This window comes from Alosa alosa, chromosome 6 (genome assembly GCF_017589495.1).
Source record: "Alosa alosa isolate M-15738 ecotype Scorff River chromosome 6, AALO_Geno_1.1, whole genome shotgun sequence".
In the NCBI taxonomy this organism is placed as follows: Eukaryota; Metazoa; Chordata; class Actinopteri; order Clupeiformes; family Clupeidae; genus Alosa; species Alosa alosa.
In genome coordinates, this window is record NC_063194.1 from 35,212,635 (window position 1) to 35,274,163 (window position 61,529).

Below are 61,529 nucleotides of genomic sequence, written 5' to 3' on the forward strand. Positions count from 1 at the left end.
ATGTGCACCCCAGGAATTTGGTGCTGCTCGCTCTCTCCACCACAGCACCGTCGATGGTCAGTGGCAGGTGTTGGGTGTGACCTCTCCGGAAGTCAACAACAATCTCTTTGGTCTTGCTGACGTTCAGCAGGAGGTTGTCCCCTGCACCACGTGGTCAGATGGTCGACCTCCAACCTGTATTGAGTCTCGTCGCCCTTGGTGATGAGACCCACCAGAGTTGTGTCGCCAGCAAATTTCACTATGTGATTGTTGCTGTAGGTTGCAGTGCAGTCATCGTCCAGCAGGGTGAAGAGCAGCGGACTGAGCCGCGCAGCCTTGGGGCCCCTGTGCTCAGTGTGATGCTGCTTGAGGTATTGTTGCCAACACGTACTACTTGGGGCCTCTGACAGAGGAAGTCCAGTAGCCAGTTGCAGAGGTAGGTACTGAGTCCCAGTTTGTCAAGTTTGCAGATGAGTTGTTGTGGTATTATGGTGTTGAATGCAGAACTGAAGTCTATAAACAGCAATCTCACATATGAGTCTCTTTTTTCCAGGTGGGTGAGGGCTGGGTGGAGGGCAGAGCAGATTGCATCCTCTGTAGACCGCTTGGCTCGGTATGCAAACTGGAAGGGGTCCAGGGTGGGGGGGGAGAATGGCTTTGATATGTGACATGACAAGCCGCTCAAAGCACTTCATGATGATGGGTGTCAGTGCCACAGGGCGGTAGTCATTGAAGCAGGATGGAGCAGTTTTCTTCGGCACAGGTATGATGGTGGCAGCTTTGAAACATGATGGGACGATGGCTTGCTTCAGGGAAGTGTTAAAGATGTCTGTGAAGACATCCTTAAGCTCCCCCTGCACAGTCCTTCAGCCATCGACCTGGGATGTTGTCTGGACCTGTTGCCTTCACGGGTGTTGATGGCAGCAAGTGTCCTCTTCACGCTGTCGGCAGAGAGGCACAGGGGCTGCTCATGTAGAGGGGATGGGTCTTCTGTGGGCAGGTGCTGTTTTGTGCTTCAAAGCGAGCAAAGAAGGTTCAGGTTGTTGAGCAGAGGGATGTTGCTCTCACAGCTCTGTGGGCGGGCTTGTAGTCCGTGAGGGCCTGAATGCCCCGCCATAGGCTTTGTGCGTTCCTGCTGTCTTTGAAGTGGGTGGTTATCTTGTGAGTGTATTCCTTTTTGCTTCCTTGATGCCACGGGACAGGTTGGCTCTCGCTGTTTTCATGCCAGCTTCATCCCCAGCTCTGTAGGCTTTGTCTCTGGCCCTCAGCAGCCTGAGGACATCCCCTGTCAGCCATGGCTTCCAGTTAGCCCGAAAGTGATGATGTCTTTTGTGTGGGGTCACATCATCGATGCACTTGGTGATGTAAGAGGTTACAGTGTCTGTATACTCCTCTATGTCTGTCCGGTTGTTGTAAGTGGCTGCCTGCTTAAACATTTCCCAGTCTGTTGTGTCAAAGCAGTCTTGAAGAGCATCGGAGGCCCCTCAGGCCACACTTTTACCTGCTTACAAACCGGTTTGTTCTCTTTTACCCTTTGTCTGTATGCGGGCATTAGCATAACAGTGATATGGTCTGAAAGTCCAATGGGGGGAGGGGGTGGCTTTGTATGCCCCTTTGTGTGCAGTGTAGACCAGGTCCAGGATGTTATCTCCTCTTGTTGGAAAATCAACATGCTGGTGTAGCTTTGGAAGTACAGTTTTGAGATCAGCATGGTTAAAATCTCCAGTGAAGATGGTGAAACCGTCTGGGTGTGCCGTCTGTTGTTCACTGACAGCCTGGTACAGTTCACTAAGAGCCGCGTTCTTATCGCTGTATACTGCAACTAGCAGAATCGCAGTAATTTCCCTTGGCAGGTAAAAAGGACGGCACTTTATGATCATAAACTCTGCCAGTGGTGAGCAGTGTTTGCATACTACTACAGTGTCCCGGCACCATTCGTCACGGATGTAAACACAGATTCCTCCTCCTCGTGATTTACCTCCCTTTACAATGGCCCTGTCTGCTCGATAGCATGCTAGCTGCTCCAGTTGTACAGCAGAGTCCGAATGTTGTCATTTAACCAAGTCTCAGTGAAGACGAGCACACAGCAGTTACTTACTGTCCGTTCGTTGATCTCAGCAGTCGATGTGATCCATTTTGTTGTCCAGTGATCGTACATTTGCCAGGAGAATGGATGGTATTGCTGGGCGAAGTTGGGCTAGCCGCTAGCCTGGCCCGACGCCTCCGCGCTTACCCCTCTTCTGCTTCCTCGCACACCGCCCGACGCTTTCTTTCCCGGGAGGAGTAGCAGGCGAAGTCCGTGTAGTTGCAGGCCGGAGTAGTCCGAAGTTCCTTTAGCCTCTGTTGCAAAGTCCAGAACGCTGCAAAACTTGCTTTTGCAGATGTCAATTAAAAACTGCCTGCTGTACTTGTAGTACGGCGTAGTAAGACGAGACGAACACGCGTAAAACTTTCGGACAAACACTTTTTAAACGAACAAAACACCGTACGGTTGGGACAGAGAGAGGTCGCTGCGTGTGTACGCGCCGCCATCTTGGATGTTCTTGCAGTCTTAATACAGCCATATTGATGTTCTTGCAGTCTTAATACAGCCATATTGTATGCTTAAAGCCTGAGACAGTTGTTCCAGGTGGCCTGAACACCTGGCATAAGATTCTAATTGCTCTATTGTGATGTCATAATCTAATGTTAAGTCAATGGGGAAATTTTTGTAGTTTTTAATTAATAGTTACAAAGTTGAAAAATACATGGCTGAAGTCACATAAGTAAGACCTACGCAACGCAGTTTGAACAAAGTTTCTAAGTTAAATGGTTGAAGCTGTATTAAACGCACAAAAAGCGTCAGCGGAATAATAAGAATAAATCAGATAACAGTGCACTCTAATTACAGTGCTTCTTCCAAGGCTTTTTCTTCTGATTACAGTGCATGACAATGTACTGTACTGTTCTTCCAAGGCAACAACATCAACAACTTCTTATCATTCCGCTAACCACTTTTCCATACATTCTTAATATTTTAGCATAACTGTTATAAATTATTAGCTAAGTTACATAGTTAGCATTGTTAATATAGTTAACAGCATTAGCATTATTAACATTTAAAAAAAACTGCTGGAAAACATTAGCTAAATTAACTAAGTTAACCCTTTCGTGCCCGTGCCGAACATTCCATTTTTGGTGCTGGATGACCTCCTTACACAAAAAACCTTATTTCTTGAGTATAATACATACCATAAATGGGATATACATACCATTGTAATCAGAAGGGTCAGTTCTATCAAATGATGTAAAATACATATGGTAATGTTGATATAGTAATGAACAGTCTTTGAAAATCCTCTCCAAATGTATACCGAAATTCGTTAAAATTGAATTTCATTCGCATAAAAATGAATTTTCATCATATTTCTATACGAGATAGAGAAAAATATAGAGTGTATGACATGTTCAGCAAGTTGTGGGCTATTTAACAAAAAAGACTGAATTGGAATATCATTAACCTTTCAAAAGTTATGATAAATTAAGTGATAAGTGTAAAAAAATGCAGGAAACGGGATTTAGAATGTTGACAGAATTCACATTCTCTTTCTCACCAAAAACATAAAAGTATGCATAAAAACTAATAATGAAGTCAGACACAATGGTTTAGATTTATTTGGTCCATAAGAATAAACCATTTATTTGTATATAAGCAAATGCTACAGTCAACAATAATGATATATAAAAGAAAAACATGTACCTTACCAGTAATACAGGAAGTAAGTATACTGTATATTTATTGAAGATCAATTCTTCAAATAGAGACATAGAATACATTTGATTCAACAGATACAACTTCCTTATATAAATTAGTGTAATATGAAAATGATATACATCTATAAAATGTATTATTTATGAAAAGCTAGAAATACAATCAACTTCAACATCACTCAAAAATCAATGTGTCTAAACATTTGAAAGTGGATTACATAGAACAAGCCTGTTGAGAATAAACACATACACACATATACACACAAACTCACACACACACACACACACACACACACACACACACAGAGGAGGATAGGGAAAGGTGGGGTGGGGAACCTGAAGGTTAAACACAGAAGACCTATGACTCATAACGAAACGCATCCCCTTCTGTAGAATGCCAAATCTGACAGCAATTTTGTTTACCAAAAAAGCAGTCACCTACCACTAAACTCCAGGCCATACAAGCAATGATCAATCCCAGAAAACTGTGAAACTCTTCTGGGGTCTCTTAGATCCCATGCCCCTGCACTGTGTGTTTGCATACTGACGCCTACTAAGCACAACCTCCCACCCGTTCGGTTGGTAAAACCACATATGCCTGGGACAACAACATAAAAAATCAACATAACAAGTCTATTTCACAGTGTTTTAGTGGCAGTCTACACCACCCCACGCACGCCACCTAAATCTATACCTTCTTCCTCCATCCTCACATGGTCTTCAACATTGTGAGCTAAGCTCATCAGCAGTCAGCTACCTCTTCAGGCCTGCAAGGAGGTCTGTGTAGGTCTTGTCATCCTCCATCTGAAACAACAGTAAAATCATACAAATGTAATACATTTATTAATTTAAAAAATAAAATCACAAAACTACAGATGTGTGCATGTGTGCACATACATACACAAGAAGAGGTAGCCTAAACTATTGAAGCATTTTGAGTAACTCAAAAAATATTTAGAAGTATGAAAAGTAATTTTATTACACATGGGTTTAGCTACCCTAAATCTGATTGCCTGGCTGGCATTAAGATAAAGACAGATTACATTTCACCTAGTAACTAACTGCTTAAATGCAATAATGACATTTCTGACATAATATGTGATTTCACATCATGTTTTCTATAAAACTACATATTGAGAAGAGTAGAATATCAAGTCATGCCATCTTAGAAAATGTTGAGACAAGCACGTCTGATGTTTGTCATTTAGAAGTTAGCAAGCTAAAACAGTTCACTACAAACTGCCCGAGGAGAGGGAATCAGTTAATTAGCACTACATTTCTGACAGAATCTGTGATTTCACATCTTGTTTTCTACAACTACATATTGAGAGGAGTAAAAATATCGCTCAACTTATTTCATGTAAGAGAACGCAACTTAGAAACGCGGCGCCCATTGATTTTTTCAGCTTTGGTATGCTATACTGACTTGCCAATATAATGCTTACCTAACAAGCAAATTGGTACTAGAAAACTAACTTACTTACAGGTTATATACTAACAGGTTTTTAAATGAAATTGTCAAATGAAAATAACTGATATCAAAAGCAAACGAGAATACTGCAAGCAGTTCAGAGTAATGCAGCTAGCTAAAGTTACATGACGATGCACTTAGCCCCGCTATGCCATAATGTTGACGCTGATGAGAAAGCATATTACTGTCAAATAACATGATTTTATGACTACAAATTAAGATTAACCATAACTAGAAACGATGTAAAATATATATTACCTCAGTTTATCCAGCTGTGTGGTTTCCAGTCGAGGTAAACTCCAACGAAGTGCAGGTGGCATCTGGCGGTCCATGTTAAAATGTACGACTGAAGTGAAAAGTTTTTTCACGACTCATCTTCAAGTATCCAAAACATTTCAGCCATAAACCCCTTAACCAATCATATCAAATTTAAGCTTATGTTGTCAGCATTACGGGAAGATTTCAGAAATAAAATCAGTCATTGGACAGCTGAGATATTAGATGATTGGTCATCGTTAAAATTTTAACGAAATTAGAACGGTCGGGCTTGTAAGGGTTAAGTAACTTGGTTAGCATTATTATCTTTGTTAACATAGTTAGCATAACTGCTAGAAAACATTAGAGCCATTCCAACTGTCAGTTATCGTCAACTATCTACCTAAATAATTTAACCTTACACTATCTACCTATCTATTTAACTGTTCAGTCATTCCAACTATATTAAATCTTATCTACCAAGCAACCAATATAGTTTGTTTTGACTCTGTATGATATTTTACATCACAACTTTAGCATTTTCATGCACTGGTAATTCCTTGGAATTGCATTTCTAGTTATTATTCCGCTTACCACTATTTCCGTACACAATTTCTCTTGAACAGTTAAACTTAGAAACTTCATTCAAACTTTGTTACATAGGTCTTCAAACGGACCAAGCTGCTATGTCTTTTCAACTTTGAAACTTTTATACTTTTTAAACTATTAAAGAAAAACCTTTAAAAATCCCCATAGACTTAACATTGCTGATTGTGACATCATAATACGGCCATTAAGCAATTAGAATCCTATGCCAGGTGTTCAGGCCACCTGCAGCCTCAGGCTTTAAGCATACAATCATACAACTATGTCAACACTTGTCATCAACTATGACTCCTACCCACTGTAGCTAGTTAGCATTGTTAACATTTTAACATTTTGAACAAAACTGCTAGAAAACATTAGCTAAGTAGCATGGTTAGCATGTTTAGCAAAAAACTGCTAGAAAGCATTTAACATTGCTAAGTAGCATGGTTAACAAAACTGCTAGAAAATGTTAGCGTTAAGTAACATAGTTAGCATTTTAGCATTGCTAGCATAGTTAACATTTTTAGCAAAACTACTAGAAAACATTAGCTAAGTAGCATGGTTAACATAGTTAGCATGTTAGCATTGCTAGTATAGTTAGCATGTTTAGCAAAACTGCTAGAAAACGTTATCTACATTCATTTTTTAACGGTCTACTTTTCAACTATAAACTTTTATTAAGCTGTGCAGCTACCATGTCTATCCTAGCATCACCGTAATAACCATCTCTGTATTATCTATTTTAACCATACATGATATTTTACATCACAACTTTGGATTTTCATGCACTGGTAATTCCTTGGAATTGCAATTTCTAGTTATTATTATTATTATTATTATTATTATTATGTTATTATTATATATACCTATTAAAATAACCATTTAAAGTACAATTACAAGTAAATGCTGTTAATAAATAAATGAAGAGTTATCAATATTAATGAAGCTTATACAGCACCTCAAAACATGGAGCCTACGTCATACACAAGGAGCCTACATCACACTTCATTAACAAGGAGCCTATATCACACTTCATAAACATGGAGCCTACATCACACTTCATAAACATGGAGCCTACATCAAACACAATGAGCCTACATCACACTTTATAGACAATGAGCCTACAGTGTACATCACACTTCATAAACATGGAGCCTACATCATACACAAGGAGCCTATATCACACTTCATAAACATGAAGCCTACATCACACTTCATAAACATGGAGCCTACATCAAACACAATGAGCCTACATCACACTTTATAAACAATGAGCCTACAGCGTACATCACACTTCATAAACATGGAGCCTACAGTGTACATCACACTTCATAAACAAGTAGCCTACATCACACTTCATAAACATGAAGCCTACATCACACTTCATAAACAAGTAGCCTACATCAAACTTCATAAACATGGAGCTTACATCACACTTTATAGACATAAAGCCTACATCACACTTCATAAACATGGAGCCTACATCACACTTTATAGACATAAAGCCTACACTTCATAAACAAGTAGCCAACATCACACTTCATAAACATGGAGCTTACATCACACTTTATAGACATAAAGCCTACATCACGATTCATAAACAAGTAGCCAACATCACACTTCATAAACATGGAGCTTACATCACACTTTATAGACATAAAGCCTACATCACAATTCATAAACATGGAGCTTACATCACACTTCATAAACATGGAGCTTACATCACACTTTATAGACATAAAGCCTACATCACGATTCATAAACATGGAGCTTACATCACACTTCATAAACATGGAGCTTACATCACACTTTATAGACATAAAGCCTACAAGGTGTTCAAAGCCTAAAGAACTTACAGAGCTCAAATGGGTTGTTTGTTCTCATTGCTTCATTCATTACCACTACATTACCCACAAGCCAGCTTCCTCAAACCTGCTTTGTTTGCACTACATTACCCACAAGCCAGCATCCTCAAACCTGGTTTGTTTGCACTACATTACCCACAAGCCAGCCTCCTCAAACCTGCTTTGTTTCAGACTCCCTAAGCTAACAGATTCCGTTTTATTTTTATCTGAACGGTGTTGCGTATCAGAAAATGTATCGGAGTAAAAGTATCCAATTCACTTCAGAAAGTGAAAGTCAAAGTTGACAGAACTATAAAAACTCAAGTAAAGTACAGATACTCCCCATACATACTTATACTGGCCGATTTTAGCACGGAGTTCAGTTGATCATGTTCACGGAATACTGTTGGTCGAAAAAAAAAAAGTGAAAAGAAAAACCTGTGCTATCTGACGCAAGCAGCCAAAGTGCCTACAAGCTCCTATGAGGGCATAAAGCTGTGCTATGAGGGCATGTACTAAAGCTGTGCTATGAGGGCATGTAAAGCTGTGCTATGAGGGCATAAAAGCTGTGCTATGAGGGCATGTAAAAAGCTGTGCTATGAGGGCATAAAAGCTGTGCTATGAGGGCATAAAGCTGTGCTATGAGGGCATGTACTAAAGCTGTGCTATGAGGGCATGTAAAGCTGTGCTATGAGGGCATAAAGCTGTGCTATGAGGGCATAAAGCTGTGCTATGAGGGCATAAAGCTGTGCTATGAGGGCATGTAAAAGCTGTGCTATGAGGGCATAAAGCTGTGCTATGAGGGCATGTACTAAAGCTGTGCTATGAGGGCATGTAAAGCTGTGCTATGAGGGCATGTAAAGCTGCTGCTATGAGGGCATGTACTAAAGCTGTGCTATGAGGGCATAAAGCTGTGCTATGAGGGCATGTAAAGCTGTGCTATGGGGGCGTAAACTAAAGCTGGCAATGCATTTAAGGTGTGCTATGAGGGCATGTACCAAAGCGCTATGAGGGCATGTAAAGCTACGTGCTATGAGGGCATAAAGCTGTGCTATGGGGCATGTAAAGCTGTGTTATGAGGGCATGTACCAAAGCTGTGCTATGAGGGCATGTAAAGCTGTGCTATGAGGGCATGTAAAGCTGTGCTATGAGGGCATGTACTAAAGCTGTGCTATGAGGGCATGTACTAAAGTTGTGCTGTGAGGGCATGTAAAGCTGTGCTGTGAGGGCATGTAAAGCTGTGCAATGAGGGCATGTAAAGCTGTGCTATGAGGGCATATACTAAAAAGCTGTGCTATGAGGGCATGTATGTACTAAAGCTGTGCTATGAGGGCATGTACTGTACTAAAGCTGTGCTATGAGGGCATGTAAAGCTGTGCTATGAGGGCATGTACTAAAGCTGTGCTATGAGGGCATGTACTAAAGCTGTGCTATGATGGCATGTACTAAAGCTGTGCTATGAGGGCATGTAAAGCTGTGCTATGAGGGCATGTACTAAAGCTGTGCTATGAGGGCATAAAGCTGTGCTATGAGGGCATAAAGCTGTGCTATGAGGGCATGTAAAGCTGTGCTATGAGGGCATGTACTAAAGCGGTGCAATGAGGGCATGTAAAGCTGTGCTATGAGGGCATGGCATGTCCGCCAGATATGTATTCCTTTGCCAAGCATGGCACTTATTGCTGTTCCAGCTGGACAAAACCCTTTTCAACTCCTTTTCAGCACCGACTAGGTTGGTGCCATTGTGGGACCAGATGTGCTGCACCTGGCCTCGTCTACACACACTATACACACACTATACACACACATTATACATGCATGCAGATGTGCTGCACCTGGCCTCGTCTACACACACTATACACACACTGTACACACACATTATACATGCATGCAGATGTGCTGCACCTGGCCTCGTCTACATACGAATCTCCTGATGGCATGGATACAGGAGTCCGTGTCAAGGGAGTATGCCATCTCCAGGTGGACAGCTCTGCAAGACAAACCACGTAAAGAGCACACCATATCTTTTTTACCAAACGCCTACCTCTTCCGGTTTCTATTGGACCAAAATAGTCCATGCCCACATTGGTGAATGGTGGAAGATCTGGCTGTGTTCTTTCATATGGCAAATTTGCCATCTTCTGTTCTCCTGTCCTGTTTTTCAAACGTCTGCAGAGCACACATTTTGAGATTACGTTTCTTGCTGCACTATTTCCACTGGCATCCAGTACTTTTTTCCAAGAATTGGCTAAGGATGTAATTTCTGCCACAGTGCCCGTACTTTTCATGGATATGGCGAAGTAGCAGACTGGATATGTGAGAATGTTTTGGAAGGATGATGGGATACTTCATGGTCTCAGACATAGCCGCCCTTGATAACCGTCCTCCTACTCTGAGCAACCCGTCTTTCAGCACAGGATCCAGCCTGTAAATCTTGCTCTTTTTAGGAACACCACTAGGTGGTGTCATTCCTAACCTTTCATCCCCAATAGGGAAAGTTTGCCTTTGAGTGAATGATAGAATTGCCTTCTCAGCCCTTTCAAGATCATTCAGGGAAGTGCACTGACCACCTAGCTTTACCTTGAAGGCTTGCAGGTCAGACATCACATTCTGATGACAAGAACGGGTGGTGATGTCAGTCAAAAGTTGTTTCCTTTTGCCAGCTAGAACTAACAGGCTGTCTCCAAGCTTTTGATACCAGGCAACAGCTTTCACCAACCTGGTCCAGTCTGAGAAGAAAGTGAGAAGTTTATAAGTAGGACTTGAAACATCTTGAATCACATTACACACAACAGGGAAACGTTTAACCTCTGGGTCGTCTTGTGACAAAGACACTTTTTCGGCACACTCTGCTGGCCAGGTGTGTTTTAAATCCATCTTCGGTTGTCCAGGAACTTCTGCACACTCAGCTCCCTGGAGGCATCGTCTGCTGGATTATACTTGCTGTTGATGAACTTCCATTGTTGAACATTGCTGTTCTCTCTTATGAAGGAAACTCTATTTGCAACAAAGGTATGAAATCTTGCACTGTCATTGGCTATGTACTGCAATACAGCCTGGTTGTCTATCCAAAATTGTGAAATTTGGAGGATGAGATGCAGTTCAGCCTTGAGTAGCTTGTCTACCTTAACAGACAACACCGCGGCTGCCAGTTCCAGTCTTGGGATCGTCATTTGCTTTAAAGGGGCAACTCTTGCTTTTCCCATCATAAAAACACATGTACCTCACCCTGGTCATTGGTCATCCTAAGATAACTTACTGCTCCATATCCAATCTCGCTGGCATCAGCAAAATGGTACAGTTGGAAGGACTGTGGGTTTCCAAAGTCAACGGGTTTGATACAGCGTGAAATACTAAAACCTGCCAGTTTTGGAAGATCCTGAATCCAATTAATCCACTGCTTAGACTGATCCCATCCATAGCCCTGCTTACAGAGCTGCTGTAGTAGTTGTTTGGCTGGGAGAGTGAGGGGTGCTAAAATACCAAGTGGATCATACACAGAGCTTTACCATTGACAGCATTCCTCTCTGTGTGTGTGGCTTTCCAGGAACTAGGATGTCAAACCTGAAGGTGTCATCTGAAGTCCAAGAGGTCAATTGGTCGCTGGTCAATTGGTCGCTGGTCTTTATCTAGGATCTGATGTCTTTTCCCCTTTCCTCCTCCTTTATGTTGGATAGCACAGCTCTGTTGGATAGCACAGCTCTGGTGGATAGCACAGCTCTGTTGTTCCCCATTTGGTAAGTTGGAATCCTCCTTTACTGCACACCTCCACCAAGTCTGCTGTCAGCTGCACTGCATCCTGTACAGTGGGCATCGCTTTCAAATGACCACTTCATTCAAAGATTACGCGTGAAGCTGCGTGAAGCTTTAGTACCACTTTCAGCCACTGTCGCGTCGGCTCTGCCACTGTACATCGCTCTGCCTGCGTCCCTTACATAATTGTTGCCGAGAGTAATCCCAGCCCTCTGAATTCAATAACAAAATAAATCATGCATAATTAAACATTACCTCGATTTAGGCTACTTGGGTATGGCTTAAGGCTTGACTACTACGGTGGTAACGAAAATCGAAATCGAAATTTGCTGTCTACATTATTGTCAGTGTTGGGGTTAACGCAACTACGCAAATAAAAACAGTAGTGTGATAATTGAGCCAGTAGAGAAATAACTGTTCAGAATTAATCTGTAGCCTTGGGTAGGCTTCTGCAGAAAACAATGTTGTTGCCGATTTAATACTATCTGGCGGCGTTTTTAACAGGCTCACGCCAATAGAGGCTTAGACAACTATGACCCACGTTTTGGTTTAAGTAAATTAATTTGCCCTACTTCTTGACTGCAATGTAGTCAATTGACTGCTTGACATGTCATTTTTATTTTTCTGTACAATAAACAAATACATCTGCTTTATACCACAGAATTACATTCATATTTGGCTGACTGCAGACGCCCACTTCCCTCCCCATATTCCAAGATTAAGATAGTATGAAGTGCTTTTTGTATAGGCTACTATCATAAAAATAGTTAAAACAATTAGCTATTTGCAATTTGAAAAAACACTGGTCCTCATTTTGCGAATCACGAGGGCGATATGAACCTGTTGCATTTAGTTAGATGTCCGAGTCCGCGATAATGTTTGAAAACCACTGGCTCGTAATCACAATAATTTAACACCACGACAGTTGGATAACCTACTTCATCATGTCCCCATGCCTACATTTTTGTGAGTAGCATAGAGATCGTTAAAAACAATAAAGTATGGCTCTCCGTTTGGGACATCGAAAACTTATATTTTTAATAGACTACCGTCGAAGATGCTGACTTGCAAAAGCCTCGGGATAACACGTTATCTCCACTATCATCAGTCATGCCCCTTGATCAAAGTGGGGAATGAAATAAAAGTTTGAGAACCACTGGCTTAACAAGTTACCTACAGTCAGAACACAGAATCTGTTGCAATATTCTGATGATCGGCGATGATATCGGCAAATGTTTGTTTTCCAAAGTAAAATTTCACTTCACCATGCACCTTCGACAATACCTGGCCTACCTGGTATCATTACAAACATTATTCTGTGTCCTAAAACTGGCATATTTTATGGCATTGTGTCATGTAAGTTCGTTGCAAAATCTAGAGAAATGTGTGAGGTGGTCAGCGGGGACAATTGAGACACACATTGGATTGTGTTATTACTTGAACATTCCACACTATCCACAGCTGTGGTAGGCCTATCAGGGGCAGGAGGATTACTGTCAGCGCCAGGCTTTATATAAAATTCTTCAACAGAAGGCCTCGAATGTTGTCTTGTTTGTGGAGCGCTTTGCTTCGCTTCTGTAATTTCGGCTTCATTGAAAATGAGGGCTTCCCTCAATGACCCTCCGAGAATAAATAAAGGTTGAATGAATGAATGCAGGCTTGCCCAAAATAAAGGCATGTGGTTTTAAGCCTACAGTAAATAACAGACCCGCCAGAATGTGCGTTATGATGCTTTTTCACGAGCAAGATGTTTTTGGTACCCCTCGCACACTACATGTTCTTAAATAACAATGATCACCAGTAATTTTCGACCATTAATTTGGGTAAATGGGCAAAGCGTGACCACCTTGATTGGCTGATGATTGTAACGCGGGCATGATTCCAAACACCTCCCTTACGATGATGAGTGACAGGTGACAGGTCTCAGAATCGTCGCTACACAAGGACGGAAGATGATGAATAACTGGGGCCGTAGGCTATTCACAAAAAGGCTTTTATCTTACTAGTAGGAGTAGGCTACTCCTAAATCGCACTTAAAGATTTTAGATTGGAGTTTTCTCTTAAAAGTTATTCACAAAGCCTTTCAGACAACTCCTAAACTAGGAGTGAGTCTTAAGTGGCTATGGATGGCGTCATTACTCATGCGAGCTTGACTGAAGTGACCACCTTGATTGGCTGACGATTGTAACGCGGGAATTCCAAACACCTCTCTTCCGATGATGACTGACAGGTGACAGGTCTGAGAATCGTGCACTACACAAGTAGTCGCGAAGGGCGGAAGATGATTAATAACTGAATAAAAGGCCTAGCCTAAATGAATAAAGAGTAAGGCAAAACAAATAGCTTAGTAGCCTAATGAAACATAGGCCTATGGATTGATGCAGTAGCCTACCTTTGCAACATTATTCAATTAATCTGTCACCATATCCTAGGCTACGTTTGCAAAGAGGAGAACATTTTAATTTGATTCACAATGAAACGTTACATTTCATTTACATGTTAACAATGAGTAGTTTTGGTTGTTGTTGGTGGCGTTATTGCATCCCTTTTATGAATGCAAAATTGTTCCCTCGCAATTGGAAGCTTCTGTTAGCATAGGCTACCCATTTCAAAACATCATAGCGTAAAATGCCACAAAAAGCTGTTTATGAATAGGTCTTAGTGAGTTAGGAGTCCTCTCGACTTAAGCTGTCCCAGACTTAGGTGCTACTTTTAGGTCTAAAATGCTTCGTGAATTACTTTTGTGAAAAAAAATTAGGAGTCCTAAAGTTAGGAGTGACACGCCCATTATTTTTAGGAGTTGCTCCTAAATTAAGCCAGTTAGGAGCTACTTTTAGCCTTAAAATTCTTTGTGAATCGGCCCCTGAATAAAAAAAGGCCTAGCCTAAATGAATCAAGGCAAAACAAATAGCCTAGTAGCCTAATGAAACATACGGATTGATGTAGTATCTTTGTAACATTATTAAATTATTCTGTTACTATGCCTACGTTTGCAAAAAAAGAGAACATTTTAATTTGATTCACAATAATGTTACATTTAATTTACATGTTGACAATGATTAGCCTAGTTTTGGTTGTTGTTGGCGGCGTTATTGCATGTTAGTTATGCCTACAATGCAAAATTGCTTCCTGTGATTGGAAGCTCCTGTAGCTGCATAGGATTTCAAAACCGCAGGTTTGTGATATAGGTCTGTGAGTAAGGAGTCCTCTTGACTTCTTTTAAGCTGTCAGAGGTGGGAAGGTGTGATTTTTTTGGGGGCAGGGCCGGATTAACTGGGCACAATGTCTGATGGCCCCCTTCCCCAGCCAACGTGAATCGGGTGGTTAGTTAATAGGCCTATCGTGAAGATTTTTCCTGCAATCTAAGGCACAGCACATCTGTGAGGCCAAGCCTCACCAAGTAGCTTTGTTTGTTTACAACTAACATTCCATATTAATTAAACTGCTTTATAGGCTATGCCGAAATAGTTTTCAACATTTTGAATATTAGTGTCGGGTGACTTGAAATGTTCTCAAAGTAGCCTTATAGCTGAAAGCTGCTTGGGATCCCCCCCCAAGCAATATAACCATACAAAACGCTGGCCCTGCACTCATTGTTTCAAAAGGAGTAATTTTGGCTTTGTCAGAACTGAAGAGCTGTGGACGGCATGGCACGGTATGCCCATTGAAAATAAATTAACATAACGCAACACAACACAGACCCGCTTCTCTCGTCCAGTCACTGACATGAACGAAACACAGAACCCGCTTCTCTCCGCGGCAGTCACTGACAGTAACCTAGAATAAATGCATGGGGAAAAACACTTCCCCATGACAAAGACATCGTAAAACACTGAAAGTTAATATTTTGTCACTAGCAACATACATCTGTCCTTTGTCAAATGTATTATGTTCCAAGTAGCCTATCGTAATTCTGCTTCATAAAGTTGAACAAATACATTTGCTTATTTCACAGAAAAATATAAATAGCCAGTCTACAGTGCAGAGTTGGTAAGTTATGGTAGGCCAACTTGCAGTGAACATACAAACAGGGGAAATTATTTCTCTTGCAGCTGAGTAGCCTCAGGTGCGCCGCGTGACATAAGGCCGAACATGCAAGCCAATGAATCGTGCTCTCCACGACAATCAGCGCCGTTAAACTTAAATAGGTTAACATCACTCTAAGTTAAGCCTTCAAGCAAGGAAAACGATGATTTGAAGACATCTGTTTTAGTTGGAAGGGCAAGGGGTAGCAACAGGGCAACACAGAGACAGGCCGATGGCAGGGCTGTTATCGCGAAATATTAAAATATGGGATATTCTACGGAAAAACATTAAAAGCGGCAAGACAGAGGGGAAAGTTAAAATACGTGATAAACACGGAAAAAGTTGGCATATATTGTTTCGTCCCGTGCACAGGGATTATTTGTCATACTATTAATCACATATGATTATTTGTGAAATTGTGCAAACAGGCAAACAACACATTTGAAAAGGAAGGACTGGTAGCATGCAAGCTCACGGGAAAGATTGATTTAAGAACGTTATCACAGTGTGTGGCTGTGGCGCTGGGGAAGACAGCAATTGGCAGGGGAGGGTCATGTCTTTTTTAACAATTCTGTCGGAGGGTCATTGAACAATTTCTAGCAGGCAAGAGAGGGTCATGCAACTTCCAACTGAAGCACTCAAAATTCCTCGGTGGCCCCTTCAATAAATAACGATCAGTCCCTAGATTGCTGCTGGGCTATAGCCTATGTCTTGGTTCTGTTAACAACTCATTGTCAAAAGCATAGCCTATCTGGCGGTTGCATCCATTACAAACAAACATGCAATGTGAACGTCTGGGATTGGGGAGAGCACTAAATGCTCTACTGAATAAGCACGAAGTCAAACCTTTAAATGAAAAACACTCTTTAATAATACAAAAAATAAACCGCTAATGAAGTAAACTTGTGACCATCAAAATGGTTTATTGCTTGTAACTCCGTGATACCAGTATGCGTAACAGGAAGGCATTTGGCTGAGCAACGGAGGTTAATATGCTCCATGTTTTGTCCAAATGATGACTGTCTATCATCGTTGCACTTTCGGAGAAAACCGGAATGTTTCATTAGTCCCGTTTCAATCGTCCGGTTGTACCTACTCAAAAGCATAGATAGAACCTTATTATTCTAAGGTAGCGAAATAGCGTTCAGCATGATTCATGCCCAATTAATTCCCCTGTTAAAGTGTTAGCCTTTGTAGTTTGGTTTTAAGTGATAGCCTATATAAGCGGCTTATGGCCAAATATCTAACCATTTGTTATTTTGCATATTCTGTGTGGAAAGATTCATTTCTTTTCAGCTTTCTTTTTAGGCTTTGGAGACGCTGCATGGCAATGTGGCGATTGTTAGGCATTTGCACATCATCTTTCCTGAAGGGTAAGTTAAGTGTATAGTGACCATCTGTAAGTGAGACTGACTTATTTGCCATTTTAAGGAACTTTTTGTCCTTGATTGAGAGTTCACGCTTTTCATCTGATGCCCTTTCATTAAAGTTGTGATTGTACTGACTAATCTTCTCTAGATTTGCAACAGAGATCCTGTTCACTGTGGTAGACTGACAGTCGTTGGAGGCAGTAGACTTGCCACTTTTTAAGGGCCCATTGACTACCCATCCCACTAGAGTTTCACTGCATATGGTCCCTCACCCTGACTGTTTATGATCTCTCAGGGTTCTATGATCTTTGATGCATTGGTTCCTATCAGCAATTCAATGCTGCTGTCTATTTCTGGAATATTGACCTTGTGCAGGTAGGGCCATTTAGCGAGATCCTGCTTCCTAGGGATATTGTCTGCAACGATCGGCATTTCTTTCTGTGTAGACCGCGTCGGTAGCTGTATGAAATTGTTTCCATCAAGACCAGCAACTTCTAAGCCTGAGACCCCGTATGTTGGTACTGACTTCTCTTGACTCATTGTTTGCAACAAGATGTTTCTTCTTCATATTCAGCTGAGACATGAGGCATCTGTACAAAAAGTAGCGGAGCTACCTGGGTCTATGAAAGCGAACACTGTGATGACCTTTTCACCTTTATTAGCTTTGACCTTTACGGGCAATACCGAAAGCCCGTTACTGGCCCCAATGTGCCCGCATGCTTTAGGGTGCGTATCTATAGTGTTGACTGCTTCTGTTGGATCACCTTTTTCTTGTTGCGTTGATTTTTGTTCCATCTTCCCAATATGGAGGACACTGGGGTGCTGTTTGGAACACACTGTGCAGGTAAGTCTTTGTCTACAGTGCTTGCTGATGTGGCCTTGATGTAGACAGCCAAAGCAGATTCCTTTTTCTTTTAAAAAGTCAATTTTGTCTCTGTGTTTCTTTTTCCTAAATGCACTACAGCACTCTAATGTGTGATTGCTGTTGCATAGGGAGCAAGATGTGTATAAATCAATGTCTTTAGATTGTTGAGTGGGATGAGAGGCAGTAGTGGAGACACTGATTGCAAAGCTGCTTCCACCAGACTTGAACTTAGCTTTAATGGGTAGCTTTTCTGTAGGTCTGGTGGGCCGCCTATCTTGAATGTCCCCATACACTGGGTCAGAAACCACCCTCACTTGCCTCTCAAGGAATGCAACAAGATTAGAGAATTGAGGTCTGCTATTCTGTCTCTCCTGAAATTCACAAACGTAAGATCGCCATCTTTTTCTGAGTTTGTAGGGGAGTTTCATGATCAAGATTTTCATGTTTGAAGACAAGTTGATTTCATGCGAGTAACTCAGTTCTTCCATTGCATTACAGCAACTCCTCAAGAATATTGTGAAGACTTGTAATGCCTTTACATCTTCAGTTTTAATGACAGGCCATTCTACTGCTTTTTTCATATAAGCGGAACAGATTTTAAATTCATCTCCAAAATATTCCTGTAGCAAAGTTTTTGCCCTTTCATAGCCCCTATCTGGGCTCATATGGAGACAACTCCTCACAAAGTCTCTGGAGAGGCCACGAGTGTACTGATCAAGGAAGCACAGCCTATCTGCACTACTATCTTAAGCTCAATTTAGTGTTCGAAAGCTCTGATGAATGGTCTGTATGACAAAACGTCTCCACTGAAGACTGGAATTTCTCTAGGTAGAAGATAAGAGAGTTGTTGCTGCCTTACAAGAAGGGATGCTATATCATTTTGACGCTGTAGGATGTCTGTTAGTCCATCATGACTTAAACTGCCCTTTTCTGGAATGCTTGTTTTAGATACACCACTCTTTGTAAAGGAATCAAAAGGACTTGATGTCTGCACTGAGCTGGTCTTCTTAATGCCTGCGCCCTCTCTCTCTGGAATGGACTCAAAGTGGATGCCATCCCTGGGGCGAACACTAGGTGTTTGCATCATTGAAAGGGCTTTAGTGAAGAAAGAAATTCACTCTCTGTAGCGTCACTTTTCATTGACATTTTTAGCCAAGTAAGCATTCATTGCATCTTTACCTTCATTTAGCTTTCATCAGGCTGCTTGACTTGCGTGTGTGCTTCTGGCTCTGGTTGATGCGTAGTTTGTTGCTTAGCTTTTGAATTGGCTACCACAGATCCTTGTTGTTCTTCAGCAGACATGAGAACTGCGATTTTTGATGACGAGACTGCCAATTGTGTTCTCAGCTCCAGAGCTTCACGCTTTTGCTTTAATGCTTGCATCTCCTTTTGCAGCACATTTTCCTGTTCTTCTAAGTCATGCTTTTCTTTCAGTGCGGCAACCTTGGTCATGATGGCGTCTCTCTCTGCTTCAGCACATATCCTTGCAGAAGCAACAGAAGAAGCTCTTGACTTGGACCCATGACTGGAGACTTGTGACACACTGTCCTTTGGGCCAACTTCCGGTTCTTGGGGTTCAGCAGCCTTAGTTGCTCCAGATAGCCACTCAGAGACAGAAGAATAAATGTATCCTTTGTTAACAGCTCTTGATAAGCTTTATGTACTGTATGGATTTAAACTCTTCCAACAGTTTGCAGATTCTCTTTAACTTCCTGCACACCTGACACATCTTCCTGCACACCTGACACATCTTCCTGCACACCTGACACATCTTCCTGCAGTTGCATCATTACATTCTTCCTTTTAGTTAGTTGTGCAGCAGTGGCGTCGCTAGACCCGGATCTATGGGCCGTCAACAACAACAACAACAAAAACTCTAATCGTGAATGAAATAAATAGCCCCGTAGAAGAGACTTTTTGTGTTTTGTGTCCATTGTGTGCATTAACAGCAGCGCAAGAAAATCTGGCGTGATCTGCAGGTTTAGAATCATTTGTTGCAAAAATGTTGCAATTTCAATTCTCCTCTCGGCTAATTACGCATTGCTGTTTCGTGCTTCTACTAACTAGCCTTAGCGAAATAAAGCGTACAGAAGGACAAATGGATATTAGAAGTTTCTTTAGGAAAAAAAGGGCAGAGCAGGGACAAGAAGTGGAAACTCACAGTGTGTCATCATCTCCCGGAACCCAGGAGGACATTTGATCAGCTCAGTTTCCATATATCGTGATTTACTATTGAATCACATGCGCCCAGTAAATATGTTAAACCTGACCTCGTTTGAGGGGGCTTCAAGCAATGCATGTTGGGCTTGATTTTGACAGAATGGAACTTTTTCTTTGGGCAAAAGTTTGTGATAGCCTACACAACCCAAATGCATTGCTTTCAAGGCACTCATAGCCCATTAATTGAAGGTGATGACGTCCAAATGTTTATCCCGAGACGAACGCTCACAGCTGTGCACTTGACAGAGGTGCATGACGATGTTTATTCTACAGGCTGTTTTAATGTCATATTTTGGGTGTTGTATGTGGTGCACTTTGGCAGAAGAGACGTTCTCCTTACACGGTCTTTAAACATCAAAATATTCAGAATGCTGTGACGTGAGTCATTACAATTGGCCTTCCTTTTCATTCTCAAAGTAGGTTAAAATTGCATGTTCATCAGCCCGATTTTCAAAATCTCTCAGGGGAGAAACCCCCGAACCCCCGGACAAAAACGTCTCTAACTTCTGGGCTCTAGCCCCGAATGTTTTAAATAGCTAGCGACGCCCCTGTTGTGCAAGTTTTCCTTTTCGGCCCTTTTTTAATTTTGGTGCATGTTCACTGTCTTCCATCCCTGTATCTGTGTTCGAGGCACTAGACTTAATTCCCTCGTCTTCAACTACATCAGCCATGCTTGATTATTAACTAATGATCGTTTTCCAAACAATGCAATAATCCATTCCTATAGCAGACTTCTTAAAGCTTGAATTCACAATATAATCCACTCTAATAGCAGATTTCTTCAACTGAGTCTTCAGCTTTCAATATCAAGCACAACTTTTGAAATGCATTGAGGTGACATACCATGCTCTCAAACAATCAGGCAATGTGTCCTTAATCAGCATCCATCCAGCTTTCCATGTCCAATTGTTCACTTGCTTGTTGGAAGGAGTCTTCGACTTGTGTAAACACACACACACACACACACACACACACACACACACACACACACACACACACACACACACACACACACACACACACACACACACACACACACACACACACACACACACCCACACACACACACACACACACACACACACACACACACACACACACACACACACACACACACACACACACACACACACACACACACACCACACACACACACACACACACACACACACACACACACACACCCACACACACACACACACACACACACTGTAGTGGTTTCTTTTGTTGTCCTGTTGACCACTATGGTGGCTGAGCTAGAATGTCTGACCCACTTGTCCAAAGGAGAATAATCCACGTCCACAGGGGTTTTGATATCCAAAAGTATAGGAGGGTTTATTACAAATAAATGAAAAACAAATAAATGAAAATATAAAGTTCATAGGCTCCTAAAGGTAGTCCAAATAAGGATTGCAAAGATTTGCAATTGATTCAATGGAGCAGCTTCGCCTCAGGCTTTTGCAGTCGAAGACTGTAGCTTCCTGCTCCGGCCACGCCCTCCAGGTAGCATCACCTGCCTATATTGGTGAAAGGCCCAGCCGCCACTAGAGGGAGATGACTCAAAGACCGTGACATAAATGATTTTGGCTCCTACAGCTGTGCTATGAGGGCATGTAATAAAGCTGTGCTATGAGGGCATGTACTAAAGCTGTGCTATGAGGGGCATGTAATGTAAAAAGCTGTGCTATGAGGGCATAAAGTATGCTATGAGGGCAAGCTACTAAAGCTATGCTATGGGGCATGTACTAAAGCTGTGCTATGAGGGCATGTAAAGCTGTGCTATGAGGGCATGTACTAAAGCTGTGCTATGAGGGCATGTACTAAAGCTGTGCTATGAGGGCATGTAAAGCTGTGCTATGAGGGCATGTATGTACTAAAGCTGTGCTATGAGGGCATGTACTAAAGCTGTGCTATGAGGGCATGTAAAGCTGTGCTATGAGGGCATGTACTAAAGCGTACTATGAGGGCATGTAAAGCTGTGCTATGAGGGGGCATGTACTAAAAGCGGTTGCTATGAGGGCATAAAGCTGTGCTATGAGGGCATGTAAAGCTGTGCTATGAGGGCATGTAAAGCTGTGCTATGAGGGCATGTACTAAAGCGGTGCTATGAGGGCATGTAAAGCTGTGCTATGAGGGCATGTAAAGCTGTGCTATGAGGGCATGTACTAAAGCGGTGCTATGAGGGCATGTAAAGCTGTGCTATGAGGGCATGTAAAGCTGTGCTATGAGGGCATGTACTAAACGGTGCCTTTGTGCCTCCTAACAGACTCAACATGTCATGACAAGTGCTGTGCAGCATGAACGGGGTCCTCACATGCCACCACTGTGCGTGTGCACACATTTATTCATCCTGTCATCTGTGCACACATTTATTCATCCTGTCATCTGTGGGCCTCCATATTCCATTCAGTAGCTGCATGTTGTTCCATATTCCATTCTCATTTGGAGCGTCCATGTTGTTCCATATTCCATTCCATTCAGTAGCAGCTGCAGGTCTCATTTGGATGCTTTCCATGTTGTTATAGTCTGTGTTGCAATATATAAGTATATAACCACAGCAATGGTGAATCATCGTTATTTTGGACATAAACGCCACGTTTGGTCTCCGTACTGGGAGTTCAACTTCGGTATGGACTTTAGGCTACAGGAAGCAATGAAGGGAAACAGGTAGACTGACAGCCTTGGCTACAAACACAAGATTCATACTGTTTATACTGTTATGTGACAGCCTAGGCTACAAACACAGATTTCATACTGTTCCTTCACAATTATTGGGGTGAACACGTACAGTGGTGTCATCAGTACAGCTATATATTATACACATATTCAACAACACAATCCGTTACCTTTATAGTGTTTTTCTCGACACTCGAAGTGCTTCACAGGGAAGGGGACCTCAGCGTTGGAGATTTCTGCCCAACATACAGTGAAAAGAAAAGAAAAGCCAATTTTTTATATTTTATACTAGAAAACTAACTAATATTCTTTCCATACCTCAGCATATTCCTTTAAAGCCAGACACATTTTCAGCTAACATGTGTCTACTTAATATAGGCACTCTTACTACTAAAACCGTTGCAATCAATGATTTTATCAGTGAAAAAAAATAGAATTTCTGTTTCTTGTTGAAATCTGGCTAACTTCAGACAGTGCAATTGTTCTTGTTTAAAGCAAAGACAAAATCTGTACCATATAAGGTTATCAGACGTTTTTGAAGATGGCTGGCCTATATCCAGCCCATTTTCAGAACTTAAACAGCCTATGCCTAAGCCCTGATACATTAGCCTACTTATTTTGTGTGCATTGATAGCTTACTCTTAAAAGGGCTATGTTCTATCGTAATAGCCTACTCAGATAATGGTTTACATATTCATATATATCGCACGCACACATGCACGCACGCACACACACACACAGACACACACGCACACACAAACACACACACACACACATGCACACACAAAGACACACACACACACACACACACACAGACACACACACACACACACACACAAACACAGACACACACACACACACACACGTGCGCACACACGCACACACAGCTATCATGTGCGCTGTAGACACCATGTCTCTGATGCGTCTCCTCCATGTCTGATGTGTGTGTTCCGGTCAGAAACCCCCCTGTGCTTTATTTAGGTCAGGAGGCGCAAACCCAACATTGTGTGTGTGTGTGTGTGTGTGTGTCTGTGTGTGTGTGTGTCTGTGTGTGTGTGTGTTTGTGTGTGCGTTTGTGTGTGTGTGGTCTCTGTGTGTGTGTGTGTGTGTGTGTGTGTGTGTGTGTGTGTGTGTGTGTGTGAGTGTGTGTCAGATGTCAGTCCCCGTGACTGGCATGTGTTCTGCAGGTTGTTTATCTGAGTGCCTTAGAGTGTATTCAAATTGTGCTCTTACTGTTTGTTTACTGTGTGTGTGTGTGTTTTCTGTGTGTGTGTTTGTCTGTGTGTGTGTGTGTGTGTGTGTGTGACCAGCGGTGTGTGTTCTCATATGCATGATGCTCAGTGTTGCACAAGTCTGTTTTGAAATACAATGCTGCCAATGAGAGGTGTGTGACATGTGATGCAACAGTTCATCATGTCATTGATCATCAAACACACACACACACACACACACACACACACACACTTGGGGCTGTCTTGCAAAACCTCCTGGTGGTGTTTGTAACAGTATAGGCCACGGTGGTAATATTGCTGTCAGAGTTTTCCTCACTCTCTCTCACACACACACACACACACACACACTAAACAAATTAATTGAATTTCCCCTTGGGGATCAATAAAGTATCTATCTATCTACACACACACACACACACACACACACTGTCACAGCCATGACAGGAGAGGTTGTCATGGTTAATTAGTGTTGTAGCGTAAGAATGGGAGCATCTCTAGCACTTGGGGTCCCGACCAGTAGGCACGGCTGAAGTGCCCTTGAGCAAGGCACCTAACCCCTCACTGCTCCCCGAGCACCACTGTTGATGCAGGCAGCTCACTGCGCCGGGATTAGTGTGTGCTTCACCTCACTGTGTGTTCACTGTGTGCTGAGTGTGTTTCACTAATTCACAGATTGGGATAAATGCAGAGACCAAATTTCTCTCACGGGATCAAAAGAGTATACTTATACTTATACACTAACCTCATCAGTACATCTCATCACTACATATCCCATAATGCAGCATTGGGCCTCAGCACCTCATCAGTACATATCCCATAATGCAGCATTGGGCCACTTGAGTTAACATACCGAGGGTGCTTTGGCCAGCATGTGCAAAATTAAGTGGACAAACTGCCCACAGAAAGAATTTAGCAACCAGTCCCAACTAGCAACTCACACACACACACAGACACATACCAACAAGGTAGGGTCATGTGGCAGAAGCAGGCCTTGGCAAGCTGGCATTGTTGTCATGCCACCCTAGAGGAAGCATTCCTGGCATGGTTGGCGTCCACAGATGCAAGCGTGCATCTAACCAAGGACTTGTGTTGGTTTATATTATATAAGGACTGTCAAAATAACGTGCTAATTTCAATTAATTAATTAATTACAGATATAATAATGCGTTTAAAACAAATAACGCTGATTATTCACATTTTGTAGTGACATTTGACCCAGTGCAGTCTGGCTACAGTGACTGAAGGAGACAAATGAGAAAGGACTGCTTGATCCTGTGTGAATGAAACATTTAGACATTAAACATTTTTATCTATGTTTAGAAATGAAACCAGTCCTGTTGACAGAGACCTGTCCTGTTGACAGAGACCAGTCCTGTTGACAGAAGCATCAACCTACTATTTCTGCAGTAAAGATTTTCCCTTGCCTACCATAGGAGTTTGTCAAGTCTGAAGTAGCACCTCAATGCAAAGCAATCCGGAGGTAGGCCTACGGGTTAGCCCACCTCTTGATGATAATAATGCCTGCCGCCAGTCTTGTTAGTTAAGTGTGCTTGCAAAGCAGCACACTTATTGTTCTTCTTAAGTTTTATTATTATTTTTCCCGTCTCCCAAATTTTTTGTCAGCCCTAGCGCCTAGGCCCTTTGAGACAGAGACACCGTTCCAACATTAAAACGTCCGGTCAGTACCGGTGTAAGTTGGTCGCGAAGATGACGTCAGGTGGGCATGTCGTTCGTCCGCCATATTGGATTGAACAGAAAGCGAAACTAAATTTTCACAGGTCACAAATTTGGTCCGAACGCCACGAAACTTGACGTACATTATCCTTGGACCAAGCCTCACAAAAGTTACCAGAAGGATTTTTGATTTTCGAAAGCGTTTGCCCGTCACAGCCAAACAAAATCGGCGGCAAAGCTCCGAAACAGGAAGTCGTCCATATATCAGGAACACTGTCACATATTGATACCAAATTTTGTATTTGAACTCGGGACTCCAATGTGAGGGTGCATAAGCTAAAAAAAAAAACATTCCAAAAGTTTCCAGCATTTGGCACACCACCCACCCGTATTTGGTAACTATCACCTTCTACATTTGCAGTTGTACTGGTACATCTATCACAATGCCTTCCGAGTGTGCACAATGTCTCTGGGCAGCAACAATGTCTCCGGGCAACCTTGCCCAATCATGAAATCCTTGCTCTGCCATGTGATAGTATGGACTTACGAACTGAAATGGTAAGGAGAACATTAGCTATTTATTGCTGACGTACTAATAGTTGTTTTCACATTGACGGTATTCAAATCAAAATTTTCATTATTGTTAAATATCATGATGGGAGAGTATTATTAAACATTTTACAAGTATGCAAATGCATATGTTTACGGGCATTTAGGTTTTACTGTGTTGTTTTGTTGTAAAGACATGCAAGACATTCTGGGCCGTAATGAACAGTGGCTCCATAGGCTACGTATTAATATGAATAGGTGTTTCTGTAAACCTAGGGACAATAAACAGCTATCTCTGTTACAAAAACGAGCTGGTAATCGCTCATTGAAGAGGGAACTATGATAAAAAGATTGTTTTCCTAAAAGCATGGAGTTGACGAAAGAATAAGCAAGCAATGTCACGTTAATGTTAAATACATCTGAACGCTAGGTGGCAACGTTGTATTACATTTTACTAAATACGGTGGCATTAGTGAGCTTCATAAGTAAGGAAGGTGCAAATATGTAATTTATCATGGGAAATTATTGGAAATGTTATTTCTTGTTTATTCTAATTGCAAACCACACATCCATTAAGTAATCACTTTCGTACACTTTTTGATACCATTGGTATCAAAGACTGTCATTCGTTTATTTGTTGTTGCCTAGCAACTCTGGGAACAACAGAGCAAAGATTCTAGAACAGAGCTTTAGAGAGACACGTTTTGAGTTCGTGGCCAAGTGCCTAAAAATATCGGTTTCCATGTGTATGTGCTGGATGGTGTGCGTTATGAAAGTAAGTGTTTTATACAGTTACAGATATAATGAGTCATATGGTAGTGGTCAACATAAATGTGCCCCTTCTGTTATTACGGTACCGATCCACTTGCACGACACTTCATTTTGTCGTCGCGCATAGATGTCGCTCGCTGCCTCCCCACATTCAGTGGGTGTGTGGGCGTTTTGTTTAAAATGTCAGTTACCAGCTCATACTCAGTTCGTTTTAGCGTTATCTTAAGTGTTTTTCCACAAATGGACCACAATTTTAGGCATGTACTTAACAGTATACAACACATTAATAGCCTAAACAAACTATGCAAGCCATTTGGAAATGTTGTTTTATTTAAACTACTCAATGCAATCTCAAATCCTTACCAGAAACACCAACAGTCAATATATTCATCCAAATCCTAGTTTCGTTTGTTTTATGGACTAATAGTGGTCGTGGAAGAGATCGTTAAAATATTATTTGTCTTGTAAGCGGAACCAAAGTTTCACAGGCACCGTTGTGGTAGAACAAAGGACCTACAACCTCGTCCTTTCATTGGAGGTCGCCTCGCGTTCAACGGATTCATTTCCATAAAGATGGGCTTAAGCCCAGCTTTTGACGTCGTCGACATATTTTTCAAATGCAGCTGCCTTCCCAGAATGCTTTGTGGAAGCGTTAAAGTCGCAGGCGTCACCCATAGGACTAGAGTGGAATGCGACACGACAAAATGAAGTGTCGTGCAAGTGGATCGGTACCGTTAGAATGCTAAGCGGAGAAGCATGCTAGAAGCAGAGATTTAACATTATTCATTTCTTGTGTGGCTAGAAGCTAGGGAGGAGATGTTGCTGTATGGGATTTATGTTGCTTAGCGTGATGCCATGGTCATTTGATATGAGATGCTTGTACTCGTAACTTTAGGACTATTTTTTTTTCACTAAGAGTAATTCAGGAAGCATTTTAGCCCTAAAAGTAGCGCCTGAGTCTGTGACAGCTTAAAAGAAGTCGCGAAGACTCCTAACTCACTAAGACCGAACAATTTTTGTGGTGCCATTTCACGTCGCGATGTTTTGAAATGCGTCTGCAGGATCTAACAATCGCGAGGGAACAATTTTGCATTGTAGGCATAACTAAGGGATGCAGTAACCACACCAACAACAACCAAAACTAGCATACTCATTGTCAACATGTACATTAAATGTAACTTTTCATTGTGAATCAAATTAAAATGTTCTCCTCCTTGCAAACGTTGGCATAGGCATATGGTGACAGATTCATTTAATAATGTTGCTGCGTGAATCACGGTAAGTGTGAATGAAGTGGCCACTTCTTAATGGGACTCGCTGTATGGAAGTTATAAGTAAAATAGAGATGCTTCAAATAAGATAAGGTTAGGATATGCCCGCTTGACAACGGCAGAGATAGAACTGGCCTTTGGCCATAGCAACCATCCATTTAGAACGACTGGCCTTCATAGCAACCAAAGATCTTAGCTGTGATTCATGTACAGTATGCATTCAATGTGATGCAAAGTATAGAAAGGTGAAGAAATATACAGAGACAGGTCAAGAAATATAGTGCAATGTAGACAGTAGTATACAGTTGATTTACAGAAGCTGGTTTAGAGTAATATGAATTAAATATAAATATGTGCAGTGTATTAGCAGTTATCTCATACAATAAGTAGAATAATGTATGTAGATGTAGCAGTAACATTATAATAGTAGAAATAATAATATAGATATATGCAGTGTATTAACAGAATATAATAAAACAGAATAAATATGGATATTCAATATGACAAATATATAACAGATATGTACATAGCATACAGCTATGTGCAGTGTAGAAACAGTGTCATTGTAGTACAGAAACAACATTATAGTTACAAAATAGTATTTTGTATTTGAAATACGTATTTTAAATACATGTATTACAAATACTGCCCATCCCTGGCAACATGGTAAAAAGATGAAAATTACTTGATTTTACTTTCAATTCCTTTTACATTCTCCAAGGTATTAACATTAAAATTGTTCATAACTCCATGTAGGACGATTCTGTACATAAATGTAAGCACTGTGGCAGTAGTAATGCAATATTTAGAAAATGTAGGCTACTCTTGTACTCTTGATACTCAAGTACTTTTAAAAACAAGTACTTCAGTACTTTTACTTAAATAGACATGTTGTACTTTTACTTGTACTTGAGTAAAATTTAGAGTATGTAATTAATTTGATTATTTTTTTTAATCGCTTGACAGCCCTAATAAATATATATATACATATAGCTCTGGAAAAATTAAAAAGACCTCTCTCAATTTTGAATATGACTACTCATTCGCTCAGTAACTCAGCAACCGTAGTATGACATCAGAAAAATGTGCAGTGGTCTCTTAATTAAGAGATGTTATTCCCCAGTGAGGCCTGTAGGTGGCGCCACTTACAGAGCTATATATATATACTGTATGGTTGTTTATTTGTTTACCGATCGAATAACACCGGAAGTGGCGCCACCTACAGGCCTCACTGGGGATTAACACGGAACCATCAGTATTAACCAGAAGTGGCGCCATCTACAGGCCTCACTGGGGATTAACACGGAACCGTCAGTATTACAGTTTTTTACAATTGTTTACACACGTTTTCAAAACTCTGTGTCTATTTTTCAAAACTCCACACACAAAACCCACAATTGCTCACACAAAATGCAAAATGCCTCAAATCTCCAGCAAAATGACACACAACATTCAAAATGTCAAAAACACATCTTTAAAGCAAACATTTGCCTCACGTTACAAACACTTTTGTCATAATATGAAATTTTGGATACATCATGTACACACTGTTGCTCAAAAAACGCTCTTCTGTCTTTCATAGGCTTTATGTATTTCCATACAAGAGTGAAAGTTACGGTACAGACAGAAGTTGAAATACACAGTATTATTGAAACCAAAAATAGTGATTTTTTTGCAAATAACTTGCTGTTGCAAATACAGTATTTTACAGCCAACAAGAATAAAGCAAAGGAAAGTGTGTGTGTGTTTGTTTGTCTGTGTGTGTGTGTGTGTGTCGACTTTTTGTAGAACATTCCTTTCAAAGTATCTGCATTGGTTCTGAACATTTCAACCGTAAATCCTCTAGGAGCAGATTGAGAGGGTCCATACCTACATAGAGAGTACAGTATGTCTACTCATAGGCCTACACTAAGGCAATGATTGGATGGTGTTCAGTAAAGTAAAGAGTGTTTACACATGTGAAGAGAGAGAGTGAAGCACTGGTGATGTAGTGGCCTTTTGATGGGTTGTGTTTGAAAAATGAAATAAAGTTACTTCCTGTTCGATTTTTGTGTGTTACTCTAAGTAGAAAATTGTGTGTGGTGTTTTGCAAAATGTGTTTTAGTCAATTGAAAACTGAGTCAAACACTGAGAATTAGTGTATGGTTTTGCAGATTTGGTGTGGGGTTATGATGTTTAGAAGACATGTTTAGAAAATTGTGTGACAAGCAAAGATTTAGTGTGTAAGCATTTAATAAAACTGTAGTCCAGAAGTGGCGCCACCTACAGGTCTCTCCAGGTAAACCTGCACAAGTCACAACCTGTCTGTGGGTTATTTTCATCTCTCTCACTGTGTCTGTGTGTGTGTTGTATCTCTTTTTGTATGTATACATGTGTTATTGTCTCTCACTGTGTGTGTGTGTGTGTGTGTTATTGTCTCTCCGTGTGTGTATGTGTGTGAGTGAGTGCATGTGTTCATGTCTCTCCCTGTGTGTGTGTGTGTGTGTGTGAGTGAGTGCATGTGTTATTGTCTCTCCCTGTGTGTGTGTGTGTGTGAGTGCATGTGTTCATGTGTCTTATATTCTATCCAGTCAGCTCCGAGGCCATATGACATCACACATGGACTAACCCACCTCCACATCACACATGGACTAACCCACCTCCACATCACACACCTCCACATCACACATGGACCAACCCACCTCCACATCACACACCTCCACATCACACATGGACCAACCCACCTCCACATCACACACCTCCACATCACACATGGACTAACCCACCTCCTCATCACACACCTCCACATCACACATGGACCAACCCACCTCCACATCACACACCTCCACATCACACATGGACTAACCCACCTCCACATCACACACCTCCACATCACACATGGACCAACCCACCTCCACATCACACATGGACCAACCCACCTCCACATCACACATGGACTAACCCACCTCCACATCACACATGTACTAACCCACCTCCACATCACACATGGACCAACCCTCCTCCACATCACACATGGACTAACCCACCTCCACATCACACAAGTACTGACCCACCTTCACATCACATATGGACTAACCCACCTCCACATCACACATGGACTAACCCACCTCCACATCACACATGGACTAACCCACTTCCACATCACACAAGTACTGACCCACCTCCACACGCTCATTTTGGAATGGCTCATTTGAGTTTGACATAACTGCAGTTTAAATAGCCTAGAACATCCTCAAGGTGTCATCATCTCAGAATACATATTTGTATTGTTTTTGATAAGACACCCAGGATGCTCAGGAACTGTCTAACATCCACAGCCCCTTGTTAGAGTACATTAGGACCAGTGTTGGGAGTAATGCGTTACAAAATGTGGTAACGCGGTAATGTAAGGCATTACAAAAAAAATTGGGTAATATTTTACTCGGTACAAACTTCAGTAACGCGTGTCTAAGCAGCTGATAACGGCTGATATCTGATAACCTGATCATCTGATAAGCCCTGATATCTGATAAGCAGATCATCTGATAAGCCCTGATATCTGATCATCTGATAAGCCCTGATATCTGATAACTTGATCATCTGATAAAACCCTGATATCTGATAAGCAGATCATCTGATAAGCCCTGATATCTGATCATCTGATAAGCCCTGATATCTGATAAGCAGATCATCTGATAAGCCCTGATATCTGATAACTTGATCATCTGATAAGCCCTGATATCTGATAAGCAGATCATCTGATAAACCCTGATATCTGATCATCTGATAAGCCCTGATATCTGATAAGCAGATCATCTGATAAGCCCTGATATCTGATAAGCAGATCATCTGATAAGCCCTGATATCTGATTGATGACCTAATAAACGTTGTTGTTTCTCCTCTCAGAGCACACAGACACACACACAGACAGTCTGAAATATGAGCCGTAGGATGTTTTAAAAATAGCTCCTCCTTAAACTCATTGACTCTTGAGTTGTCTGACTCCACCTGCTTAAAAACAGCAGAGTTGTATTGTGTCTACAGTATATGAAATATACTGTGTGTGATAGATCAGATTATCAGCATGATATCAACATTATCAACATAACATAAAGATGTTACCAGCAGCACAATTGTATTATCTGGATTGGGGGGCTCTAATGTGTGGGTATGTGAGGGTCTGTAATGGGGGCTCTAATGTGTGATGTGTGTGTGGGGTATGTGACGGTCTGTAATGGGGGCTCTAATGTGTGGGCATGTGAGGGTCTGTCTGGGGGCATTGTGGGTGGACCACCTGCCCATACTCTGGCACCGCCACCACAGATACCCCCTCTGTGGCTCCTGCCCTGCCTTGCTGAGGCAGATAATGGATTTGGGTCGGGTGATAGAACACAGGGGTGTTAGAACACCATCAGGGGTGTTAGAACAGAAGGGGTTAGGGGCAGTTTGCTACCTGTGGTGGGACTTGCGTGTGTTTGTTTGTTTGTTTATGCTTGTTTTTAATCCGTCCAGGCCAATTGGTTTGTATGGTTCTAGAATCTCTCCATCAGAGCAGAGTTCTGAGTGCTGGCCTGACCGTGATGACCACGGTGTGTGTGTGAGGACAGTAGACAGCGCTATATTAATAGTCTAATCTCTGTCTGACCCTCTCGTCCGACTCCTGCCAACATTCACACTCTCCATTCAGGGTTCCATACCCGCAGTGTGTGTGTGTGTGTGTGTGTGTGTGTGTGTGTACTCCATACCAGCAGACCACTCATCTATCTCCAGCCTTATGTAGGAACCTGACCTGTGTGTGTGTGTGTGTGTGTGTGTTTATATCCTATGATGTTTATGTCTGATATATAGCAGCTGCTCCATGCCTGCAGTGGTGTGAGTTTGTGTGTGTGTGTGTGCGTGCGTGCATGTGTGTGTTTGTGTGCTTAATCAGTGACCTTGGCAAGTCATTTGGTGTTACATAAACACTAATGTGCCCTGACAGTGCTGTTGCTGTGGTGAATTCTTAGAACTATTATGGTCTGGTGCAGGTCCAGTAGCGCATGAGGGCACTCAGAGGCTCTCGACTGTCACTTCATCATCAAGAACACACACACACACACACACACACACACGGCATGAGCCCTGGCCCTCAGCAGAGGTGTTTGTGTGTGTGTGTGTGTTTGAGAAAATGAGAGTGTCATTGTGTGTGGATGATGATGTGTGAAGCGACCTGAGTGTGTGTTGTTGGTTTTGGGATGTAATCAGATCTGAGTGTGTGTTGTTGGTTTTGGGTGGTAATCAGATATTTTGTTTGTTTGTTTGTTGTCATGTGTAGTCATGTGCCAGCAACACCAAACCCATTTGACCTTCCAGAACTTTCTGTCAAGACATTCTGTCTAGTTAAACACTGTATTTACATCGAGACACTCCGTCTACTTTACCACTATTTACATCCAGAGACACTTTTACGTATGAAACAACTCATCCACCAGAAGAATTCTGATCTCTAAGGAGCTGATCCCCGAGACATTCCTGCCCTCAGGTCCTGGAGACGTCCAGCATCCAGTCCTACATCCTGCTATCCAATCACATCATCCGTCCTACATTCTGCTATCCAATCACATCATCAGTCCTACATTCTGCTACCCAAACCAGTAGCCTTCACATCATCAGTCCTACATCCTGCTATCCAAACCAATAGCCTTCACATCCTACATTCTGCTACCCAAACCAGTAGCCTTCACATCATCAGTCCTACATCTTGCTATCCAAACCAGTAGCCTTCACATCGTCCAGATTCTTGCTTTGGCTGTGGAGTAGAATGATACATAACAGTAACCCTATGAAGTCTGGCATTTGGAAGTTTGCAGATGCTAACAGTAACTCTATGAAGCCTGTCTCTCTGACATTAGCAGATGCTAACAGTAACTCTATGTAGCCTGTCTCTTTGACATTAGCAGATGCTAACAGTAACTCTATGTAGCCTGTCTCTCTGACATTAGCAGATGCTAACAGTAACTCTATGTAGCCTGTCTCTCTGACATTAGCAGATGCTAACAGTAACTCTATGTAGCCTGTCTCTTTGACATGTCTCTTTGGCAGCATGGGTCAGCCGTGGCCTACTGGTAAGGGCTTCAGACTTGTAACTGCAGGGTTGCCGGTTCGAACCCTGTACCAGTAAGAACGGCTGAAGTGCGCTTGAGCAAGGCACCTCACTGCTCCCTGAGTGCCGCTGTAGCCGCACTGCGCCAGGATTAGTGTGTGCTTCACCTCACTGTGTGTTCACTGTGTGCTGAGTGTGTTTCACTAATTCACGGATTAGGATAAATGCAGAGACCAAATTTCCCTCTCAGGATCAAAAGAGTATATATACTTATATATACTTATACTTATGCAAACAGTAACTTAAGCCTGTCTCTCTGACATTAGCAGATGCTAACAGTAACTCTATGAAGCCTGTCTCTCTGACATTAGCAGATGCTAACAGTAACTATGTAGCCTGTCTCTCTGACATTAGCAGATGCTAACAGTAACTCTATGAAGCCTGTCTCTCTGACATTAGCAGATGCTAACTGCAAGTCTGAGCATCCGCATTAGTCAAGTCAAGTCAGTTTTATTTGTATAGCGCATTTAACGTGCACAGAGTGCAACCCAAAGCGCTCCACATATAAGACATTGTCATTGACACATAGACTAACAAAGACAATAGCGGACGGAGGCGGGTAAAGCCATACCCGTGACACCAAGACATAGAACTACATTTAAGAAATAACAAACGCAAAAGATGCCTGACGGAGCGGCGTAGTCGCCAGCGTACCCGTGACACCAAGACATACAAGACAGACAACAAACAAATTAATAAATAAAATAAATACAAATTAAAAATAGAGAGAGAAAACATTTAACTAGACAAATCAATACAAAAAATAAACGTGACATTACATAAAATTACGAACATTACATAAAAACAAACAAAAAAATGATGCCAGATGGAGCGGCGTGTCTCGCCAGCGTCCCCGTAGCCATTATACACTACCAAGTTACCAAAGTTACTTTGTTTACTACTTTGTTTAAGGGCACCATGGTGGTAACCATGAATTGAACCCACTTTTAGCTTGATGGTCTTTTTGGCCCCCACCGTCGACTTCAACACAGTGCTGCCTTGCCTAACCCATGCCTAAATCTAGTGCCTTCCAGGCAGCGCTGCCTTGAAGTCAATGGTGGGGGCCAACAAGACCATATATCCCAGTTTTCAGATTACTGCATGCTAGCCTTACCAAATTTCCCTCACAGGATCAAAAGAGTATATATACTTATACTTATATACTTAGCCTGGCTACTTAGCCACTATGCAAACTGTTTAGTTTACTGCATGCTAGCCTGGCTCCTTAGCCACTATGCTAACTGTTCAGATTATTGCATGCTAGCCTGGCTCCTTAGCAACTACGCTAACTGTTCAGATTACTGCATGCTAGCCTGGCTCTTTAGCCACTACGCTAACAGTTCAGATTACTGCATGCTAGCCTGGCTCTTTAGCCACTACGCTAACAGTTCAGATTACTGCATGCTAGCCTGGCTCTTTAGCCACTACGCTAACAGTTCAGATTACTGCATGCTAGCCTGGCTCCTTAACCACTATGCTAACCGTTTCGTTTACTGCATGCTACGCTAACCGTTCAGATTACTGCATGCTTAGCCACTACACTACCACCACCACTATAGTGTGTTTGTGTGTGTGTGTGTGTGTGTATGATGGTGTAGTGGTGGTGTAGCCAGGTTTGCATGCAGTAGCCTGATAAGTTCAATCCCCAACTGACCCTTGAGCAAGACACTTAACCCTGAGGGGCTGCTGCTGTGTATGTGTGTGTGTGTGTGTGTGTGTGTGTTGTGGCCTTGAGCAAGACACTTAACCCTGAGGTGCTGCTACTGTGTGTGTGTGTGTGTTGTGCACTTAACCCTGCTCCAGGCAGTCTGGCTCTGCTATGAATTCATATTGGAATAAAGCATCAGCCAAGATACTGCTGGTGTGTTGATACGTGGGTTCTCAGCTAGTTCTGAGCTGGTGTGTTGATACGTGGGTTCTCAGCTAGTTCTGAGCTGGTGTGGGGATAAGTGGGTTCTCAGCGAGAGAGACTGGCCTCCAAGGAGTCTGCCAGCATGGTCATGTTATGATGTGTCTGTGAGTGTGCATTTTTCTCTCACAGTACCTTACACCTGTGGACACTCATCCCTCACCCGTTCTCAGATTATACTCCTGCTAGACCCATATAACCGGACCTCAGTCACACACACACACACACACACACACACTCACTCACTCACACACACACACACACACACACACACTCTCAGACGGATATGACACTAACTATGTCAGCCCGAGATCATCAGGAGTTTGTTGCTAGGGCAGAAGATCTGTCTGGCTGTCGCTGGATGACCTTCTCCTGGGGGGCGTGTGTGTGTGTGTGTGTCCTTCCCCTGGGGTGCTGACACAGGAGCTTCCTCTGCTGCCAATGCCCAAAACCCAGCAAGGGACTTTCCCCCACGCTACCGCAAAACGCCCCACACACACACATACACACATATGCCCCACACACACACACACACACACATAGGCCACACACACACATATATATACACACACACACACACACACACACACACACACACACATATATATACACAGAGAGAGAGAGGAAGAGAGAGAAGAAGAGAGAGAGAGAGAACTCTCTGGTGTGGGTGATAGAGATAGACACACACAAAACTGACCAGACCAGATGTTGGTCAAATCTTATCCAGGATTATTAGCTGTGGTGTGTATGTGGTGTTTGTGCATATGTAGTGTGTGCCTGTGTGTGTGTGCATGTGTGTGTGTGTGTGTGTGATGTTTGTGCATGTGTGTGTGTGGTGTAGTGTGGTGTGTGTGCATGTGTAGTGTGTGCATGTGTGTGTGTGTGCATGTGTGTGTGTGGTGTGTGTGCATGCGATAGATAGATAGATACTTTATTGATCCCCAAGGGGAAATTCAAGGTGTGTGTGTGTGTGTATGTGTGGTGTGTGTGTGCATGTGTGTGTAATTCTACTACCCTACAGCTTTGCCTCGGCTATGACTTTGTTGTTTCACACCTCCATACCATACACAATATAAAACAGATCACACACACACACACTGGGCTGAGCATGTGACCGGAGCTGGGCTAGGGAATGTGTGATCTGAGTGGAGGCTGGGCTGAGCATGTGTGTGTGTGTGTGATCTGAGTAAAGGCATGGGCTGAGCATGTGTGTGTGATCTGAGTGGAGGCCGGGCTGAGCATGTGTGTGTGTGTGTGTGTGTGATCTGAGTGGAGGCTGGGCTGAGCATGTTTGTGTGTGTGTGTGTGTACACTGTATGTGTGTGTGTGTGTGTGTATGTGTGTGTGTGACCTGAGTGGAGGCTGGTCTACAGTATGAAATATGTTAAGCCACAAATAGACCACCTGTACTGTAGTGTCGGGGACAGGCAACAGACTACCTCTCAGTCACTCTCTCTGTGTGTATGTGTGCATCTCTCAGTCCTACAGGGACACACACACACACACTGCACCTCAAAAACAACATCCTTGACCCATGTAGTCCCCCAGGGGTCAGTCTAGGGGCCTTCTAGGGGCAGCCGTGGCCTACAGGTTAGCGCTTTGGTCTTGTAACCAGAGGGTTGCCGTTTCGAACTCCGACCACTGACCTGCAAAGCCAAAGTGCAGTATCTATGAAAATTCCAAACTGGGAAAAACAGCATTGTTGTTTGTCTTCCACACTGTATTTTAGCATATACTGTAAAATGAAAATCCCTATCTTCAGGAAATGTTTCAGAAGATGAATGAGATTTTGATAGATTGATCGGAGGATATGGCATTTTATATTGGTGTAAAAAAGTGAATTTCACAAAAATGTTTCTTACTGCACTTTGGCTTTGTAGGGCAGATAAGCGGCTGAAGTGCCCTTGAGCAAAGGCCCCTAACTGCCCTTGAGCAAAGGCCCCTAACTGCTACTTATACTTAATACCTTCACTATTCATCCCACTTGGACATTTTGCCTTTGTCACGCCAGTGTATACGATGCATACATTCTTCTTCTTCTTCTTGCTTTTGGCAAACAACTTTTGGAAGCATCACCGCCACCTACAGAAATGGAGTGAGTCTGGATATATATTTAAATAATAATAATAATAATTAAAAAAATAAAACAAATAAGGAATTACTCTAAATGTTTCTAATCATTAAAGACTCTACTGACCAGGCTTGGAATTTCACCATTCTGGGGGCAAGGCCACTTGGCCTTCAGTTGGCCATATTTGGTGGGGGGCACAAAGGCCACATGTCAGGGCACCAAGGCCAAAGTTAACAATTTCAATCATTTTTATAGCCTACTGTATACAGTAGGCTATAAAAATGATTGAAATTGTATTTAGCCTATTCAATAGACCTGCATCACTGTATGAAACATGAAACATGACATGAAAACATGAAACATGACATATTACATAGAACTGTAAATCATCTGATCATCTAATATTTACAGATATCTAGGCTATATTTAACATTTAATTTATATTTGGCCTGTTATGAAATCATGTATTGAACAATTTAAGCATAGCTCAGCTTTAAGAAACTCAAATAGCCTAGATGCATGCTTAGCATTTTGTCATCATTAAGGCTACTTTAACAAACTCTTAGTCAGCTGTATATCCTCTGATTTTAATATTTACCGACATCTAGGCGATATTTGTAACATTTATTTTGTATTTGGCATGTTATGAAATCACATAGGAAAAAAATTAAACACGTTGTGAAACTTAAAGCCCAAATTTGGAGACATGCATGTCGAAATTTGCTACAAATTCAAAACCGGATTACTCTGGAACTGTACAGGGGACTGATTTAAACCTTTGTGTTCGATAAGGTCTCCTGCTTATTTTGATGGTTTGCCATGTTTTGAACGAAGGGTTCGTTAAGTATTCCAAGATGAATGGGTAGGGAGATGGGCGCAGATCCTAGAATTTATGATTCAATTTAATCATAGTATTTATTTGTCTCGCGAACTGTTCACCAAATGGCTAACATCTTTTAAAAGCTGAGAAAAAGCTCTTTCATGTGATGTGATTCTTGTGATGCCTGTATGACGAGTAGGCTACTTCGCAAGTAGTTCAACTGAGAATAATGGGAATCTGGACGCACTTACTTTCTTGCCGTGCGCTGTCACTTTTCCACTGCGTAAAATGCTACAATAATTTGCGCTGTGAAAGATTATTTTGTCAGGCCATAGGCTAATAAAATACGCTATTAGTCCGACGCAAACCAGAATATTGAGAGAAGGGGGCACCAAGGCCACAGTGGCCTGTAAACCTCTGATTTTCAAAGGGGCATCTCGGCCAACGTAAGGGGTGAAATTCCTACCCTTGTACTGACCACATGACTCCAACACTTTCCTTACACCGGTTTCCAGCTAGTTAAAGAACTGACTGACTTGTGCCTCCAAACAAGAATACTGTAGATTCAGCAACATCCGCATCATCAGGTGTAGTGGTGCATCAACATCAGGTGTAGTGGTGCTGCATTATCATCAGGTGTAGTGCTGCATCATCAGGTGTAGTGGTGCATCATCAGGTGTAGTGGTGCATCATCATCAGGTGTAGTGCTGCATCATCATCAGGTGTAGTGGTGCATCATCATCAGGTGTAGTGCTGCATTATCACCAGGTGTAGTGCTGCATCATCAGATGTAGTGCTGCATCATCATCAGGTGTAGTGCTGCATCATCATCAGGTGTAGTGGTGCATCATCAGGTGTAGTGGTGCTGCATTATCATCAGGTGTAGTGCTGCATCATCAGGTGTAGTGGTGCATCATCATCAGGTGTAGTGCTGCATCATCATCAGGTGTAGTGGTGCATCATCAGGTGTAGTGGTGCTGCATTATCATCAGGTGTAGTGCTGCATCATCAGGTGTAGTGGTGCATCATCATCAGGTGTAGTGCTGCATCATCATCAGGTGTAGTGGTGCTGCATCATCATCAGGTGTAGTGTTGCATCATCAGGTGTAGTGGTGCATCATCATCAGGTGTAGTGGTACATCATCATCAGGTGTAGTGGTGGTGAATCATCAGGTGTAGTGCTGCATCATCATCATCAGGTGTAGTGGTGCTGCATCATCATCAGGTGTAGTGGTGCATCATCATCAGGTGTAGTGCTGCAACATCATCAGGTGTAGTGGTGCTGCATCATCATCAGGTGTAGTGCATCATCATCAGGTGTAGTGTTGCATCATCAGGTGTAGTGCTGCATCATCATCAGGTGTAGTGGTGGTGCATCATCATCAGGTGTAGTGGTGCATCATCATCAGGTGTAGTGGTGGTGCATCATCATCAGGTGTAGTGGTGGTGAATCATCAAGTGTAGTGCTGCATCATCATCAGGTGTAGTGCTGCTGCATCATCAGGTGAAGTGGTGGTGCATCATCATCAGGTGTAGTTCTGCATCATCATCAGGTGTAGTGCTGCATCATCATCAGGTGTAGTGCTGCATCATCATCAGGTGTAGTGCTGCATCATCAGGTGTAGTGCTGCATCATCATCAGGTGTAGTGCTGCATCATCATCAGGTGTAGTGGTGCATCAACATCAGGTGTAGTGGTGCATCATCATCAGGTGTAGTGGTGGTGAATCATCAGGTGTAGTGCTGTATCATCATCATCAGGTGTAGTGGTGCTGCATCATCAGGTGTAGTGGTGGTGCATCATCATCAGGTGTAGTTCTGCATCATCATCAGGTGTAGTGCTGCATCATCATCAGGTGTAGTCTAGTCTAGTCTAGGTCTAGTGGTGGTGCTGCAGTTGGGCCTCCACATCATCATCATCACTTCGTGTCTGAAAGGAGTAACCTAATCAATGCTGTGGCCTGTTGAGTCAGTGGCATGAATCTAACGTTACCGTGAACCAAATTAACCTTAAAAACACAACGTTTAGTACTGTTTTCAGGAGCTCACTCACTGTGGTCTTGTAGCCGAGGCCGTTTGCTGGCGTCAGGGGGAGGGCTGCCGTCTTGACGGCGCTTAAAAAACTGGCGGATGTCCATTTTTAAACTCCATCCATGACATGAGACGCGATAGTCCATGTAGTGTAGTAGGCTAGTGACCAATCTTTGATGCAGAGGTGGATAAACGCACTTTGGAGGTGGGTAAACGCTATTTCTGAATTTCAGGAGGTGGGTAAACGCTATTTCTGAATTTCAGGAGGTGCGTAAACGGTGTTTACCTGCGTTTAGCCTCCTCTCCCTGGCTGGAGATCTCCAACCAGAGCTGAGTCTGTGTCTAATTGGAACTACTCCTTATTTAGGCCTACTTATTCAATCTTTACCTGCATACTTTACATTCCTTTAGTGTGAGCAATCTTTACATGACTATGTCCTTACAACTGTTTTAATGCACAACTTATTTACTTTTCTTTGTTCTTTTGACTGCTCATAAAGAAAACTTACCTCGACTTGCCGTGTGTGTGTGTGTGTGTATGTGTGTGTGTAGAAGGCAACAGCACTGCAGGACAACATACCAACCATCAGTCTCTCATGGAAACATTCACACTGTGTGTGTGTGTGTGTGTGTGTACACAAAATGCAGGACAGATCTCAGTATGAAATGGACACACAGACTTCCCCGAGACAGAAATACAGGAAATGAAACATGTCATATCGCCATGGAAATGGAGGATATTTATTGGAAATTTGTCACAGCTTCAAACTATAGCTAATGGCAGGAAATCATTGAGTTTTTTCATGTTATTATGGAAGAATAAATATTGCAAAATGAAACAAATCAAAGACTAATTACTAATATCAGATCAAATTGTACAATGCCATCATTACTAGGAAAGGAAAGGTTGTGATGACACTCCTATAGTCTCAGTCAGTGAGAGACTGTCAGAGATACGCACTCATTCAGAAACCCCTGGGGAGACTGTGGGCTTGTTGCTCTGAGACAGCTGCTGGTGCTCTCTGACTTGACTGAAGTAAACAAGTATGGACAATGGGCATGCTAATGCTAACACCCTGACCAGCTGTGCTGCCCAGACCCCAAAGGCCTCTCACAGCCCACTTAAAGCACTTGTGTGTGTGTGTGTGTGTGTGTGTGTGATGCAAGGGGCTAAATTTGTCCCACCCCCCCTTCCCCATGTTTGTGGACACATGAGTCAGGGTGCAAAGAGTTGGAGAGCCCCTCAGCAGTAAGAGCACTGCCTGGAGCCCTGAGCTGTCCTGCTCTTAACTAGCCCTAATGCTAGCACTATAACCGCGTTGTTTTTAGTTAGCTGTGGGTGAGTGAGACCCGGGTCGTCCGCCATTCCGCTAGTGCTGATCGCTGGAGGCCTGCTGTGGGGCGTTGTAGTTAGCCGGCCGGCGATAAGGGAGGAGTGGACCTGAGTGGCGTGCGGCGCTGGACTTGCCTCTGCTCTCGGACTGTTGTGACTCCTCACACAGAAATAGCGCAGCAGCGTGTCCATTTCCACAGCGGCCCCCTGCAGAGCCGTGCGAGTGCGCTCGCTAACCTGCTAGCCTGTTCCAGCTCCACGCACAGCAGCTGCCTCAGGCCCATCTATCTCTCAAACTGGCCAACCGGTAGGCTCTGTCTCTGCCTCTCTCCTTCTGTCCCGTTCTCTCTATCCCTCTCTCTCTCTCTCTCTCTGCCTGTACTCATACCTCTCCTGTGGTTATGTACTTCAGATGAGAAGAGCCTTGCTCCTGGTAACCCTGGGAAACTAACTCGGAATACCCTTCAGCGCTCCCATTCCAAAATGGAACTCTGCAGCAGAGTAAAAAGGTGGGAATCTCCTGTTGGTTTTGGGTTGGGAATGCGGCACTGTAGAAGAGTCACCTCTGCGTGGCCTCTCACAGATCTTTTAGTGGAGTCTGAAAACCTCCTGCTCTTTGGGTCTGCGTTTGTGTCATCTGATACTGATGAACTCAAATCTCAACAACACTAAACCCACTACCTCAACCCCGGTCTGACCAGCGGTGCTTTTGGCTGCTGGATTATGGACATTCCTCTCACTTTCCCTTGAGTGTGGTGTTGCCTATAGATTTGTTTATTAATTATGTGAACTTCTGTAAAGTTTAAGTACATAGTCAGTTTAGTGTTTCACTGCGTCAGGATGTTGGGCATTTAAATAGTTAATATGGCACTTCTATGTTTGGTTCTATTCCTTGAGGTTGGAAGTTACTGTAAGACCTGATGAGTTGAATGTCTTACCAGATGGGAGGATATCACTGTTGCTGCCATCTCAGATCAAATTATAATCTTTTAAAAGTCACATTCATTGCGCCCCAGCTAAAACCTAACCTTCTCAAACTGGCATTTATATCCCAGATCTGCCTGACGTAAACAGCAGCCGTGTCCATAATAAAGAGAGAGTTTGCAAGAACGCTTTTCAGAGAAATGTAGTTGAGGATTTATTCCCGAGGGTCTTACTTCTAAACTCTTGGATTAAAACCCAACGCTGTTTTCTCTCTCCACTCAGGCCATGAGCTGCATGGTTGGACTTTTAAGGAGTGGCCTAGTTCTGCTCTGAGTGTGTGTGTCGGTGTGTGTGTGCGCTGCTTATAGTCTGGGGTCAGGGGATAAATAAGGCCCATTGAGTTATTTCCGGAGCTTGCCCACATGCGGTCAGGCTGTAAACGACGACATGATTCTCACACACACACACACACACACGATATGATTCACAGGCAGATCAGCTCTGCAGTGTCCTCTGAGTTTAGGTCCCTCCGCAGGGCTGCACAGACAGGTCATCTCTTTATAATAACAACATCACTTAGAACTTTATAATAAGCATTATTAGTCATTATCTCTTTAAAGTAACAGCATTAGTCGTTTTCTCTTTATATTAACAACATTAGTCATTATCTCTTTAAAGTAACAGCATTAGTCGTTTTCTCTTTTTATTAACATTAGTCATTATCTCTTTAAAGTAACAGCATTAGTCATTTTCTCTTTTTATTAACAACATTAGTCTTCATATCTTTATATTAATATTAGTCATTATCTCTTCATGTTAACAACATTAGTCATTATCTCTTTATTTTAATAACATTAATTGTATTGTATTGTATGCTAAACAACTACAGCGGACAGCTATGGCCATCTTAGAAGATAGCCTACACCCTTTGAATAGGTAATTCCAGAATCTCCTTTCAGGACGGAGGCTAATAGTCCCTAGATGTAGGACTACAAGATTTAAAAACAGTTTTGTCCCAGTGGCAATCACTCTGTTGAACAAACTGTAGAATTACTTGCACATAACAAACTCACCTTGGTCATGCACTACTAGCATCTACTGTCTGTTTATATGTTTTTATGTTACATGTTTTTAACCATGTCCTATGGTCTGTTTTATATGTTTTATATGTTTAATGGTTTGTGTGTTGTATGTCATGTGGTGGTCTACAAAGTGTGAAGGATGTCCTGCCTCCTTGACTGTAAACCTAGTTTACTGTGCCTATGGGTAACCTGAACCTGAACCGCCTTTATCTCTTAAATATTAATATTATAGTATTTATTTATTTTCTTTTTTAATTGTTACTGTTACATTTAACTGTTGTATTTTTGTTATTTGTATGTCGCTTTGGACAAAAGTGTCTGCTAAATACCATAACCATAAGCCATTATCTCTTTATTAGCTAATATATCATATTAGTCATATTAGCCAATACCTCATTATATTAGCGACACTGGACAATATCTGATTATCTGATATCTGATCTGGTCAGGTGAATGGGGAGGCTACCTGTAGCTAACTAAGCTAACTATGTTCAGGTGAATGGGAAGGCTAACTGTAGCTAACTATGTTCAGGTGAATGGGAAGGCTAACTGCTGGCTATGTTCAGGTGAATGGGAAGGCTAACTGTAGCTAACTATGATCAGGTGAATGGGGAGGCTACCTGTAGCTAACTATGATCAGGTGAATGGGGAGGCTACCTGTAGCTAACTATGCTCAGGTGAATGGGAAGGCTAACTGCTGGCTATGTTCAGGTGAATGGGTAGGCTAACTGTAGCTAACTATGATCAGGTCAATGGGGAGGCTACCTGTAGCTAACTATGCTCAGGTGAATGGGAAGGCTAACTGCTGGCTATGTTCAGGTGAATGGGAAGGTTAACTGTAGCTAACTCTGATCAGGTGAATGGGAAGGCTAACTGTATGGTCAGGTGAATGGGGAGGCTAACTGCTGGCTATGGTCAGGTGAATGGAAGGCTAACTGTAGCTAACTATGATCAGGTGAATGGGAAAGCTAACTGTATGGTCAGGTGAATGGGGAGGCTAACTGTATGGTCAGGTGAATGGGGAGGCTAACTGCTGGCTATGGTCAGGTAAATTAACTTGAACTGTCTGCTACAATACTAATAATAGTACTTCTGGCAGTATATCAGGCAGTGTGCAGCAGTGTGCATCAGTGCTATAAGAGAGGGTTACGACAGGGTGTGGTCACAGACAAATAACAGCTCACGCATTCAACACCTTATATAAGCATGCTCCTTTAGTATAATGGCAGAGAATGCCATAAATCTCTGTGTGATCTACGGTCTGGAGTTTACAGCGGAGCTGTCCATATGTAGGCTGATGGTGCTGCTGCCGTGTGTGTGTGTGTGTGTATACACTGGCCATGTGGCAGTGGCAGGGAGAGGAGGCATCCGAGCCGGGCTCCTAAATATAGTGTGTGTTTGGCATGGCGGTGCAGAGTGAAGCGACAGTACTGTACATCTGTTGCACACACACACACACTGCCCACACACACACACACACACACACTGCCCACACACACACACTGCCCACACCTACATCAGATACATCATAGTGAAGCGACAGTACTGCGCCCACTGTTGCACACACACACCCCACACACACACACACACACACACACACAATACAATAACCCACACACACACACACACACTGCCCACACACACACACACACACACACACACACACACTGCCCACACCTACATCAGATACATCATAGTGAAGCGACAGTACTGTACATCTGTTGCACACACACACACTGCCCACACACACACACACACACACATTGCCCACACACACACACACACACTGCCCACACACACACACACACACACACACACACACACACCACACCTACATCAGATACATCATAGTGAAGCGACAGTACTGTACATCTGTTGCACACACACACACACACACACACACACACACACACACACATTGCCCACACACACACATTGCCCACACACACACACCACACACACACACACACACACACACACACACACACACTGCCCACACCTACATCAGATACATCATAGTGAAGCGACAGTACTGTACATCTGTTGCACACACACACACTGCCCACACACACACACACACACATTGCCCACACACACACACACACACTGCCCACACACACACACACACACACACACACACACACACATTGCCCACACACACACACTGCCAGGGCTTAAAATTCATTTTTCAAAATGGGGGGGAATTCCCCCCTTAGGTTATTCATGTAGGGGGGATTTACACAATTTGGGGGGAGGGGGGGTCGATTCTGATACCAAGTCAAGAATTGCGATTTCAATACTTCGATACTTTTTTAAAAAAAGTGTTTGATTTTGGGGCCCCCACCACCCTGACGTCATCAGTAATATATACTGTAGTGGGATCATTCACAACAGTGGACATCCTAGATTCTGCTTGACTCTCTCCACACACACAAACACACACTGAAAATGATAGCTTATGTGATATGTTTCTATCATATATTTTTGAATTCATATAGAGTGTATTTATTTAATAATGCATTTAGCATTTTACTAGTAATTACTAGTAGCTAAACATATTTAGTAATTTGAATGCCTCATATTGACGTTTAATCTATAACACTTAGGCATATCTTTAATGTGGTGTGTAGGTCCAATTGAGTGCACATTGCTGATGAGTAGGTGTAATTGAGTGCCTGTCACTTTAAGAAAATACGAGAGTAATTCTATGGAGTAATTAGCCCCCTTCAACCTGGACGGTTTTAGGCTATAGTCGCTAGTGAATAAAAGTTGTGCATAGTGCGGTATGTGTATGCAAATTATTATGTTTTCTATGTCATTAGATACAATAAATTTTCAAAAAACTAACATGTCGAAGACAATCTTTCTGGGATCAAGTGTTGACGTGACCTGAGCTAGCAGGATCGTTACCAAGGAGCTCTTTCCAGATGTAAAAGTTTGCCATGTTAGCGTAGCCTATTTGCGTAAGCGCAAAGTGGTTCTCTCTCTCTCTCTCTCTCTCTCCGTGTGTGTGTGCGTCTGCATGAGGCTATGTTCAATTCAACTCGCCACTTAATGATTAGGCTATATTAACGTCATCAGACAGGCTGTAAAAGTGTATGCGGGAATTTCTCGCATTATGATGGCTAGAGTTGCGGGACTTGAACAAATTATGCGCAATACCCGCAATCCCGCAGTGAAATTTAAGCCCTGACTGCCCACACCTACATCAGATACATCATAGTGAAGCGACAGTACTGTAAATCTGTTGCACACACACACACTGCCCACACACACACACACACATTGCCCACACACACACACTGCCCACACCTACATCAGATACATCATAGTGAAGCGACAGTACTGTACATCTGACAGAGCTAAGCAAAGCTGCACTCACACACTGCACACACACACACACACTGCCCACACAAACATCAGATACATCATAGTGAAGCGACAGTACTGTCAGAGCATAGCAGAGCTACACAGGCACACACACACACACACACACACACACACACACACACACACACACACACCAGTACTGTACCGGCCACCCAAAGGTCTCAGAGCTTTCCGTTCAGCTCCAGAACAATTTAGGTCATCTAATAGCCCAGCGAATGCCTGCTCAGACACACACACACACACACACACACACACACATGCCTGCTCACACACACACATGCCTGCTCAGACACGCTGCACACACACACATGCCTGCTCACACGCACACACACACACACATGCCTGCTCAGACACGCTGCACACACACATGCCTACTCAGACACACAGACACACACACTGCACACACACCCACCCACACACACACATGCCTGCTCAGACACATACTCACACACTGCACACACACACACACTCCTGCTCAGACACACGCTCACACACTGCACACACACACATGCCTGCTCAGACACACACTCACACACTGCACACACATACCTGCTCAGACACACACACACACACACACCTGCTCAGACACGCTCTCCCCGTCAGTGGACATGACCCACTGATGGACTAGTCTGAGCTACACCAGCACACCCACACACACTCATACACACCAACACACTGCACACACACATCAGACTAGTCAAGAAAGAACTTCATCAATGTTCAAAACAGATATTAAAACATCAACTTTAGTGTTGATATGTAGGGCGGCAATCTTAAGTTTGGGTTGAAAATATGTATCCCCAGAATAGAACATTGTCCCATAATACTGTTTAAAGAAGCTCTTAAATAAGGCCAAGCTTAGGTTTTGTCGTGTGCGTGGGAGTGTGTGTGTGCGTGTGAGTGTGTGCGTGTTTTAGTTCCTGATGTGTGTGTTTCTTTCTGTCTTTTAGGGAAGTGGTGACCTCACCAGCCTGACCAGAGAGCACACACACCTTCTCCACCCCTTCCCTCTCCACTGGACTACGTGTGTGTGTGTGTGTGTGTGTGTGTGTGTGACGAGACAGGACGTCACCATGAGCCTCCTGGACAAGCGGAGTGTGTGTCTGCGTGTCACACGCCACCACCGGCGCCTGAGCAGCTCCTGCGAGAGCCTGATGGACGAGGCGGACCGTGAGGTCAGCACGCTGACCGACCGCGCCTTCCGCTCGCTCTGCATCGGCGACGAGGCCGTCTACAGCGACGAGTTCACCGGACTCTCCCCGCTGACTGGCGGCTGCCTGCTGAAGCCGCTGACCGACGAGAACGCTTGGAAGGTTCCGGAAAACAGCCCAGGCGTCGCTGCCAAGAAGCACGGCAGCTTGAACGGCGCCACCACCACTGCTGCCTGGCAACACAATAACGTGTCGTCTCTCCTGTCCGCCTTCACCAAGAACGGCGACGCCACCAAAACGCCCAACGGAATGCTGGGTGGGAATGGCACGGAGTCCTGGGATAAGTCAGCGCTGATCAGCATCCAGAGGGAGCTGGCGGAGTTCGCCGACCCCAGGAAGCACGGCGAACCCTCCAATACAAAGAAGGCGGGCAGGGACGGCAGCTGCGCCCCGTCTGGGAAGTCCTTCAAGTCCAGAAACAGCAGGTCCAGCAAGCTAAAGAAGCTGAACTCGCGAAACTTCTTCCTGCACAGCGAGTTCAGCCCGTTTCAGGCCTGGAAGGACCTCAACCAGTTCCCGTTCGGTCAGGAGCACATCTCCGACCTGCTGCCCTCCGACAGCTTCCCCCGCTGGTGCGACTCCAGCTTTTACAGACAGCTTACAGCAGCACACACACGCGACCCACCAGCACACACACAGGAGCCCACACACAGATCAGAAGCTGGACGGGCCCTCGAGGCAGGGCAGGGGACAGAGAAACACACACTGTCACAGAAAACAGAAACAGCACAGAGTTCACAACGCACCCAGAGACACAGCACAGCACAGGGGACTGAGCATGTGCAAAACGCAGAGCGAGGACAGAAAATAGAAAATGCACAAAAAGCAAACACTGCACAGAGAACTGACACGGTGCAGAACAGAACTGACACGGTGCAGAACAGAACTGACACGGTGCAGATCAGAACTGACGCAGTGCAGAACAGAACGGAAATAGTGGAGACTGTCCAGGGTGCAGACAGCACTCAGAGGGCAGAAGGGTCAAAGGGAGCAGAGAGACTGCAGGGGGTGGACGGCCTGAGGCCACTGGGGGGCAGCGCTGAGCAGCTGTCCAGGCCTGGAGAGGCGCAGACTCCCTCTGTGGCGCAGACTCCCTCGGTCCTGGAGCAGAGGCGCTCAACAGACAGCGTGGAGTGTAGTGCCCCCTGGCGGCGGAACAGGGGTAGGGCGCATAGCGCGGCTCCGCCTGGCCCAGTGGAGAAGAGCTCTCCTGCTGTGGAGAGCAGGCCGCCCACGAGCGCCGAGCCGTCCAGGAAACAGGAAGTGAGGCGTATGGAGGAGCTGAGCTCGGCCAGCTCCACGCCGTTCAACATCACGCACCTTCTCACGCCCATCCTCCCCTGTCGCCAGGATACGGAGAGCCTGGACCCCGCCCTCTTCTCGCCCGCCACCCTCGACATCCTCAAGGCAACCAGGCAACCCATGTCACCTAAGGCCCCGCCACCTAAGGCGCGGGAGAGCTACAGGTCCATCGCCTCCAGCCTGCTCTTCAACCTCAAGGACAACAGGAAGAGGGTCAAGGCCCGATACAGCCCACCCCGGTTCAGGCCCACCGACCCCGTTGACCCCAGCAAGCTGTGGAAGGACCTCTCGGACGCGGAGACGGGCACGCCAGTGCTCGTGGTGACAGACGGCACGGCCTCAGTGATGAGCCCGGTGCTGGAGTCCACCAGCGCTTTGGCTTTGCCAGGGAACCAGCAGGCGGAAAGCTGGTCCGAGGGTGCGATGCGGGGCAGGGGAGAGCTGGCGGGAGAGGGCGCTTGGGGGAGAGACCAGCTGTCCGTCCCCTGGCGGGCAGCGCTCAGGGAGGCTCCCCGCACTCGGGGGCTCAGAGCAGAAGCCCTGGATACCCGAGTCTGAACCTCTACAGGAGGGCCAACACTGAGGCAGACGACGTCCACCCCACGCAACACGCCGCCAAGGTTACCATGGAGACACAGGAGGGCAGGGCCTGCGATGCAGGACAGAGCAATCTGCCAATCAGGAAAGAGAGAGAGCCCCCCAAGAAATCTGTCAAGGAGAGAGTGAAAGAGCTGCAAGGTCAGAACAGCGTGGCAGAGACGCAAGCGAGTGTGAATAAGAAGAGAAGCAACGACCGGTCACCTGTGAGTCCCCTTGACAGAGGCGCTGCTGCACACAGAGGAGGAGACAGAGAGACATTAAAGGAAAGAGCTCCAGATGTGCCAGCGAAACCATCAGCTATGCCCAAACAGCCAACACCTCCAGATGTGCCAGCGAAACCATCAGCTATGCCCAAACAGCCAACACCTCCAGATGTGCCAGCGAAACCATCAGCTATGCCCAAACAGCCAACACCTCCAGATGTGCCAGCGAAACCATCAGCTCCTGCTGTTCCAGCGCGCGTAAAACACCCGGCGAAGAGGGAGCAGGATTCGGCAGCAGCTGCAGCGTCAGCGCTGACCAGCACGAGAGAGACAGACGCCAGCACGAGAGAGACAGACGCCAGCAGCGAGGCTAAACACGCCTTCTCCGCGCGGCAGAACAACTACATCAAGAGCCAGAGGAGCGCCTTCCTGGAGGAGGAGGAGTGCGGGGACTGGGACGAGCTGCAGGAGGTGGCTCTGCTGAAGCAGATGAAAGTGGAGCTTCAGACTCGACAGGGGCACCAGGAGGCCGAGAGCATGAAGGACGCAGCACTTTGCGGGGCGCACTCCAAGCACTTTGCGGGGCGCACTCCAAGCGAGCAGCTGCCCCGGATGGACATACCAGAGCCAAACGAGAGCTCCAGGGCTAAAAATACACCAGCCGTAACCAGTGAGGAGCAGGAGGGTCTCGAGCAACATGACATAGTTTTGCCAGCGCCTGAGAGACGCGCCCGAAGAAGGCCCTGTCCTCAGGGAAGCCACAAAAGCCAAGCGAGACCTGTTAGCACCAGCTGGACCAGATGCAGATCGAGCCGCTGAGCACACACACACCAAGAAGGCTACGGTCCACAAGTCACGACCCAGCCACCATGGCTGGAGAACTCATTGCGAGAGGGAGGAGAGGAAGCGGAAAGGTCAGGGTCATCTGCAGGCAGCAGCACAGAGGCGGCACGTTAAACACGGAACACGCTACCAAAGGGCGTCCTGTCCCTCAGGGGAAATACCCAAGCCAAGCGAGACCTGTTCGACCAGCTGGACCAGATGCAGATCGAGCCGCTGAGCACACACACCAAGAAGGAGAGCCGCCATGTCCACAAGTACTCCACCTGGCCACCATGGCTTCGGAGAGCCTACTGTCGGTGAGGAGGAGAGGAAACGAAAGGTCAGGGGTCATCTAACAGCAGCACGCGACAGAGTGTCGGCACCGAACACCGAACACACCAGCACCGAACACCGAACACACTAGCATCGAATGAACACACTAGCAACAGAACACCCGGAACATACTAGCAACAGAACACAACACACTAGCAACAGAACACGGAACACACCAGCACCAGACACGGGAACACACTAGCAGCCGAGACACGGAACACACTAGCAACAGAACACGGAACACACTAGCAACAGAACACGGAACACACTAGCAACAGAACACGGAACACACTAGCAACAGAACACGGAACACACTAGCAACAGAACACGGAACACACTAGCAACAGAACACGGAACACACTAGCAACAGAACACGGAACACACTAGCAACAGAACACGGAACACACTAGCAACAGAACACGGAACACACTAGCAACAGAACACGGAACACACTAGCAACAGAACACGGAACACACTAGCAACAGAACACGGAACACACTAGCAACAGAACACGGAACACACTAGCAACAGAACACGGAACACACTAGCAACAGAACACGGAACACACTAGCAACAGAACACGGAACACACTAGCAACAGAACACGGAACACACTAGCAACAGAACACGGAACACACTAGCAACAGAACACGGAACACACTAGCAACAGAACACGGAACACACTAGCAACAGAACACGGAACACACTAGCAACAGAACACGGAACACACTAGCACACCAAGAAGGAGAGCGCTCCGGTCCACAAGTACGACCTGGCCACCATGGCGCTGGAGGAGCTCATTGCCGAGAGGGAGGAGAGGAAACGGAAAGGTCAGGGGTCATCTACCGAGCAGCACGCACAGAGGCCGGCACCGGAACACCGGAACACACCAGCACCGGAACACCGGAACACACTAGCATCGGAACACCGGAACACACTAGCAACAGAACACCGGAACACACTAGCAACAGAACACAAGCAGCGTGGAGGCAGAGGGCACGTTCAGGAGAGCAGAACCGTGCCAGCCGAGCAGAGACACAGAGAAACCAACAGAGCTCCGAGAACCAGAGGCCAGAACACTGATGATCCCGTGGTCAAGAGTGGAGGCCAGACTCTGCGCTCCGTACAGCAGGGCGACACCGCACAGGTCCCAGCTGGTCAAGGGAGATTAGCGGAGGCTGCTCATCAGCACTCCGTCCAGCAGACCAAACAGAACAGAGAGGGAGAGGCAGGTGAGAGAGGACAGGGGAGAGGGGGCGGGTCCAGCACAGATAACACAAACCCTGATTGGACAGGACAGGGCTCAGAGAGGGTGAAGAGGCAGGACGGCTCAGAGAGAGATGGCAGAAGAGAGAGGACTAGTAGGGAACACAGGGCACAGAGATCGAGAACGCCCCCTGCTGTTCCTCCTAGGAAAGGCAAGCCCGGCATGAGAGATGAGGATAAAGCAGATGCTGAGAGGTCTGCAGAGGATGAGTCCATCACCAAGGCTGAAGGAAGGGATCGAGTGCACGTCGACAGGGAGAGAGAGCAGAGGGCAGATACACAAAACAAGGAAGCCCAGTTAGCAACTAGCACAGATAAAAAACAATTAACAGATAGCACTGATAACAAACAGTTAGCAACTAGCACAGATAACAAACAGTTAGCAACTAGTACAGATAACAAACAGTTAGCTTCTAACACAGATAACAAGCAGTTATCTGCTAACACAGATAGCAAACAGTTAGCTACTAACACAAATAACAAACAGTTAGCAATTAGCAATGATAACAAACAGTTAGCAGTTAGCAACCAGGAGTCCAGCACCAGGACAAAAACAGCCACCCACACAGAGTCCCAGAGAGCTGAAAAACACACAGATAACCAGCTTAAATCAGAAGTCTTCTCAGGGACTGCAGAACCCAACTCAAAGCACTCAGCCCAGATCTACACCGCTAAGGTGAAAGGATTTCCTGATCCTACAATGACGTATGCAGCAAAGAGTGAGGCAGCGCAGAGGAGAGAGGAGGGGAACGGAACGGTGACAGAGGAAGTGAGAGACAGAAACACAGATACTGATCAGAAGGAGAGAAAACAGAATGATAGAGACAGCTCAGCTCAGAATGATAGAGACAGCTCAGCTCAGAATGATAGAGACAGCTCAGCTCAGAATGGTCAGAGAGCAAAGCAGAGCAGGAGCTACGCAAGAGACTTCTTAAGTCTGTTGGGGCTGTCAGGTGAAGAGAAGGCCCCCGCTGGTGAAGTCAGCAGCAAGCCTAAACCAGCGCCCCCAGCGTCCCACGACACAGACGCTCCTGCAGTGGACAGCGTCACGATTCACGACATCCTGAAGCTCAGATCCCCCACGTTCAGCCCACTGCAGACCCCGGGGACGTCCCCCTCCCTACACGGCGACGGCTCGTCCCACAGACCCAAGGAGAACTCTGGGAAGACAGACGGGGATTCCCGCGCCTTCAGCAACCCAGGAAGTGAATCAGACGCCTCCGAACGCCTGATGTCTCCCCTCAGCGACATGGACAAGGGCGGCTGGGTCCGCAGCCTGATCGAGCAGGCCCAGACCCTCACCCCCAAGGACCTGACCCCCAGCCAGTCCAACGCCTCCTCCCCGACCCCTGGCAAGTCCAACGCGTCCTCCCCGACCCCTGGCAAGCCCGTGCTGTTCAAGGTCAAGGACAACACGTTCGCCACCTCCCCCGTCACCAAGACAGTGCGGCCCATCCTGCACAGGGCTCTACAGGATGTGATGGCGCAGCCCTGGTCCCCTCGGGAGAGCCTGAGTGGGTCGGAACGGGGCGAAGATCGGGGTTCCGAGCGGGGTTCCGAGCGGGGTTCCGAGAGGGGCGAGGAGGAGTCGGAAGCCCCCAGAGCTCCGCAGGGAATTCCCATCCTGGTGGAGGTGGCCAGCTCTCCGCTGCCTGAGGACTCCACACCTGCAGTTGGCGCTGCCTCTGCCGCTCCGGCCGCCTCGCCTTCCCAGCAGCCTCGAGGGCAGATGCTGACGGTGCCGGAGGAAGAGGGAGGGCGGAGCTCCGTGTCCAGCGAGATCTCAAGTGCCCAATCAGAGGGCCTGAAGAGCTACACCAGCGCAGGGGACCAATCAGAGGGCCTGAAGAGCTACACCAGCGCAGGGGACACCTGGGGTGAGGAGGGGGTGCTAAGCGCCCAATCAGAAGGCCTGAAGAGCTACACCAGCGCAGGGGACACCTGGGGTGAGGAGGGGGTGCTAAGTGCGGCTCAGGCTGACGATACCGAGGGTTCTAAAGCCCCCAGCGAGCACTCTGGTTCTGTCTGTAGTGGCACCGAGGGCAAGAAGCCCCCGCCGGCCGTTCTGCCCAAAACAGAGAAGGCGCTTCGGCGAGCCATGAAGCTGACCACGCGCCGCATCCAGAAGGCCGAGGGGAAGAGCAACAGAGTGGACCGCAAGCATGGCGGGGAGAGAGCAGAACCCGACCAGAAGAACCGCAGGGGAGGGAACCCAGACCTCAAGCAGGAGAACCGGAGCAAAAAGCATCCAGAGACAGAACAGAGGAACCGGCCCAGAGAGAGAAGGGAGTCAGAGCCGAACCACAGCAGCACAGAGAAATACACTTCACAACCCAGCGGTCGCCACAGCAACACAGAGAAACACACTTCAGAACCCAGCGGTGCCACAGCAACACAGAGAAACACACTTCAGAACCAAAAGTCGGTCATGCGGCAACACAGAGAAACACACTTCACAGCCCAGTGGTCACCACAGCAACACAGAGAAACACACTTCAGAACCCAGCGGTCGCCACAGCAACACAGAGAAACACACTTCAGAACCCAGCGGTCGCCACAGCAACACAGAGAAACACACTTCAGAACCAAGCGGTCGCCACGGCAACACAGAGAAACACACTTCACAGCCCAGTGGTCACCACAGCAACACAGAGAAACACACTTCAGAACCCAGCAGTCGCCACAGCAACGCGCACTCGAACCACACCAGTCAGCATGGTGACCGTGAAGGCAGGAGCAGCGCCAAACATGCACGCCTCAAACACATGAGCCAAAGCACAGACCGGCACATTGGTAACCATAGAGACCTGAGGAGCAGTGGTAGCGGGAGGGGCTCGTCTGAGCGCGCTCCTGAGCATCATCAGCAGGTGTACGTGAGGGAGAGTCCCAATGGCAGCAGTAACCGTGGCGACCGCAGGAGTCGGAGTCTGGAGAGAGACGTGTCCGTGCAGCCCGAGGGACCGCCACAGCGTTGGGACAGACCCCACCCCAGCCCCTCCCGACGGCCCTCCCTAAACGGCTTCCTGCCACGCCAAAACAGCTCTGAGCGACGCACCCCCCAACAATGCGCCAAAACAGCTCTGAGCGCCGTACCCCAACAATGCGCCAAAACAGCTCAGAACGCACATACCCCCCCTCAACAATGCGTCAGAACAGCTCAGAACGCACGTACCCCCCCTCGTCCTCGAACCTGATGCCCCAGTCCTACCCCATGACCCAGCGGAAACTGCTGCAGGACCCCGACTCGGGCCAGTACTTTGTGGTGGACATGCCCGTGCAGGTCACCACCAAGACCTTCTTCGACCCCGAGACGCACAGCTACGTGCAGCTCCCCGTGCAGTCTGCAGAGGGCGCCGTACCCTCCGGCCCCTCTGTGGAGATGCTGAACCCGTCGCTGGTGCTGTACCACGGCTTCGTGCCCGCCTCCACTCTGCCCGCACAGCAGCAGCAGAAGCCCCTGCTCCCCGGGCTCTCCCAGGAGACATGGAGGACGAGAACAACAGCGCCCCACGGTGGCTGGAGGACTCTCTGCACAAGCACAACAGACATGAGCATGCTTACATAGAGCCAGTGTACATGCCCAAGGATCACACGCCAGAAGAGGAGCTGGACAGCGTGGAGATGAGAGAGAGAGAGAGAGAGAGAGAGAGAGAGAGAGAGAGAGAGAGAGAGAGAGAGAGAGAGAGAGAGAGAGAAGAGGAAGAGGTAGAACGATCGTTAGCATATGAACTGTGTGTGTCTGTCCTGTTTGAGATTGAAAGCATTTGAATTCAGGGATTGGTGTTGTCAGTTGATTTTGATATGCACTCTTTGTAATGGTTTTAGTCAAGCAATAGCAATAGCATTGGTGTCACAGCTGAACACGTGTAGATGTGCCGAGTGTGTGTTGGGGTGGAATATGAGACTGTATGTGTGTGTTGGGGTGGATTATGAGACTGTATGTTGGGGTGGATTATGAGACTGTATATGTGTGTTGGGGTGGATTATGAGACTGTATATGTGTGTTGGGGTGGATTATGAGACTGTGAATGTTTCTTTATGAATGAAGGATATCTGTTCCCACACTGGCTCAGGCGTTTTTTAATGATAATGAAGAATGTCAAATTTGCTTTTGCATATTTTTGTACTTTTGCCTTGATCTCAGTGAGCACATTTTTCTGGGTTACTAAACACATCTGTGATTAGTCATTTAAAAATCTTTATTTGAAATGTATTCTGAACACAGACATTAGTAATGTCTGTTTTTAATCGATTAGTAATGTCTGTTTTTAATCGATTAGTAATGTCTGTTTTTAATCTCTACAATTGCTGACACGTTTGAGTGTTGATGTGGAAATTACTTCTAATGAGAGTTGTGGCCATCATTTTATTACTTATTGTAAGTGTGGAATGTTGTCAGTTGGCCGAGCCTTACACTTGTCATGTTATCTGAAACGGCTTTTGAAGACGCATATTTGGAATGACTTAGTATCTATGGTGAAACTGAGATGACTGAGATGACTTAGTATCTATGGTGAAACTGAGATGACTGCTTCATATGTAAACCATTCCAATAAAATACTTCCCAGCAAATGCCTGCTCCTCCCACGAGTCTTGTCTGTTCTCTTGGGACCAACTTGGTCTTCCGCCCTCGCTGTCCTTAGCACGTCTTAGCGCTTGACCCATAGCATGTCTTACCGCTTGACCCATAGCATGTCTTAGCTTAGCGCTTGACCTATAGCATTTCTTAGCGCTTGACCCATAGCATGTCTTAGCGCTTGACCCATAGCATGTCTTAGTGCTAGATCCAGGATTTGAAGTCTTCTAAGATAATTCCTAGCCTAGAAATCTAAACGCACCCTAGCGGCGGCAAATTAATTTGCTCAGCCTGTACGTCTAGTAGCAAACCATAGGGATTTCTATTGGCTGACGCCGTGGGCGCCATCCAATCACAGCTCTATTTTGTTAGAGAGTCTTAAAGGCGGGCTTAACAGGATGGCGACAGTCCCGCGACGGTGAACAAGGAAGGTGGCTATGGCGAACAAAGAGCGTTGTTTGAATGGGCGTTGGCGTCAACTTTGGAGGAGTTGGACTTGTGCTTTTCTTTGAAAGTTGAGCAACACAATGCACTTAAGTCATTCCTTTCAAGAAGGATGTATTTGCCGTTTGCCGACCCGGATCGATGGATATGGTCGTGAAGCGCTGGCCTATTGCATGCCTAGGCAGTTTGAAAGACAATTCTCTGCCCGCCCCTTGGATTAAAGCGAGGTGAATTGGTCGATTCCAGACTATACACTGCAAAAACTGCTTATCTATCTATCTATCTTAATATAAGATCAATAACACTTGGTTAGAATTCATTTTTTGCAGTGTACATTTCAATGATATACACTGCAAAAACTGTTATCTAACAAAATCTCACCAAGTGTTATTAATCTTATATCAAGATAAAAAAACTAGTTGGTATTGTTTTCAGTATAAAGAGACTTACCTAAGCTTTCTTGTGAAAACATTTGACTTAATTTTAAAAAAGTTTGACTTATCTTAAGACATCTCATCCTGAAAACAAGCAAATTTGTCTGCCAGTGCGTTAAGCAAATGTGTCCTAAAAACAAGCAAATTTGTCTGCCAGTGCGTTGAGCAAATTTGTCTTGATAAGACTCCTTAAAATAAGTCAAAGTCTTCTTAAATTAAGTCAAAATGTTCTTTTGAGAGGGCGCTAGGAAAGTCTTTTCATACTAAAAACAATACCAAATAGATTTTTTAATCTTAATATAAGATTAATAACACTTGGTTAGATTTCATTTTTTGCAGTGTAGGATGGCCTGCCAGGCTAGATAATTCCGACATGAGAAATGTAAAATCATGGTGCTCTTGTGGCGCCATCTCCTGGTGGTCATTGTGCGCTTGCCTTTTTTTTGGTTCTTATTTTGAAATGCCCCTTGGGGATCAATAAAGTATCTATATATCTATCTATCTATCGGGTCCTCTCTGGTCCTTCGGGACGGAATTCCTTGATTACTGGTCCTTTGGGACAGACTTCCTTGATTACTAGTTTAACAACCCATATCATAGTCAAAATCTTGTATTTATGTTCAATTGAGTTCCATTGTGTGCAGGAGAAATAAGCTACACACTGCAAAAAGTGAATTAAGTGTTATTAATCTTAGTAATATTAATATTAAGATTAAAAAATCTATTTGGTATTATTTTTAGTATGAAAAGACTTACCTAGCGCCCTCTCAAAAGATCATTTTGACTTAATTTAAGAAGACTTTAACTTATTTTAAGGAGTCTTATCAAGACAAATTTGCTTGTTTTCAAGATGAGATGTCTTAAAATAAGTCAAATTTTTTAAATTAAGTCAAATGATTTGACAAGAAAGAGCTAGGTAAGTCTCTTTATTCTGAAAACAATACCAACTAGTTTTTTTTTTTTATCTTGATATAAGATTAATAACACTTAGTTAGATTTTGTTAGATAAGCAGTTTTTGCAGTGCAATAAGATATCTTATTTTGAACTAGAGAGCTACAATAAGATATCTGAGATGCAATAAGATATCTTATTTTGAATTAGAGAGCTACAATAAGATCTGAGATGCAATAAGATATCTTATTTTGAATTAGAGAGATGCAATAAGATCTGAGATGCAATAAGATATCTTATTTTGAATTAGAAAGATGCAATAAGATATCTTATTTTGATATGCAATAAGATATCTGAGATGCAATAAGATATCTTATTTTGATATGCAATAAGATATCTGAGATGCAATAAGATATCTTATTTTGAATTAGAGAACTACAATAAGATATCTTATTTTGAATTAGAGAACTACAATAAGATATCTGAGATGCAATAAGATATCTTATTTTGAATTAGAGAGCTACAATAAGATATCTTATTTTGAAATAGAGAACTACAATAAGATATCTTATTTTGAATTAGAGAACTACAATAAAATTAGAGAACTACAATAAGATCTCTTATTTTGAATTAGAGAACTACAATAAGATATCTTATTTTGAATTAGAGAACTACAATAAGATATCTTATTTTGAATTAGAGAACTACAATAAGATCTCTTATTTTGAATTAGAGAACTACAATAAAATTAGAGAACTACAATAAGATATCTTATTTTGAATTAGAGAACTACAATAAGATCTCTTATTTTGAATTAGAGAACTACAATAAGATCTCTTATTTTGAATTAGAGAACTACAATAAGATCTCTTATTTTGAATGTTCCATTCCTCTGGGCACCCAAATACAGCAATTGCTGAAGTGTGTACACACAACTCCAGTCTTTGGACCCCCAGTTCGACCCTATAGGACTGAGCGTACACACAACTCTAGTCTTTGGACCCCCAGTTCGACCCTATAGGACTGAGTGTTAATTGCTACTAGCCTGCTGTCACTTTATATATGTAGGGCCACAGGGACAGTACACACACACACACACACACACACTCCCAGGTACACCAGAGACCCTAGTGTCACTACCTAGCAAGGAAATATGAATTCTTAATCAATTTGGAGGAATAGTCTGGATGGGATGTACCCAAAAAGTGAAAGTGAGGAGCATTTATGGGTACAAGTCGGGAACCGGCCTACTTTACATATTTCAAGGGTGCACATATTAAATTACAATGTTACTTTCATTTTCGGTCAAGGTGTTGTTTTGCCAGCAATGTCCTGTTTCTTCTAATTCTTCAGTACGCTGCTGTGTAGGCAGACCTATTGTTTACCTAAAGACCTATTGTTTACCTAAAGACCTATATTGTTTACCTAAAGACCTATATTGTTTACCTAAAGACCTATTGTTTACCTAAAGACCT

General features: G+C 44.4%; 2 protein-coding genes across 2 annotated transcripts; both read left to right on the forward strand.

Moving 5' to 3' along the window:
* Positions 1–42,473: 42,473 nt before the first annotated feature.
* Positions 42,474–51,043, forward strand: LOC125295956 (cardiac-enriched FHL2-interacting protein-like). The gene is made up of 3 exons (XM_048245539.1): positions 42,474–42,883; positions 42,989–43,085; positions 48,923–51,043. Exon 3 carries the CDS (start codon positions 49,046–49,048, stop codon positions 51,041–51,043), a length of 1,998 nt encoding a protein of 665 aa, XP_048101496.1. The 5' UTR covers positions 42,474–42,883; positions 42,989–43,085; positions 48,923–49,045.
* Positions 50,626–56,762, forward strand: LOC125296833 (serine/arginine repetitive matrix protein 1-like). The gene is made up of 3 exons (XM_048246937.1): positions 50,626–52,022; positions 52,263–52,358; positions 53,181–56,762. The coding sequence occupies exons 1-3, from the start codon at positions 51,112–51,114 to the stop codon at positions 56,428–56,430; spliced, it is 4,257 nt and encodes a 1,418-aa protein (XP_048102894.1). The 5' UTR covers positions 50,626–51,111; the 3' UTR covers positions 56,431–56,762.
* The last annotated feature ends 4,767 nt before the right edge of the window (positions 56,763–61,529 follow it).

Excerpts from the sequence above, each read along its gene's own strand:
- LOC125296833 (XM_048246937.1), top strand. The coding sequence starts at position 51,112 with ATGGAGACACAGGAGGGCAGGGCCTGCGATGCAGGACAGAGCAATCTG. Across the intron at positions 52,023-52,262 it reads GCGCCTGAGAGACGCGCCCG|AAAGGGCGTCCTGTCCCTCA; the intron begins AAGAAGGCCCTG and ends GAACACGCTACC. Across the intron at positions 52,359-53,180 it reads GAGCCGCTGAGCACACACAC|CAAGAAGGAGAGCGCTCCGG; the intron begins CAAGAAGGAGAG and ends ACACTAGCACAC.
- LOC125295956 (XM_048245539.1), top strand. The coding sequence starts at position 49,046 with ATGAGCCTCCTGGACAAGCGGAGTGTGTGTCTGCGTGTCACACGCCAC.